The sequence below is a fragment of the Mustela lutreola genome, chromosome 14 (genome assembly GCF_030435805.1).
Source record: "Mustela lutreola isolate mMusLut2 chromosome 14, mMusLut2.pri, whole genome shotgun sequence".
NCBI classification, from domain to species: Eukaryota; Metazoa; Chordata; class Mammalia; order Carnivora; family Mustelidae; genus Mustela; species Mustela lutreola.
In genome coordinates, this window is record NC_081303.1 from 70,541,890 (window position 1) to 70,602,241 (window position 60,352).

General features: G+C 53.8%; 4 protein-coding genes across 9 annotated transcripts; all 4 read left to right on the forward strand.

The window, feature by feature from the left end:
* The first annotated feature begins 1,232 nt into the window (after window positions 1–1,232).
* Window positions 1,233–17,891, forward strand: NECTIN4 (nectin cell adhesion molecule 4). Of its 2 annotated transcripts, XM_059146521.1 has the most exons (9): window positions 1,233–1,594; window positions 10,321–10,680; window positions 12,228–12,518; window positions 13,431–13,551; window positions 14,440–14,588; window positions 14,860–15,016; window positions 15,418–15,493; window positions 15,801–15,875; window positions 16,173–17,891. In XM_059146521.1, the coding sequence occupies exons 1-9, from the start codon at window positions 1,519–1,521 to the stop codon at window positions 16,395–16,397; spliced, it is 1,530 nt and encodes a 509-aa protein (XP_059002504.1). In that variant the 5' UTR covers window positions 1,233–1,518; the 3' UTR covers window positions 16,398–17,891. The 2 variants fall into 2 exon arrangements, with proteins under 2 accessions (XP_059002504.1, XP_059002505.1); XM_059146522.1 differs by lacking the exon at window positions 15,801–15,875.
* Window positions 17,892–18,590: 699 nt separating this feature from the next.
* Window positions 18,591–33,922, forward strand: ARHGAP30 (Rho GTPase activating protein 30). Of its 3 annotated transcripts, none has more exons than XM_059145241.1 (12): window positions 18,591–19,036; window positions 23,632–23,734; window positions 26,122–26,266; window positions 27,184–27,266; window positions 27,385–27,492; window positions 28,053–28,180; window positions 28,854–29,025; window positions 29,102–29,205; window positions 29,284–29,361; window positions 29,946–30,341; window positions 31,167–31,432; window positions 31,525–33,922. In XM_059145241.1, exons 1-12 carry the CDS (start codon window positions 18,940–18,942, stop codon window positions 33,142–33,144), a joined length of 3,300 nt encoding a protein of 1,099 aa, XP_059001224.1. In that variant the 5' UTR covers window positions 18,591–18,939; the 3' UTR covers window positions 33,145–33,922. The 3 variants fall into 3 exon arrangements, with proteins under 3 accessions (XP_059001224.1, XP_059001225.1, XP_059001226.1); XM_059145242.1 differs by having other exon boundaries at window positions 31,167–31,261; XM_059145243.1 differs by lacking the exon at window positions 18,591–19,036 and having other exon boundaries at window positions 26,126–26,266.
* A 1,661-nt stretch (window positions 33,923–35,583) lies between these two features.
* USF1 (upstream transcription factor 1) lies at window positions 35,584–40,575 on the forward strand. Of its 2 annotated transcripts, XM_059145244.1 has the most exons (11): window positions 35,584–35,717; window positions 36,808–36,899; window positions 37,277–37,326; window positions 37,494–37,609; window positions 37,959–38,060; window positions 38,296–38,491; window positions 38,749–38,836; window positions 38,971–39,029; window positions 39,151–39,245; window positions 39,491–39,619; window positions 39,796–40,575. In XM_059145244.1, the coding sequence occupies exons 2-11, from the start codon at window positions 36,892–36,894 to the stop codon at window positions 39,883–39,885; spliced, it is 933 nt and encodes a 310-aa protein (XP_059001227.1). In that variant the 5' UTR covers window positions 35,584–35,717; window positions 36,808–36,891; the 3' UTR covers window positions 39,886–40,575. The 2 variants fall into 2 exon arrangements, with proteins under 2 accessions (XP_059001227.1, XP_059001228.1); XM_059145245.1 differs by lacking the exons at window positions 35,584–35,717; window positions 36,808–36,899 and having other exon boundaries at window positions 37,276–37,326; window positions 37,494–37,578.
* A 226-nt stretch (window positions 40,576–40,801) lies between these two features.
* Window positions 40,802–42,174, forward strand: TSTD1 (thiosulfate sulfurtransferase like domain containing 1). 2 transcript variants are annotated; one of them, XM_059145246.1, is made up of 4 exons: window positions 40,804–40,927; window positions 41,121–41,243; window positions 41,727–41,889; window positions 41,975–42,174. In XM_059145246.1, the coding sequence occupies exons 1-4, from the start codon at window positions 40,852–40,854 to the stop codon at window positions 42,024–42,026; spliced, it is 414 nt and encodes a 137-aa protein (XP_059001229.1). In that variant the 5' UTR covers window positions 40,804–40,851; the 3' UTR covers window positions 42,027–42,174. The 2 variants fall into 2 exon arrangements, with proteins under 2 accessions (XP_059001230.1, XP_059001229.1); XM_059145247.1 differs by lacking the exon at window positions 41,121–41,243 and having other exon boundaries at window positions 40,802–40,927.
* The last annotated feature ends 18,178 nt before the right edge of the window (window positions 42,175–60,352 follow it).

Sequence of the window (60,352 nt, forward strand, 5' to 3'; positions counted from 1 at the left end):
TACCTGGTTTTCTTAACCCCAGTCTGCCCATGAGCTTGTCCCTCTCCTTCACCCGGTTTTTACGGTTTTACGGGAGCTGGCTCCCTTCCCCTGGCTACCCCAGACTGGCCAGGAGGGTTTTGTCTTTGACTTGGTGGTGGCATTTGATGCTCGAGGTCTTACGAGTGTGAGTACATATATTTACAAGGATTCAAGGACAGAGTATTGAAATGAAGATTACCCTCACAGGGCGCCTGGGTGGCTCAGTGGGTTAAGCCGCTGCCTTCGGCTCAGGTCATGATCTCAGGATCCTGGGATCAAGTCCCGCATCGGGATCTCTGCTCAGCAGAGAGCCTGCTTCCCTCTCTCTCTGCCTGCCTCTCCATCTACTTGTGATTTCTCTCTGTCAAATAAATAAATAAAATCTTAAAAAAAAAAAAAAAAAAAAAAAAAAGATTACCCTCACAAAGTCCGGATGTGCTCTCATGACATGACCATGGGGTAAAAGGGTAAAATGAACCATGGAGAGTTATGCTGATGCGCTTTTGGGACTCCTGGCGGGGTGACCGGAGGTGCTGAAGCTGAGAGAGTCCCGCTAGAGAGGCCAGGAGGCGGGGGCTAATTTCTCCGTCAGTCCTTAGGCTTCTGCTACAGAATGTGGGATGGAGGAGGGCCCCACCTAAGCTCCTTCTCCGGGATCTTTGAACTCGATCCCTGTCTCAGGGATCGAGATGCCTGAGAAAACCCTGTTACTATCGAAGCTGTCTATCCTCCAGCAAGCCTGGTCCCCTCTCTGGGCCTCTTCTCTCATTTGGGCCAGTACCGGACTTCTCAGTTCCGGTCTTTGATTCTCAGCATCCAGGCTGAACCCCTCCAGGTGACTGGGGAACTTGGCAAGGCCCTGGGGAGGCAGCAAAGCTGGCCGGGGTGTGGGATGCTTGGGTTCCTTTCCACCCACAAGGGCCTTGCCCCTGTTCCTCCTGGCCTAGTGCCTCCCTCTTTGAGCCACCCTGGGCCTTCTTCGACCCCTCCCAGCCCCCCACCCCCCGCCCCGCACCTTGCCTCTCCCTTCTCAGCCTCTTCCATGCTGCCAGGTAAAGCCTGGAGCCGACGACGGGATCCCCCTCCCCCCCCTCCCTCCCCACCAGGTCCTTGCTTCTTCCCTCCCTCACTGGCGCCCATTAGCTAGCCCAGGCCATGGGGGCGGCGGCTGCTGCGTCTCCGTGCCAGGCCCAACCCCCGGAGACGCACCTGTTCTGACCTGCTGAGCAGGTTCCCAGGTTTCTGCCATCGTTGTTGGCCACGGCGTGGGAAGCAGCTCTAGGGGAGCTCCGAGCTCCCGATCACGGCCTTTGGGGGGTAGCTCTAGCTGGGTGGGCACAGCAGGGCTGGACCCCAGAGGGACAGGCAGGTGTGTTCAGGCCTGAAGACGCCGTGATCTCCTGTCTCCCGGTCGGTGCCCTCTCCAGCTCTAGAGCCGGCTCCCAGGGAGAACTCGGTGGAACTTCAGAAACACCGGGCAGCTCCGCCTTCTGAACGATGCCCCTGTCCCTGGGAGCCGAGATGTGGGGGCCCGAGGCCCTGCTGCTGCTGCTGCTGCTGGCATCATTTACAGGTAGGACTTGCCTGAGCCATCAGGACCCTGGCTTCTGAGGCCAAGCCAGTACACATTTACACACGCACACACACGCACACACACATACACGCGCATACACGTAAACATTCTCTTTCCTCTGACTCTGGACTGCCGAACCGATCTGCCTCTCCCGCCCCCACTTGCCAGTAGGGCCCCCCGCAGAGCCGGGGTCGCTCTTCCCCTTCGTACCCTCTTTCAGCCCCAGGCCATGTCGCCCTGTCTGGATTCCCCGATCACCTCTGCCGTAGCCTCGCCTAAGAAACAAGACATGGTGGCCCGGGCAGGTGGGCAGGGTAGGGGGAGCAGGTAGGGACCCTCTCACCCCAGGGCTCCCTGGAGGCTCCTTCGCCCGCCCCCCAGGCTCCAAAACTGCTGACTGGTGCTGGGCTGACTCAGGGCTGAGCCGGTTTAGAATCATCAGAGGTAGGAAGCCTGATGCCCAGAGAGGAGACAGGGCGTTCCTGTTTCCTTCTCCCCGCTCCCTGATGTCCGAGAGTTCCGAGACCAGAGCACCTGCTGGGAGACAGCTGGGGAGCTGGAAGCTCCTCCACTCCGGCCCCTCTCTCTCCCTGGGCACACTGTTAACCGTCTGGGTGGTCAGTTGGGCGTGATACTTGGATGAAGGGGGGTCTAGGGTAGGGAACCTTCTAGACGGGGTGTGGCCTCCTTTTGTTTATTCCCTCTCCCCTTATTTCCTTGACTAGATGCCTTCTGTTACTCTTGCCTGATGCGTACGAGTTACCGGAATTTATAATCTTCAGAGAGGCAGAGAGAGAGAGTGCGTGTGTGTCTATGCCCGCGGGTGCACAGTGAGACCACAGTGGGATTCCCTAGGCTGCTTCCAGGGTAATGAGTAAATGAGGAATCTTTGTCCTTGGAAGACAGAGCCCTGTCCGGATGGCCCCAGGCCCAGCTGCAAAGGAATCTCATTGTTGAGCAGTGCACTGCAGTGATTCCCGTCTCTGTCCCTCGCTGAAGCTGGGGGGAGAATGAGGCACAGATGTGCGGGTGGGTGGGTGCCACACTTGCTCTGATCTTCTAATGGGGGCGACGGGTCGTTGGCCAGCCTCCAATCACAGGATACTGAGCTTCAACCCCTGCCTCCCACGCCATCTCAATTCCCATTTTCCAGACGACCCTCCTCACCTGCTCAGGCTCAGAGGGTGGGGTCCGGTCCCTGGGGCCAGGGAAATTGGCAGCCGTTCTCCTGTGGGATCTACCCACCCCGGAATGATGGCATCATGGGGTCTCAGGACATGGAAGGGGCTGGACAGGCCCCCGCTAGAACTGCCTCATTTTGCAGACAGGAAAACTACCTAAGAGAAAAAGGTAGGCAAATGACATCTTAAGATGACTGTATGTTAGGGGCACCCGGGTGGCTCAGTCAGTTCAGCGTCAGACTCTTGACTTCAGCTTAGGTCATGATTTCAGGGCCGTGAGATCGAGGCCCGTGTTGGGCTCTGCACTGGGCTCACACTGGGCATGGAGTCTGCTTAAGATTTTCTCTCTACCCCTCCGTTTCTCCCTTCCCCACCCACTGCTCACACACTCTCTGCCTCGCTCTCCCTCAAAAAAAAAAAAAAAAGAAAAAGATGACGAGTGTTAGAAGTATGACCAAGGTGAGTGTCCTCATCTCCCAGCACCTTGCCCATTAAAGGCTCGCACGTCTGGGTGGATGCTGGGTGCAGCTGGGGTGCTAGCTGCTGGAGACAGAGTGGGGAACACATTGGGTCCCCGCTTTTGTTCTCCAGGACACAAAGCTGTTCTTGCTGAGAAGCCCAGGGAAGGGGCAAGGAGGCATCCTGTAGTCAGGGCATCACCCTGACCTTGCTCGCTGCCTGATTGGGGGGGGAGCTATGGCTATGGGAACATCCTGGCCCCAGGATTATCCCGGGGACCCGGTGCCCAGCCAGCCACCACTCCGCTGGGGCTGCCAGGACGTGTGCAGGGTTGGAGGGTACTCTGAAGCCTGGAGCTCAGTTCCCAGCCTGGTGACCCCCTCCACCACCACCCCCATTCTGGCTCCTCTCTGGGTAACCCCCCAGGAAGCAGGACTGTTTTTGTTTCTGAAAAAGTTTTGGACAGGAGGTCAGGAGTCTTGCATTCTGGCCCCATTTCTGCTATGAATTTGCTAGGTGACCTTGGGCAGCTGAGAGTGTGGACTTCAGCAGACCAGGAGGTAGGACCTGCTGATCTCCATGGACCTTCCAGCTTTGTAGGCCTAGGGCTTTGTGGCTGTTCAGCCCCTGACTGGGGCAGGGGGGCGGGGGCGGTCGGTGCTGGGTGCTGGAGGAAGTGGTCAGTCCAGCCACGTGACAGCAGGGCTGTCCTGACCCATCTCTTGGGTGGGGGGACCAAGGGGACCTATACTCTGGATGCTGCCTTCTGCCCCTGACTGGCTGCAAATCAGTGCCCACCCTCCCCAACTCCCGGCCATTAGAGCTCTGAGCCTCAGGGCCCTGCCCCACCCCTGCCAGGGAGACGCCTGACACCACAGCTCTTTGTCTCTCCTTAATGGGATGAGTTTCCGGGTGAGGTCCCCTCCCTTCTCCCTTCCCCATCTCCTGCCCCAGGGCCCAGGGGCCCAAATCTATAGGCACCCCTCCACTAGATGCCTGTTCCTTACTCTTTTTCTGGGCCCACTGGGTCCTGTAAGACCAGAGGGTGAGGGCTTCCCTGAATTCTATGGCCTGCCCTCCGAGGATTAGGATCAGCTTTCTACCGGAGGTTAGTTTCCTAGAAAGGGAGGGGCCCCATCCTTGCTTTTCTACTCCTGTTTACAGAGGGGGGCAGGCCGAGGGGGGCAGGCCTAGTCGGGCAGGAGGTACCCAGACCTAGGGAAGCCAGCAGGGGAGGCCAGCTTCCCCACCCAAGGTGGCGGAGACTAGGAGAATCCCACGGAAGCCCTGTGGCTAGGAGAATCCCATGGAAGCCCTGTGGCCCCAGTGACCTTGGTCCCACCATAGTGTTTCAGGGGAGCTGGGCTAAGGGGTCCCCAGCTCCAGAGATGGCAGAGGAGTTTGCCCCTAGCCCATGGTCCCAGCTTTTAGATCGCAGCGTCGGGGTGTCGGGGCCCTGGAGCGCTGCAGGCCGAGGAGGACGGCCCCCGTGGGGAGCAGCCGCGTGAAGGGAGGGGCCTGGACTTTCTGGCCCCCACGACTTCCCCTGGGACTGACCAAAGCCTAGTTGAGCGAAGGGCTGGGAGTGGGGTGTGGACCTGAGTCAGGAGGGAAAGGAGCAGAGGAGCTGGGTCTGACACTGAATCTCACCGAAGGTTGAAGGTCAAGTTTAGAACTGGGGGCCTGTGAAGGAGGGGGACTGGATCCATCTTCCACGGGACGGGGGGCCTCTGGTCTCAGGAGTTTTTCCCCAGGTTCGCTGGGCATCCCCCTCCCTGCTTGCCTTTAAAACTGGTTGAGTCCCAAGAGCTGGGTTGAGGGATGATGTGGGGTGAGGCAGAGCTAGCCCCCACTTTGGGGGGGGGTGGCAGGATTTCAAGGTGGGGGACGGCTAGGATCTCAGGAGTTTGAGAGACGCTGAATTCTGGGTCTCCCACCCACAGTGTGGCTGTTGTGGTGACTCAGCCGGGCTCAGACTCTGGCTCCGGGGGGGTTTAGGGGACTTATCTGCGCTGGGAGCTGTGTCTGGGCCAGAGCCGGGCTGCCTCGAGGCCTGTCCCCCGCATTGTTCTCGCCTCCCCCCTGGCATCGGTGTGGCCCCCTCCCCAGACACTAATCTGTGGGCGGGCACTTTGCCCGGGTTGGGAAGCTCTCACTAAGCTGGGGGGCTTAGGACCATGGGGGCTAAGTGAGGGGCTGGGAAGAAGGCGGAGGGAGAATCTCCCAGTTTTCTGAGATCCTTAGCCAAGGCCAAGGTTGTGGGGGGAAGGGTGGAAGAAAATGGGCTCCCAGGTTGTTGCTGCCACCCGTCCCACAGGGGGGGCTTCAGGGCTCCTCCCGGGTCCTCTGTCTCACCCCAGACTCTCCCACGGATTCCTGCTCTGTCTGGTAGAGGCCGCTGCTGTGGGGCGAGGGCAGCAAGTGTTAACAAAGGAGAATGAGCCCCTGCACAGCTTGGACCCCTCCCCTTAGCCCTAGGAACGACTCCCCCTTCCCACCAAACCCACACCAGACAGCCCTCACCCCAGGCCTGGAGCTAGAGCTGGTTTTTCTGGTGGTGGCAGGAGCAGCGGCAGCAGAGGCCTGACAGATTCCCAGGGAGAGAGAGGGCTCCTGGGGGGGCCCCCCCAGGGGCTGGGGGGGCACTTGGGGAGTGGGGGAGTGGTGACAAAGGTGGGAGTCCTTCTAGTAGGAACCTGAGGAGCAAGGGTAGGGTGAGCTTTTGTTTTGCTCTGCTGGGGAGTCCTGGATGGCAATTTCCCATCACCTGGAGGGACAGTGACCTCATCTCTGGGTACCTACCTCCACCTGAGATGAATCTGCCCTCAAGTCTGGGGTGAGGTGGGGAGGGGTGCCTGGCAACACTCCAGCTGAGATGCAGAGGTGAAGAAACAGAGCCATATGCCCCTGACGGAGGGCAGCTAAGACAGCCAGACACGCGGAGCCAGGAGAACCCGACATCAAAATATTTCCTCGGTGTTCAGAGCCCCGCGGGCTGAGGACGCGCGCCGTGCACGCGGACATGAGAGCCGTGCACGGAGTCGTGTCTGCGCATACGTTCGCCCGCACTTGCCACTCCACGGCTCCCCTCTCCCCGCGCAGACAAGCACCTCCATTTCCCTAACGATGAGCTGTGAGCACACACGAGTGTGAAACACTCCCCAGTTCGCGGAAGGTGCCGGCCTCACCGGTGAGCCCCGCGCTGAGACCTGCCAGGCCCTCTCCTGAAGATGCCCTACACGTGGGGGCTCCCACGGACTCCCTCCCCCTCCTGGCACACCCTCCTCCAGGCCCCCTGCGTGTCCCCACCCCATCTGCACCAGCTGGGATGCTGATGGAGAAAGTCCCCCCCCTGGAGGAGAGCCTCCTTTCCCAAAGACTCTGCCATCCGTGGCTGCCTGCCTCAGTGTCCCCTCCGGAGATCGGAGGCGGGGCCTCACCCAGAGAGGGAGGTTGAGACCCAGGCCTGGTATAGGGGAGCCAGCAGCCAGCCCAGGACAGGAATGGAGGGCTTGTCTGGGAGCGGGCGGGGTACACGGAGGGCAGGGCCACAAAGAGGCCCGTGGGGGCCCGGCCAGGGGTGGGGGAGGCTGAGGGCAGGGATCCCGTCTGGCCAGTTGGGCCTGTTCCTTCCCTTGCGCAAGGTGGTGGCTGGTGGCGGCTGCGGCTAGGCACCGTGCGGCAGCGTCTGAATCACTACGGCTCCTGACCAGCGTCCCGGGGCTCCCCTGGGAGGAGGGGTGGGGACGGTCAGAGGGGGGAGTGACCAGCCAGCACAGCCCACCGGCCTCAGCAAACGATCTGGAGTAGAAGGGTCCGTGGTCTTGGCCGGGCCCAGCAACCACATGCCCGCAGGGTGACCTCACCAGGCAGGCGGTGTGTCTCCTTTGCTCTGGTGACATCATCATGCTGACGCCGGGCGGGCACTGGGTGGGGGAGAGAAGGAGGAGGCAGTCCTGGCCTGCCCTGGCCTGGAAGTCTGGGCTTCTGGGTCCAGTTATCCCAGGCAGGGATCCTAGATCCCAAGTTCCCTCTTCTTCCTTTGTAGCCGGAGCACACTTGCGTGTACATGTGTGCAAGTATGTGTGTGTGTGTGTGTGTGTGTGCACGTGAACTGGAGGAGAGTGTGCTCCTGCTGAACAGTGGATTAGGACAGTGGGGGGCTGTGGGAGAGTCCTGAAGGGACTCCCCTGTTTGCCTACTACCTCATCCTGCAGGGCTCCTGCTTGTTACTGGGGAGCGGGGATCCTGGACTCACAGGGAGGGACTGGGAGGGACTGGGAGGGTTACGACTAAGGCATTTATGCCTTGTACCCTAAAGAAGGTATGTGTCAGGGAAAACCTGGCTGATCAGTTGTGGAGAGGGGCAGATGGTTGGCAAGGGTAGGGATAGGGATGGAAATATGCCATCAGACATCATCCCAGAAAGAGTCTTTAGGGAGGTTAGAGCGGTCCAGTGGACCAGGGCTTGGAATCCCGGCGCCCACAGACAGCAGCATCTGAAGCGGAGCTTGTGCTGGGGGTGATCCCCTATCTCAAGCCCACCTCCAGCCCTTCCTTGGCAGCCTGGCTCACCCCAGTGCCGGGAGGAGGTGTCTGGAAGGGGTGCGGGTAGTTAGCTGGACTCCCCAGGCTGGGCTGGGTGGGACCAAGACCAGCTTAGGCAGGTCAGGGCCCTGGTATCTGGCCCTGCAGGTCTGTCCCGTCCTGTTCGGGTCCTCCCAACGGCATCCTCCCTCCGCCCCTGCTGGCAGGGCCGTGGGACCCCCTGCCCCTGGCCCGGGCTCTGAGTCCCTGGAACCCTCTGGTCCACTCTCGTGGGGCTTCACCTTCTCCCTGGAGAACTGCACCCACCACCCCCGCCTCGCTTCTTTCTCCCTCTGTGCGGTGCAGAGCTGCTCCCTGTAGCCACAGACCCAGGTAGCCAGCCTATCCAGCCCACACCCCTGGTTGCCGTGCCAACCCCTTCCCTGTCTGCCCAGCCCAGCTGAAGACTCATTCCTCTTCCTTCTACCTTTTCCTTCTTCTGCCTCTCTCTCTTTCTCTCTCATTCATTCATTCAGTCAATAAAATGAATCGGACACCCATTAAGTGCCACTGAGCGCTAAATCAGAAACCAGGTTTCCCACCGTGATGTCTCGGGGAGCTCTGTCCAGTGGGACTGGCAGACAAGAAAAGAGCGAACGCCATCCGGGGGATGCAGGACTCTGGTGAGGCGAGAGCAGGGTGCCAGGGCAGAACAGGGGAGGGCACCTCGCCCTGCCCGAGGTCGGGATGGGGGTGGGGGAGGGAGGACTCTCGGAGGAAGTGATGTCTAAGCGGAGTCCTAAAGGATGACTAGTCCCAGCCCCGACGAGCGGAGCTACCAGACAGGGAGGAGGGCCTTCCAGGAGGGGCCCAGGGTGCGCGAGGCGTGTGCAGTGCTGGCCAGAGGCAGGGGCTGCGGGATGTCCGTTCCAAGGCAAGGAGCTCTCGCCACCCCAGGCAGAGCCCCTACTCTGCCCCTACACTGTGCTTCCCACGCTTTATTCCATAGCTCCCCGTGGATGTCTCCCTGACCCCAAGCTGCCCCAGGCCCTGCCTCCCTCCTGAGTCACTCAGCCTAGAAACCAGGGACTTGTCTTTGTCTTTTGTCTTTCATCTCTCCTTCTGGTCAGTGATCAAATCCTGCCCAGTCTCCCAGGGGCGCCCCCCCGCCGCCATGCCCCCCGCCCCCCCCCCCCCCCCGTCACACAGCACGAACGTTCCTAGTGTCTCTGGTCTTCAGCGTCCCTGCTTTCCCGTTGGAGGGCACGTCGCCCCTGGCCCCTCACTGCACTGATTCCCCAGGACCTCCTCTGCCTGGTGTGGCAGGCCTGACCTCGTGTCCCACTCAAGCTCCACACACACCCTCTGCCTGAGGTGTGTCCTTCCCTCTCTGCTTCCTGCACCAGCCAGCCTCTCCAGCCCTCAGGTCTGCCCACCTCGGCCCCGCACCCGGAATTCCTTTCCAGGTCTCTCCCCATTCTGGTCCTCCTTGACGCCTGCATGCGGCTCTCCCACAGGACTCAGGTCCCCAGTGACTGTCCCATCCCACAGCTAGCCTGCCACACACCACTGGGCACTAGACCCGAATCTGTCCCACGTTTCCATATTTGTCCCCAAATCTACTGCTTCTTTCTGAACAGATCTTAGGTGACATGAGGGCAAGGAAGGGATCCTTCTTGGAAAATGAGGGGACATGATAGCGACACCGGGGAGCCTTGTGGATGCACACTTCCTCGCTGGTCCCTGTCTCTGGTCCTCTGCTCCTGGCCCCGGTCCTGACCCTGTCGCCGTGTGTCTGCCCTGACCTCATCTCTCTGGGTCTCTGACCTGGGGCCTCTCTGTTCTTCTGTGACTTGCTCATTCCTGTCTCTGAGCCTTGGTTCGTGCCATTCCTCCCACAGAGAATACCTTCTTCTCTCTGGGAATCCAGGTCTCTCATCTTCAAGCCATGAAAAGAATGTTTTGAAAGGCTTCTTGGGCTGGACCCTTCCCACACTACATGCCCCATCGTAGAAGCCAGCTGTTTTTGACCAGTGCTGTTTTCGACCCCTGCCTTGGCTCTTGGCCACACCTCCTGAAAACATTCATTTCCCTGCCCCACCTCCCCTTGGTAGGTGGAACCTTCTGTGAAAGTTTGTCGCAGGCTTCCCCTGTCTTTTCCGCGTAAAATCCATTTCTGGGACAGGACCATGAGCTCCCCGAGGGCAGAAGCTGGGTATCTCTCTTTCAGTTAGAGCCTCCCACCTCAGGATTCCCCGAGACACAATCCTGGGCTGGAAGAGGGTGTGACTCTTGCAGCCAGGGACCCGGTAGCCTTAGGCAAGCACTTCCTGTCTCTGGGTCTCAGTTTCCTCATCTGTTAAATGGTGATAATGACGCCCACCTCTTGGGCAGGTTTTGTGGATCTAATGAGGTAATGGACAGAAGGTGCTTGGCAAGCACAAAGTGAGTTCTGGTGGCCTTCTCTGTTATCATGCATAAGTGTGTCCCCACCCTCGCCCCCCCACCCCGGTTCCTGCGACACCCCTAATCTTGGCCGCTCCTGTCCGCCCCCTGCAGGCCGGTGCCGGCCGGGCGAGCTGGAGACCTCGGACCTGGTGACCGTGGTGTTGGGCCAGGACGCCAAGCTGCCCTGCTTCTACCGAGGGGACCCCGGCGAGCAGGTGGGGCAGGTGGCCTGGGCTCGGGTGGACGCGGGCGAGGGCCCTCGGGAGCTAGCGCTGCTGCATATCCAATACGGGCTGCACGTGGGCGCGGCCTATGAGGGCCGCGTGGAGCAGCCGCCCCCGCCACGGAGCCCCCTGGATGGCTCCGTGCTCCTGCGCAACGCGGTGCAGGCCGACGAGGGCGAATACGAGTGCCGCGTCAGCACCTTCCCCGCGGGCAGCTTCCAGGCGCGGCTGCGGCTCCGCGTGCTGGGTAAGTGGGGGCGCCGGGGGCGGTTGGGGGGTGCCGCGGGTGCAGTTGCCCCAGGTCCGCGCAGCGCGCGCCTTCGAAGGCAGGGGCCCGGGGACGCAGAGACGGGGTCTGCAGAATTGCACGGGGCCGAGGGAGAGCAAGACTAAGGGGGAGGGCCCTGCGGGGGCGAGGAGGCCTCACCCAGTCCGTCCTCCCACCCAGTCTCGAAATTCTCTCCAAGTGACCTCAACAGCTTGCTACCTACAGCTTTGTCAGCCTTGGGGAAGAATCCATTTATTAGAACATTCTTCCTTCTGTTGACCTGCACACTCACAGCACTCCCCCAGCACTCACACTTTGGTCACTCTGGCCTTCGGAAGCAAGGAGGCCCAGACTCATTCCGCCTTCTGCACCCCCAGCCTTCCAGAGGTTCTGCACCCCGGCCTTCCAGAGGTTCTGCACCCCGGCCTTTCAGAGGCCTTTCCTCTCCCCAGCCCACCTCCCATCTCCTCTTCTGGAAGCTACATTTGCTAGTTTCTGCGACAGTTCTACCAAAACCACTCATTCACAGCTTCTCTTGCCATCCTGGGTTCCATGGTTTTAAAACATGGGGCTGATGGGAGCCTGGGTGGCTCAGAGGGTTAAGGGTCTGCTTAGGCTCAGGTCACTATCCTAGGGTCCTGTGGATCAAGACCCGCATTGGGCTCCCTGCTCACTGGGGTAGCCTGCTTCTCCCTCTGCTTGTGCTCTCTTTCTCCCAAATACATGAATAAAATATAAAGGAAACAAACAAACAAAATCATGGGTCTGAGATAGGGACACACAGACCCAGCTTTGACTAGCGTGGCTGATACCTTTCTCGGTCTGGACCTTCTGTGAATGAGGCTGGATTGGAGATCACAATCACTTTTCAACCACTGCTCTGCACTGTGGGCACTTGTGGTCCACAGATGCCCCAGACCTGTGGTCTAGTTAAGTCTTTTCCATTCTGAGCTTGAGCTGGACATGTTAGGAAGATAAAAAATAAAGACCTTTAGTTTCCCCTTATCCACGTGGAACTTAGTAACACTAGCCTTGGGGGTGAAAATGCCGAGTGTGAATCTTGGCTTCCTCCCCTCACAGCTGATGATCTGGGACAAATGATTTCACCTGCCCAAGCTTCAGTGTCCTCTCTTGTAACTCAGGGGTAATGATCCCTATTTTGCTGGTCTGTTGACAGGATTAAATGAAATAACATTTATGAAGTGTTCAGCACAATACCCCGCACATAATGAGTGCTTTGGAGGTGGTGGCTGTGATTATTAGGGTACAGATGTTGTCTGATTAGCTTTTTGTTTACTTCACTAGTTTTTTAAAAAATGATCCATGCTCATGATAAAAAAAAAAATCAAATAATAGAGAAAGGTACGAAGTCAGCTGAAATTCTACCACTCATCTGGTGTCTATGTTGGTGAAATAAGAGAAGAAAAAGGGCCAGAAAACGTTTGCCTGTGCAAGACACAGCTGGGACAGGGCAGGGCCTCCTGGTGGGTGTGCTGACCTCGATCCTTGCCTCCCGCCACCCGCAGTGCCTCCCCTGCCCTCTCTGAACCCCGGTCCCGCGCTAGAAGAGGGCCAGGGCCTGACGCTCGCAGCCTCCTGCACAGCAGAGGGCAGCCCAGCCCCCAGCGTGACCTGGGACACGGAGGTCAAGGGCACCGCGTCCAGCCGCTCGTTCAAGCACTCCCGCTCAGCGGCTGTCACGTCCGAGTTCCACCTGGTGCCCAGCCGCAGCATGAATGGGCAACCGCTCACCTGCGTGGTGTCCCACCCCGGCCTGCTCCAGGACCAGAGGATCACCCACGTCCTCCATGTGGCCTGTGAGTACATGGATCTTGGGAAGAAAGACTCTGAGCCACCGCAGCCTGGCCAGGCTGGATCCCGAAGGCCCCCTTGTGTGGCCGAGAGAGCATTGGTGCAAAGGGAGATGAGCCCGTCCCGGATGACCTTGAGGGATCACTCAGACTGCTCTGACCTTCGGACCTTATTTACAAGGGAGATTGCGCTGCTCCGCAGGGTTGTGGGGAGAATTGGGTAGAAACACAGGATTGAAAACCCGTTTTGAAATACGTGCAGACAGACAGGCTTGCCGAGGGCCGCCGGCCACACCGCGTGGCCCTCGTGCTGGTTGGACAAGCCCTCCTTCCGCTACCTACCAGCTGTTACTCAGTCTTGTTTGTCTGCCTTGTCCCCGGCAGCGGCAGGAGTGTCATTATATGGACTTGACAGGGCTGTGATCGGAATCAGAAGCCACGAAGGCCAAGGCCCTCACACACAGAGAGCTTTAGATGGTCCTCAGGGAGTGGCAGATAGGGTTTTCCTGGCATTCAGGTCTCAGCCTCTTCGGGCGGAGGACTCTTTTCTGTTCATACTAACTCTGCATCTGGCCCAAAGTAGGTCCTCAGCAAATGGTTGTTAAAGAGATATGTGAATGAGCAGGATCATTGAGCCTTTGGAAAATCAGGGAGCGTTTATGCAACACCTGTTCTGTGACTCGCCCACCGCGGGCAACCAACCACAGGGATTCAGAAAAAGTGTGAATCTTTTCCGAGGGACTTGGAGGCTCATCGCCCAGAAGAATCAATATGGACAGGGAGCTCGGAGAGGGGAGGGGGCCGTGCCGCAAGGACCCAGCCAGGGTGGGCAGGCCAGGTTCGGCGCCTTCGAGGACCAGCTTGATGGCCTGAGAAAAGCCTCAATCCCCTGCTTTCTCCTCCCACCTCCCATGCCAGTCCTCGCTGAGGCCTCGGTGAGGGGCCTTGAAGACCAGAAGCTGTGGCAGGTTGGCAAAGAAGGAGCCACTCTCAAGTGCCTGAGCGAAGGGCACCCCCCACCCTCGTACAACTGGACACGGTAAGGGCCTAGCCCCGGGGGACAGTCCCTGCCTTACTGGGCTGCCATGTGCACCTTATGGGCTGGGACTATCTATCCTGAACCCCAGATTCATGGGGGCCCATGCCCAGACCTGTGCAAGATTACCTGTGGTCACAAGGACATTATCATTAACTCCTACCAGGAAGTCTACCATACATGGTCACTGGGAGGGAGTAAGACAGTAAGTCCTTGGGGGTTTTTTCCCCCTAACTTTAGAATTATGACATACAATACGCTATCTTAAATATTAGCATTTTATGTATTTAGGTGAGTGCCTATAGTGGGCGAGACAAAAAGCTAGAGCTGGCTGTGACTGCTCTTAAAGCGACACCATGACCCCCAAGAATGGCTGGCGCCTCCGCCCGATCGGGTCAGAGCCGTCCAGGGGCTCGGGGAGGGGTCAGCCGCCCCCATGGGAGCCCCCGACAGGCGCGCTCTTGTACGCTGAGCCGTGCACGTGACCTTGTGCCTCGGGCTCCGCTCCAATGTCCTGACGTTAGGGATGCCGGGTGCTGGGGCGTGCGGTCACATTTTCCAAGTACGGCTGAGCCCAGATAGGAAAGGGGTGTCCTGTCGTGTGGCCCTCAGACCATGTCGGCCTGGTGCCCGGCGCCAGATGGCTTGAGGCCTGTGGGAGCCTGTGGGATGGCTCGCGTGTGGATCTTCCCCGGGTGTGTGTGGGGGGTGCCCGGGTCAGGCTGGGCGGCGGGGAGAAGGGGCCTCTGCCTGGACCTGCCCAGGGGAGGGAGGGGCACCGTGGGAACAGCCAGCGGCTCTGGGTGACGTCATGGGGGAGGGAGGTGGAGAGCTGCCCAGGCACGTCGGGTGGTGGCAGCCTCCACCCGCCCCAGCTTCCCTGTCCTCCAGGTTGGACGGGCCCCTGCCCAGCGGGGTCCGAGCGGAAGGGGACACGCTGGGCTTTCCTCCGCTGACCACAGAGCATAGTGGCATCTACGTGTGCCACGTCAGCAATGAGCTCTCCTCCAGGGACTCTCAGGTCACTGTGGATGTTCTTGGTGAGCACCCAGGGCAGACACGGGGCGGGGGTTAGGGGGGTGGCGGGTGCTGGGCCAAGGGCCTGGAGGGCCACTAGCAAACAAGACAGAGAGGGTGAACTGTGGGAGTGCTGATTGGGGGGGACGGGGCTGCGCGACTACTTTGCAGAGGGTCAGGCTGAGCCGGTGGTTTGGAATGTATTCGGGGAGGACCAGGCTGCAGGGTTTGTGAGGGCTGCAGGTGGGTCAGGGGTCTGAGCATCCTCCTTAGACAGAGGCCTGTCCCTGGCAGACCCTCAGGATGCCCCCGGGAAGCAGGTGGACCTGGTGTCGGCCTCTGTGGTGGTGGTGGGTGTGATCGCCGCCCTCCTCTTCTGCCTCCTGGTCGTCGTGGTGCTGCTCATGTCTCGGTACCACCGGCGCAAGGCTCAGCAGATGACCCAGAAGTAGTGAGTACCGCCTGTCCCCGGCGGGTGGAGCTAAGCTGGGAGCAAAGACCAGGTGAGCGGGAGGTGGGGGCCAGGCCAGGGGAGAGAGGGGAGACTGGGAGCTTGTGGTCGGGAGGTGGTCCAAGGGCTTCGGGAAGTGGGAAGGGTTTGGACCACAGCCAGAGGGGCACAACCGCACTGCTGAGTGAGGGTCCAGTTCGGATGCCCGGGCATCACCGAGCACATACACTCCAGCACACGCGCGCACACACACGCTGTCACCTGCAGCCACTCACTCATGCATGGGGACAGCACAGCACCCGCCCTCCCCAGCGCCGTCTCACATAGGCTTGGCCACAGCTGGGCCCATGCTGGGAGCCCAGGACCTGCGTCAGCAGCTAACGGGAGCCTGTCTTTCCCAGTGAGGAGGAGTTGACCCTGACCAGGGAGAACTCCATCCGGAGGCTGCATTCCCATCACGCGGACCCCAGGAGCCAGGTGCGTGCCGGGGTTGGGTGCATCCCCGGGGCTGGGGGTCCCTCTGCGCACCAGGAGCACAGCCTTCCCCGGGGTCCGGCCCCTGACTCGCAGCGGGGGCTGGCGTGGGGGACCTGGGGGTGCGGCTGCCCCGGGCCTGGGGGCTGTGCTGAGAGCCACCATCCGCTGCCGCGGTTCCGGGTGAGGCTGAGTGGTTGGCGGGGGATGCCCGTGTCAGGGAGAATGCACAGGTCGGGCTGGGGGAAGAGGTGACGAGGGAGGACGGGGAGCCCTGTTCTGACTCCTCCCCCGTGTCCGGGACCCACAGCCGGAGGAGAGTGTAGGGCTGAGAGCCGAGGGCCACCCTGATAGTCTCAAGGACAACAGTAGCTGCTCTGTGATGGTGAGGCCCCCGGCCCCACCGGCGTCCCCACTGCTCTCCTCAGGCCCCTCTCCTGCTCCCGGAGGTGGCCGGCCTGCGGCCCCGCCCCAGTCCCTGTGTCTCTGCCCCCGCACGTCTGCCGTGCCTGTGTCTCCCGCCGTCCTTCCCCGTGCCGGACACTCGCTCCCGGGCCCCAGCTCCGAGCCCCGGAGCTTTCGCCTCACCTCTGACCCTTTGGCTCCCTCCCTGCCCCCGCCGCCCATCCCGTCTGGTGGCCCCGCCTGGGTTCCTGACGCACCCTCCGCCCTCGGTGTCCAGAGTGAAGAGCCAGAGGGCCGCAGTTACTCCACACTGACCACGGTGAGGGAGATCGAAACACAGACAGAACTGCTGTCTCCGGGCTCTGGGCGGGCCGAGGAGGAGGAAGACCGGGATGAAGGCATCAAACACGCCATGAACCATTTCGTTCAAGAGAATGGGACCCTGCGGGCCAAACCCACGGGCAATGGCATCTACATCAATGGGCGGGGGCATCTGGTCTGACCCAGGCCTGCCTCCCTCCCCTGAACCCGGCTCCTTCTGCTGACCTGGGGAATCTCTACTCATCACCGGGGCCTCCCTACACACCTTGTTTCTTGAGGAAGCTGCTCCCCATCCCACTGACTGCTCAACCTATTCCTCCAACCCTCCTGTTCGGCGAGGGTGGGGCTCTGCCGGTTGAGCCCTCCTCGCCCTCCGGTGTGTACGTGTGCACACACACGATTGTGTGACTGTTCACAGACCCTGTGCGTGTGTGCGTGTGCATGCGTGTGTGCGTGTGTGTGTGTGACAGGCCAAGTGAACTAAGATGGGCTTGGCTTGTGTATGGCGTGGCTATGTGCCCTCTACCTGGAAGCCCAGGTTATCCCCTCAGACCCCAGAGCAGTATTAATGACGCAGAGGTTGGAGGCGAGAGGCGGAGACTGTGGGTCCGACCCAGGTGTGCAGGCAGAGCTGGAACTGGATTCCGGCCTCCTGAGTTGGGGAGCCGGGCTCCCACCACTGGGGAGCCCAGGGGCACATGTTGAAGTGGCCGGCCCAGGGGACAGCCAGGGACTAGCGCTCTTACTGGAGAAGCCCTTGGCCTTCCGGTGTTCTCTGGTGGCCTCTGCTGGCGTCTGGGCCTGCTGCATGTGCATATTTTCTATACCTAAGCCTGCTGGGGGAGCTTCTTCAAAGAATACTGCTCCAAATACTTTAATAAGAGAAAACACATCTTTAAAAACAAAAACAAAAGCAAAAAAAACTTTTGATTTATCTGGATGTTTGTTATTACTTGGTTGGCTTAGCTCGAGGCCAGCCGCCATGGGAAGTCAGCAAACCTGGACCTTGCTCAGACCCTGGCAAGGGGTCCATGCCCGGGCTTTGGAAAGGTGCTTCTTCGAAAGCACTTGAATTGAGGCGGTCTCCTGGGTGGGAGCCTGGCGCTGTGGGGTCCCTGGCTGCAGGAGGACAGGGTGGGGTCCCGGCCCCTCCCCCAGCCGCCTCTCTCCTCACTGCATCCACAGTGGTCTGTGGTCCCTCGGGGTCGGGGTGGGGGGGTTGCAGAGACTGGGGGACAAGGGCTCCTGGTTTGGTTGTGGTGTCAGGGAAATAGGGTAGTGATTACAGCCCGAGGGAGGGGGAGTTAGGGTGGTGTGAAGGAGTTGCTGGGGACAAGAATGTCTCCTTTCCCCCAGGAGCCTCGGGATCACTCCCTTGGGGCTCTTCCCACGGTTTCTGCTGGTCTGGACTGGGGTCGGACACTGTGGATTGTCACCTGATCCACTTGAATACGCTCAGCCAGAACACCTAGGTTGTGTGCCCGAACCCTGCTTGCCTGAAATCCTCTGGATTTCTGGACCAACAGAGAGACGCCATCCCCTGCTCCCCAGCCAGCCCAGGAATTTGAATGTGGAGCCCAAAGATCTGGGGTCTTAGTCTGTACATTTTGTGTAAATATGTGCATATTTGTACATAAAATGATATTCTGTTTTTAAATAAACAGATAAAAGCTGTTGTGCCTGGTTCGTCTCTCACCCTTGGACTATGTGAGCCCTGAACCACTCAGCACCCTTCGGCACCAGCCTTCCCGTGGCCCCACGTAGGGGAGGGGCTGGGACTGGGACGGTAGTGGCCGGGAGGGGAAGGGAACGAGACGCCCTGGGCCGCCGCTGAGAGTTCCCGGGTAGGCGGATAGAGTGAAAAGCCCCTTCCGGCACAGCCAGCGCCCCCGTGGGTGGTGCTGTCACTCCTGGGTCACATTGGAGTTTCCCCAAAACAGACCTGGGAGGCGGGCAGGAGATTCCATTCTTTACAGACAAAGAGGCTGACACTTAAGTGAGTTCCACAGAAAGAGCTGGAAGGATTAAAGGTTACCCAGTTTACCCTCTTCATGATCACACGTGTGGACACTGAGGCTCGGCAAGGTAACGTGCCTGGGCTGAGGTCACGGGCCCGTCTGGGGCTGAGCCCGGGCATCCTCCCTCCCCTTGCAGGGCACTGGGCCACCTGGCTCTTGGGCCAGCCTCTGGGCTTTGCCCCGACCCCCCAAATCTTGGTCTCTAAGGGTGTCAGTCACCTGCCTACGCCCCAGGCGCCACCACCCCACCCTGGGGCTCTGACGTCACGTGGCCTTGACCAATGAGCGAAGTCCCAGTGATGGGTTGAGGATGTGAATGTCAGCTGCCTCCCCCACCCCAGGCCCTGTGGTTGCAAAGATGCTCTAACAGGAAGCGGGTTGGAGGAGCTGCACAGCTTCCTGCTCCCCTAGGGCTGAGCTGGGCCAGAGGGGCGAGTGCCAGCCTGGGCCACGAGACCCAGCTTCTTCAGGGTCCTGGCAGCTTCCTCTTCCACAGCTACTTCCGTGTAGCCGGGGGCCCCAGAGGCAGAGGCAGGAGCCACTGCCTGTTGCCCAGGCCACCCTCCACCCTCCCCAGTTTGGAGCCCTGCCCCCTGGGGCCGGGCCAAGCCCAGAGGCCGGCTTAGGATCCTATGGGGGACTGGTAGGGCAAAGGTCTTGGGGGGGGCAGAGGGGGCTGGGCCAGGGCCCCCGGGGGCTCCAGCCATGAAGTCTCGGCAAAAGGGAAAGAAGAAGGGCAGCTCGAAGGAGAGGGTGTTCGGGTGTGACTTGCAGGAGCAGCTGCAGCGTTCGGGCCAGGAGGGTAAGGAGGCGGCTCAGGGCAGCTGTGGGGTGGGGGGCACGGAGCGAGGGGCAGAGGCAGCACCCCGGTGCTCGGGGCAGTGGTGTGGAGTCAGCACCCAGGAGCCCGAGGAGCAGGTGCTACAGGAAACGTGGCTGAGCGGAGAAGGCCGGGGAGCCCCCTTGTGTAACTACCTGGGCATGGGGAGGCTGGGGGGCGCGGAGAGGATGGAGAGATGAGAGACCGAGAGAAGCAGGCAAAAGAGAGGCGACGGCACCACTGCTGGGGACAGAGCCGGAGGCTGCGGGGACGACGCGGCCAGCGGAGGAGTGATGGAAAGGCCAAGGGAGGATCCTTGGGCCTGAATTGGAAGGAGCCCGGAGAAGGGCTCTTAGGAGAGTCTGACGGTGGCGCACGGGAGGACGGGGGTTTCCTGGTCGGAGAAGAGCGTCCAGGAACGTGGTTGAGGGGCTCCGGCGCTCCGACCCTCATGCAGCCTTGCTGGGCTGCCGGTGAGGGCGTGGGCTGGGACCTCCCACAGTCTCCATGGCCCTCCCTGGGCACAGGAGGGACAGGTTCAAAGCAGAGGGCAGGGGGAGAAGCTGCTGAAATGGGGGGGGGCGCTAGTTGGCTAAAAGAGATGCCTGAGGCTGGTTGGAGGGTAGGGGTACAGGGTGCAAAGGAGTGGGTGTGGGGCTGTCTTTGGGGCCTGTCTACTGTCTCCCTGGGTTCCCTAGAGGGGCTCGGAAGCCAGCAGGAGCAGGGGCAGTCCTGGGCTCAATCTGGCATGGAGCAGCCCCTGGTGAACGGAGCTGGATTTGATTTGAAGTTGACCGCAGGGACCCTGGCTGCCCAGTCCAGCTTGTTTTTGGCACTTGGAGCTCCTCCCAGAGCAGGGCACGTTCCCCCCCCCCCAACACCCCACCCCAATCTGTCATTTCCTCTTTGTCCTCTCTGCTGCTCTGGGCTGTGGCTCCTGTCGAGGAGGGGAAGGTGATGGTGGTTCCTAGCTCATTTCCTGCCCTTAGCCCCGCCCCCTTGTCCCCAAACACCTCCTTCCCCTTTTCTCCTCCCCCAGAGGCCCCCATCCCCACCCGCCCAGGTTAAGGGAAACCCCGGGCCCCAGAGTAGAAGCTTACACAGCTTCAGCTGTGGAGGCCCTGCTCTGCCTTTCTCTTCCCCTCCTGCAGAGCCCGGCTCATGGACTCCTCTTAAGAACCAGGACTCTTGGCCAAGGGCCACAGGATTCAATGGGGCTGACATTCTTCCAGCTTTCTGCAAACTCTCAGTTCGGTCTCATCCCTGTGCTGCACTGCTCTGTGGCCCCTGGCAGCCCAGTGCTGAAACATAGACCCCCACCCCGGATCCGGTATCCCCTCCGGCCTCTGTCTGCCTTCCCGGCCGGTGAGGGGCCCGTTCTCTGGAAGGCTTAGACGTCTGGTCCTGGAGGACTCTGGAGGAGGAGAGAAGCCCGTCCTGCCCCTCCTCAGAACCTTACCTGAGCTCAAGGGTGGCAGGATGTCCAGCACCCTATGCAACAGGGGCAGCCTCTCCCCATCCCCCCCCCCCCAACCCCAGACAGGTGGGAAGTGAGAGGACAGAGCCCGAGCCAGCCTGGCTATGGCTGTTCCCTTTAACCCAAGAGTCCGCACAGAATCAAGGCCACACTTGTGGAGATCTGTGTTCCTGCTTAATTTATCCTCCCTGGTTAGCTTAATTCTCCCCGCGCTCATCTGCTCGGTCTCAGCGCCCTCTCCCCGCTCCCGGCCCTAGGAAGGTGGTCATTTCCTTCTCCAAGCCCGACCTGTTCTGAGTTCTTCCTTTTCCCAGACTCTCTCTCTTGGCTGCCTTGTTCAGGTTTCGGATTCTGCCGGTCTCTAAACTCGGGGCCCTCTTCCCAGGCCGCATTCCCTGACGTCTCCATTCCTTGGCCCCATACCTCGGCCCTGTCTTCCTGTCTTCCTTTCCTCTGCGGCTCTGATTCCTTAGGCTCTTGAATACCTTCTTTTTCTTTTTTCTTTTTTTTTGTTTAGAGAGGTGGGGGGAGGGGCAGAGGGAGAGGGAGAGGGAGAGAGAGACCATTAAGAGGCTCCCCGCCCAGCACGGAGCCAGGCACCAGGCTCCATCTCAGGACCCTGAGATCAAAACTGGTGCCAAAGGCAGGAGATGCTTAGCCTACTGAGCCACACAGGTGCCCCTATAAGGGTCTTTTCAGGAGATCCAAAATCCACAGACAAGGGCACGAGGGGGGGAGATCTGGCTTGGTTGCCGTCCTGTGGAGAGAGCCCAGGCTTTAGGTGATCCTGGGCTATGCGTCAACAGAGTGTCATGGTGGCCCAAAGAGCTGAGGTGCCATTAGTAACCTGAGCGTCAAGCAGCAGCCAAGGGAGAAGGGTCCACCCCGCTTCTGCATTCAGGGTTGGGGACCTGAGGGTAGGGCGAGGCTGGCAAAGGGGCCCAGGTCTTGGAAGGAGGGATGGGGAGTGAACTATAGCGCTAGAACTGAGGACAAGAGAAAGGAACAGGGCATGAAATTTAACAAAGCCCTCACTCTTGGGGCTGCAACCAGTGCCTGGGTGCCTTTTTAATTTTTTCTTTCTTTCTTTCTTTCTTTCTTTCTTTCTTTCTTTCTTTCTTTCTTTCCTTTCTAAGTTTATTTATTTTAGTAATCTTTTTTAAAAAGATTTTATTTATTTATCTGACAGAGAGAGACACAGTGAGAGAGGGAGCACAAGCAGGGGAAGGGAAGAGGGAGGTAGCAGGGAGTCCAACGCGGGGCTCCATCCCAGGATCCCGGGATTATGACCTGAGCTGAAGGCAGATGCTTAACGACTGACCAAGCCACCCAGGTGCCCCTATTTTAGTAGTCTTTACCCCCAGTGTGGAGCTTGAACTCAATCCTGAGATGAGTGGGCCTGGAATTTAGAGACTGGCAGCTCTTTCTTAGGGATGCTCTCACTCCCAAGGTTGTGTGTGCGCGCAGTTGCCACGTGCACAGCCCTAGGACTGGGTGCCTCCTGAAATTCTCCACCCCCATGCCTTCCTGGTCTCACCCAAGTTCCTGGCTCTGGGGTGCAGGAGGACAAAGGGTGTGGACACCGGCTCATACAAGGAGGGTTTACAGTCGTGGTTGATGGGCTCATGGATTTCTCCCTTCATCCTCTATTTCCATCTTACTTAATTACTCAATTCCACCAAGAACTTGGGCTGGAAGTGTGGGGGTTAGCGGGTGCATGGAATTCAGCTCTGTCACAGGGAGGTACACAAAACTGTGGTAAAGTTGTGATCCAAATCCCAAAATTTTATGAAAGGGTGGAATAAAATGACTGAGGGAATTGGGTTGAAGGAGAAACAAGAGGAGCAGGTGAGATCGGTCTCCGGAAATGCGTATCATGTAATGCTACATGGTTTCTGGATACGGCTCTGAGCTTCCTAGTGATTCGAGTAAAGAGATAAACATCGTCAGGAGTAAGACTCAGAAAACCCAGCAGAAAAAAAAAAAAAAATAGATGGCTGAGGAGAAACAGCTCTGACACTGACACAGGAGAGGGTTTCCTCTGGTTTTCCCATCGTCTGGATGGGAGGGTGTGTGGGAGGCGTGACTGGCTCTCAGACCGGGACAACAGCGGGGTCTGGTTGGTGAAGGGTTTAAACACCCTGCGCTGAGTTTATACTTCATTCTAGACCTGTGAGGTGAGCAGTGGAGACTGGGGTGAAGCAATGATTTAAGGCAGGGAAGGCTTCAGAAGGAGAAACATGTGGCCTCGTGAAGATGGGAGCTCACCCCTGGGTTAGAGTTTCCTGTGTCTGAGACACCATGTCAGAAAACATGAGACATCAGATTGGTTACTCAGAGAGGGGACCAAAAAAAAAAAAAAGTCACAATGAGATCTTGTCCTTAAGGAGCTTACAGTCTAGTAACAGCAGAGGGGGCCCAGGTCGGGAGAGAGAATACAACTTTTTGCGCACTTGGATTTGGATGCTGGCCCTAGCTGGGTGGTACTGGGCACTTGTTACTTCTTTGACCCTCAGTTTTCTTATCTGGAAATGGGCACACAGGTGTTTCTCTCCTGACCTGACCTGTCCCAATTTTGTGTACTTTCCTGTGACAGACCTGACGCCCACACACTTGCTTCTGAGACGGGGTGCTTCACGATAGTCCCCGTCAGCTCTGCCCCTTTTGGGTCAGGACAACGAATGTTCCTTCATCTTATACACAGAGTGTTTAATAAGTGTACTTCCGAGACCTGTCCTGCTACTCTGAGCACCCTTCCAACCAGACGGCTGCCTCTTGGAAAATTCTGGAAACCAAGTAGTAATTACAGAGCAACAAATTTCAGTTCCACGAAGGCAGAGCTTTCTAATGGGAATGGGCAACCTGGAGAGCCAGGGGGCTTCCCCTCCCTTGGGGGGATTTAGGCAGAGGCTCTGGACTCCCTGGGCAGAGAGATCTCAGAGAGATGCACAGGCGAGAGCTGATGTCTTCTAAGAATCCGTCTGACAAGTTTTTATTCATGAGCTCTGCTTCCAGTCCCTCGAACCCCTTCCCTCTGTCTCTCAGGTCCCCTGACCTCCCAGACCTGATTTCTCTCTCTCTGCTCCGTCCGTGTCCCCAGTGCCACAGGTGCTGAAGAGCTGTGCGGAGTTTGTGGAGGAGTACGGAGTGGTGGACGGCATCTACCGCCTCTCGGGGGTGTCTTCCAACATCCAGAAGCTCCGGTGAGTCAGGCAATGAGGGGAGAGCTCTATGGGCTGGGAGGCCAGGGAGCCAGAGGGGCGAGGGCAGTGGGTAGAAGGAAACATGGGTGCTGGGTGCTGTCTAAGGGAGGAGCTCCGGACTCCTCAGGAAAGACGGAAACCATGCACCCCATTTCCCGCCAGGCTGGCATGCATGTGTCTACACAGACACATATGTCTCCGCTCCCCCGTCCAACCACCCAGCTTAAACATTTGGGGCTATAATTCACATAGCATAAAACTCACTCTTTAAAAATGGGCAATTCAGTGATTTTTTTACTACAATGACAAGGTCACACCGCAATCACCACTATCGAATTCCAGAACATTTCCTCAACCCCAAAAGAAACACCCAAAAGCAGTCACTCCATGTTTCTCCTTTCCCTCAGCCTCTCGAAACCACTAGTCTGCTTTCTATCTCTACGAATGTGTCTTTTCTGCACGTTTCAGATAAATGGAATTGTATAATTGGAAACTTTTGTGTGTGGCTCTTTCCCTTAGTTTGTTTTTAGGGCTCATGCGGATTGTCTCAGATGTTGGCCTTCATCTCTTTGTGTGACGGAATCATATTTTGTTTGTCCGTCCGTCAGTCGATGAATATTTGGGTGGTTTCCACTTCTTGGCTCTTCTCTGGTAGCGAACAGATGACTTACTTCATGTCTTCTTTTTTTTTTTTTTTTAATTTTTTATTTTTTAGAAACATATATTTTTATCCCCAGGGGTACAGGTCTGTGAATCACCAGGTTTACACACTTCACAGCACTCACCAAAGCGCATACCCTCCCCAATGTCCATAATCCCACTCCCTTCTCCCAACCCCCCTCCCCCCAGCAACCCTCAGTTTGTTTTGTGAGATTAAGAGTCACTTATACTTCATGTCTTCTTTGGAGAACTTTCTATTCCAACCCCTGGCTCATTTTTTTTTTTTAATTTATTTGCATACTTACTTTTTTTTTTTTCAAAGATTTTAGTTATTTGACAGACAGAGATCACAAGTAGGCAGAGAGGCAGGCAGAGAGAGAGGAGGAAGCAGGCTCCCCGCTGAGCAGAGAGCCTGATGCGGGGCTCCATCCCAGGACCCTGGGACCATGACCTGAGTCGAAGGCAAAAGATTTAACCTGCTGAGCCACCCAGGCGCCCCTCACTTACTTATTTTAAAAAATATTTTATTTATTTGACAGAGAGAGACACAGAGGGAACACAAGCAGGGGAGGTGGGAGAGAGAGAAGCAGGCTTCCCACTGAGCAAGGAGCCCCATGGGGGGGCTCAATCCCAGGACCCTGGGATCATGATCTGAGCCAAAGGCAGATGCTTAATGACTGAGCCACCCCAGTGCCCCACCTGGCTCATTTTTAAATTAGGTTATTTGTTTCCTTTGAGTTGTAAGAATTCTTTATAAATTCTGGATTTTTTAAAAAAAGATTTTATTCATTGGGGCGCCTGGGTGGCTCAGTGGGTTAAAGCCTCTGCCTTCAGCTCAGGTCATGATCTCAGGGTCCTGGGATTGAGCCCCACATGGGGCTCCTTGCTCAGTGGGGAGCCTGCTTCCTCCTCTCTCTCTGCCTGCCTCTCTGCCTACTTGTGATCTCTCTCTCTTAAGTAAATAATACAATCTTTAAAAAAATAAAAAAACACTTAAAAAAAAAAGATTTTATTCATTTATGAGAGAGAGAAAGAGTGAGCGAGAGAGAGCGGAAGCGGGGGGAGTGGGGCAGAGGGAGAGGGAGAAGCAGATCCCCGCTGAGCAGGGAGCCTGACAAGAGGCTCTGTCCCAGGACCCCTGGATCATGACCTGAGCCAAAGGCAGACGCTTAACAACTGAGACACCCAGGTGCCCTGATATATTCCGCATATTAAACACTTACCAAATCTCTGATTTTCTTCCATTCTGTGGATTGTCTTTGCTTTCTCCGTCGTGTCCTCTGACACACAGGAGTTTGTCACTTGCTGTTCAATGTATCTGCTTTTTCTTGGGCTGCTTGTGCTTTTGGTGTCTTATCTAAGAAACTGTTGCCTCTTCCAAGGTCGTGAAAATTTACACTCAATGTTTCCTTCTGAGAGTTACACGCCTCCATCTTTACACGTACCCAGAAACACATGTACATTCATCTCTCCGCTTTTCTTGAATCCTCCGTACCCCAACCTTGCTATGCAACACCCACAGTTACATCCCTGACACGTCTCCGTGTTCACACACAGCCCACGTCCCTAGTCCTCCCCCCACAACCCCGTGTGCTATCCATCTACACCCGCTGCCTCACCTACACACGTGTCCCACAGCCTTCTTCCAGGGCCCGTGCACGTGGCGGCTGTGCCCCACGTGCACGGGCCCTGGCCCCACCACTCCTGACCACGCTCCACCTCCCCAGGCAGGAGTTCGAGGCAGAGCGGAAGCCAGACCTGCGCAAAGATGTTTACCTGCAAGACATTCACTGCGTCTCGTCCCTGTGCAAGGCCTATTTCAGAGAGCTGCCAGACCCCCTGCTCACTTACCGCCTCTACGACAAGTTCGCGGTGAGTTGAGAGGCGAGGCAAGGAGGGACCCAAGGCGGAGGGACAACCGCTGGGGAGGCTTTGATCTCCCGAGTGCGTCCAGTGGCAGACAGGGTCCTGTGATGCTCGATGACTGAGACCACATGAGAACGAAGAGGTCCCTCCCTGCAAAGTCCCTCCATGGGTTGTGCAGGGGGGCCGGGAGGGCTGCTACCTGCGCCTTCGAGTCTGTCTTCTCTTGGCCCTTCCTCCATCAGCCTGCAGATCACACATAGCACAGGGGTGGGACTCGGGGAAGGCAGAACCCAGGCCGAGAGCCGAGGGCCCTTGGAAATCACCTAGACCACAGCGTCCTTACGTTTAAGAGAATGGGAGCCCTTCTCAGAAGCCAACCCTTTTTCAGGCCTGCCCCTCCAGGAGCAGATTGTATGTCGAGCCTCTTTTGAATAAGAAGACATGTGACAGAAATGCTCTCTTGAATTCAGTAACATTTAAAAAATAAGTTGCATTTTTACCGAACAGAATAGCATTTAGAAATCCAGAACAGCAGCTCATCGCACTCAGCCCGCACGGGTTAGCCTGGGTGGGCACTTGCCTTCCTGGGCACCTTGGAATAACCCCATAGCCCGGGAGCACCCACAGGGAGGGGTTGCTAAGGGGATCCTGAATCGGGGCCTTCTGAGGAGGGTGCTGAGGGAGACTGGCAGGAAGGTGCTCGAGGTCACCAAGCTACTGAGTGGCATAGCCAAGACCCAGCTGCAGGCCTTGTGGGCCCCAAATTCTGAGCTCCGCCTGGTATGTCAGTGTCCTCTGAAGGATCTGGGGTGGGGGATGGGGCGAGGCACAGCCCAGCATTGTTTGCGGGAGTTGGGCTCAGTGCTCCCAGGAGTAGGCAGGGGCAGTGCTTCCTTGTTTCTTGAACACTTCCTCCCAATCAGGATGCCGTGGGAGTGCAGCTGGAGCCTGAGCGCTTGGTCAAGATCCTAGAAGTGCTTCGAGAACTCCCTGTCCCCAACTATAGGTGCGTGTGGATCCCCGGCTCCCGGAGTCCCAACCATGCCCAGACAGCCCTTGTCTCATCGGCCTCCTGACCTCCATCCCTCCGTCCGACCCCTGGCCCCAATGCCTCCTTTCTGCAGGACCCTGGAGTTCCTCATGCGACATCTGGTGCACATGGCCTCATTCAGTGCTCAGACCAACATGCATGCCCGCAACCTGGCCATCGTGTGGGCCCCCAACCTGCTGAGGTGGGCATGGCAGGAGCAGTGGGTGGGATCCAGGCTGAGCCCCCAGAGGTGGCTCCAGGAATGGGTGTGGCTGCGCAGGTGCACTGGAGAGGGCTGCGGGGGTCTCGTGGAGCCCAGGGAGAAACAGGAGGGTTCCGAAGTACATCGAGTGGGATGGGGTTCACCCACTGGACACAAGGCCTTTGTGTCTTCTTACACTGTATCACTGAGCTCGGGGATTGGAACAGGAAGAGTCCTTGTGGAATGTTTGTTGAGCAAACATCTTACAGTCTCCTGGAGAACTGGCCTGCATATCTCTGTGTGCCGGGCCAACTCTGAGAAGTCCTGAGAGCTATTATAACAGCGCACTCCTGTGTGCAAAAGAAGTAGAGATTAATTCTGAGGGGGGTGTCCGAGAGGGCTTCCCGAAGGGAGTGGCACTGAGACTTGAATCACGCAGGTAGTTGAAGAGGTCGGGAGGAGGTTAAGGGCGTGCAGGGGAGAAGGGGTAGGCTATTATTGGAGAATTCGGATGGGGAAGTGTGGCGGGACTGCAGGGGAGTAACTCCATATTGCCACAGGTCCAAGGACATAGAGGCCTCGGGCTTCAATGGGACAGCAGCCTTCATGGAGGTGCGTGTGCAGTCCATTGTGGTCGAGTTCATCCTCACGCACGTGGACCAGCTCTTCGGGGGCGCCGCTCTCTCTGGTCAGTGTGCCACCCACCACGCCACCACACTCTGGGGAGTCATGTCAAGGTGACAGAGGGCCTTAGAGGTCACCTAGTTCAGTCTCCGTGTTCTGCACGTGAGGGAACTGAGTCACAGAGGGATGTTGCTTATGGTCCCGTGGAGAAGACGCTACGGAGATGATGGTGTGGTCGGTACTTGAGCAGCCCCCTCCTGCTAAGTGCCATCTGGGTTCTCAGGGCTACTGACTGATTATTCCCACCCCTAACGCACCAATGTCCTGGGATCTCCTACCCCTTATCCCTGGGATTCCTTTATTATTATTATTTTTAATTTATTCACTTGAGAGACAGAGACAGAGAGAGCACAAGCAGGGGAAGAGGTAGAAGCAGGCTCCCCACTGAGCAGAGAGCCTGATGTGGGACTCAATCCCAGAACCTGGAGATCATGACCCAAGCCAAAAGCAGATGCTGAACTGACTGAGCCACCAAGACACCCCCCTTCCCCGCACAAACCTCCCACTGAGGATTCCCTCTTGAGGAGCTAGACATGGAGCATCTGCCTCCAAAGGCTTCCGAGTATATCCCCAATCAGCTAGTTAGTTGGTGAGTGGGAGGGGGCTGTGAGGAGCTGGATACCTGAAGCCCTCTCTCACCTCTGTTCTTGCCCGGCCAATTCCTCTTCTTTTCCTAGGTGGGGAGATGGAAAGTGGATGGCGATCACTTCCAGGGGCCCGGGCATCAGCCAGCCCCGAGGACCTCATGCCCAGGTCCCTGCCCTGCCACCTGCCTAGCATCCTGCAGGCTGGTGATGGACCCCCACAGATGCGGCCCTACCACACTATCATTGAGCTTGCAGAGCACAAGTAAGGCCCCCTTCCTGGGCCCCTCTCCTGCACTGACCACCAGGCCCAACCCTCATGTTCTCTCTATTCCCTCCAGGAGAAAGGGATCTTTGAAGGTCAGGAAGTGGAGATCTATCTTCAATTTGGGTCGCTCTGGCCATGAGACCAAACGTAAACTCCCCCGGGGGGCTGAGGACAGAGGTGAGTCTGAAGAGAGGTAGGGGGAGCTCTGCTGAAGGCATACGAGGCCCCGGCTCTACAAACATCCGTGTCTTGCAGAGGACAAATCTGATAAGGGGACTCTGCGGCCAGCCAAGAGCATGGACTCACTGAGTGCTGCAGCTGGGGCCAGCGATGGTGAGTCTAGGTGTGCCCTTGGTGTGTGTGTGTGTGTGTGTGTGTGTGTGTGTGTATACATACGTGCAAGTGTAGGCAGGTGAATACCCATGTGCAAGCCTGTCTGAGAATGTGTCAGCCAAGGAATAGTATTATGGGTGAGCCCATTGTGTGTGCATTCCTGTGTGCTTGTGTGTCTGTACACGTGGCCAGATGTGCTCATTATTTGCAAAAATACATAATGAGCTCCTGTTATGCACCAGCCAGAGTCCCAGATGCTAGGGTTAGTAGTGAGTTTATCATCTGATCAGTGGGTGTGTGCCTCTGAGTGTACAGAGAGGTCCAGGGTGGTGTGTGTTTGTGGAGGTGGGGGGCACTGATGGGGCCAGTGAGTGTATCTTCATGGAGGGAAGGGGGTTCCTGAGTAAGTGTAGGTGCTGAGCTGGCTGTGGAACATGCGCAGGAGTGGCCCAGGGAAGCTCGGCCGGGTGCCTTCCAACTGTCCTGGCTCTCAGGCCTGAGAAAGCAGGGGGCATTCTCCAGAGCCTTCCCGAGGTGTCCGGGCCACTTGCGGCTGAGGTTACTCTCTTCTCTCTCCTCCGCAGAGCCAGAGGTGCTGGTGGGACCTGGCAGTCCCCGGCCAAGCCCACTGCTGCCGGATAGCTTGGAGAATGATTCTGCAGAGGCAGCAGAAGGTGAACAGGAGCCTGAGGCAGAGGCCCTGGGCGGCACGAATTCTGAGCCAGGCACGCCACGAGCGGGGCGGTCAGCAATCCGTGCTGGGGGCTGTAGCCGTGCAGAGCGCTGTGTTGGGGTGCACATCTCAGACCCCTACAATGTCAACCTCCCACTACACATCACCTCTATCCTCAACGTGCCCCCAAATATCATCTCTAACGTCTCCTTGGCCAGACTCACCCGTGGCCTTGAGTGCCCCGCCCTACAGCCCCGGCCAAGCCCTGCCTCTGGCCCTGGGCCTGGCCCTGGCCCTGGCCCCCCAGGTGAGGACTCAGGGATCTCTCAGAACTTGGAGAAGGGGCTAGAACCCTAAGCTGAAGCTCTGGTGCCAGGGATCTGTCCTGGGGATGGCAGAGGCCTCGGGTCCCGGGCTTTGGATGGTCACCTTCAGCTGCCTTCCTGGATACCGGGTTGGAGGGATCTGGTAATATCACCAGGTTCTGTGGTTCATGGAGAGGGGATCTCTGGCATCCTTCAGGTCACTGATATACCCAAGAATGGGAGTCTGTGTCAGATATATACAGTAGGGATCACTAAGTACAAGGTGAGGATATACAATAGATGATGTTATAATAATAATGGTATTAATACTAACAGCTAACATTTACTGAAGGCTTACTATGTGCTGGGTGCCATGATTAGGACTTTGCAAGCATCAGCTTATTTCATTCTCTCCTAATCTTGTGACACAGTTATTGTTGCTTGCAGTAGGACAGGGGACCTAGGTTAAGCTATTTGTTATACATTTCAGTTGGAGGTGACCGAGCTAGGATCTTGGACAAATCTGAGTCTTATTTTCCTCATATTTAAAATAATGATAAACATCCTACATTATAGAGCTGTTTTGTGGGGGTGAAATTAGATAAGGTGTTGTGAAAGGTACAGCGTGGTGCCTGGCACCTGGTAGGAGCTCAGCAAGGCAGCTATAAGCCAGGAGTCAGGGATACTGAGCTGAGAGGGTCAGCCACATGGAGTACCTAGGCTGGGAGGTTGGGCCTGAAATGGCAGTAATGATAGGAAGATCTGCATTGGAAAGGGTCAAGGCTGGTCTTGACCTTTGTGTTCCTGACATGTTTTCCTTCCAACAGATGAGAAGTTGGAGGCAAGTTCGGCCACAGGTCCCCTGGCTGACAGTGGCCCAGAGGACATGGCCCCTGCCCTGGAGGACTGCCTGTCCCAGGAGGTGCAGGATTCCTTCTCCTTCCTAGAGGACTCAAGCAGCTCAGAGCCTGAGTGGGTGGGGGTGGAGGATGGGGAGGTGGCCCAGGCAGGAGCAGCAGGAGCAGCCTTCTCCCCTGGGGAGGACGACCCTGGGATGGGCTACCTGGAGGAGCTCTTGCGAGTTGGGCCTCAGGTAAGGAGGAGCTGTGCTGGGTTTGAGGGTGGTGAGGAAGCCAGAGGGTGGACAGGGCCACCTGGTCCTGAGCTCCAGTGCTATGTCTGCAGGTGGAGGAGTTCTCCGTGGAGCCACCCCTAGATGACCTGTCCCTGGATGAGGCGCAGTTTGTCTTGGCCCCCAGCTGCTGTTCGCCGGACTCTGCTGCCCCCAGGCCCGAAGGAGAAGAGGAAAGTGGGGAGGAAGTCTTCCTGAGTGCCTATGATGACCTAAGTCCCCTTCTGATGCCCAAACCCCCAACCTGGCAGGGTTCCAGAAGTCCGGAGGAAGAGACAGCAGGGTGTGGGAGACAGGAGGCTCCAGGGCAGGCCGAGGGAGAAGATGCATGCTGCAAAGGAGGGGAGGCCAAGGAGGCTGACCCTGAGAACACATGGGCCCTCAGGGAGGAGGCTGAGGGGAGTCCGGAGAGCGAGGGGGACGATGGAGAGACCGGCGAGGAAGGAGGGAAGGCTGCGGAAAGCCAAGAGATGGTCAGTTTGAGAGAAGGGAGTGGGAAAGAGACAGAGGCCAAGGGAGAGGAGTCTAAAAGCCAGCAGGAGAATGAGAGTATGAAGGAAGCTCAGGATGTGGAGGGAACAGAAGGAGAGCCGAGCAAAGGCAAGGAGATGGAAAGGAAGACTGAGAGAGAGGAAGAGGCTCAGGAAGGCCAGGAAGGCCAGGTACGAGCCAGAAGCGACCCAGAGTGTGGGGTCCAGGAAAACCAAGTTGCTGAGGAGAGCTGGGAAGTTGTACACAAACAAGAGGCAGAAGAAGCCAGAGAGGATGAGGTTAAAGGGCAGGAGGGGCAGAGGGACCAAGAGGTAAGAGAAGACCGAGGAGACGGTGAAGATCGCAGAAGCCCAGAAGCAGCAGCTGGAGGAGGAGAGGTCAGCATGGACAGGGAGAGTGGGGATGGAGAGTCTGAGGGAGACCAGAGGGCTGGAGGTGACCATTTAGGAAAGGACTCCCCTCCTGAAGGGTCACACGCAGAGTCCCTGGAGACTGACAGTGCCAAAGGGGGCAATTCCCAGTCCTCTGAGGCAACCCCACAGCCACCCCAGCTAGAGGAGATGGAGCCTGAGGGGCAGCCCAGTCCAGAGGGCTGCAATCTGTGCCCCTGTCCTCTTGGCTCACCTAGCGGTGTGGGCATGCGCCTGGCTTCCTCCCTGGTTCAGGTCCAACAGATCCGCTCTGTGCCCGTGGTGCCCCCCAAACCACAATTTGCCAAGATGCCTAGTGCAATGTGTAGCAAGATCCATGTGGCACCTGCAAACCCATGCCCAAGGCCTGGTCGGCTCGATGGGACTCCTGGGGAAAGGGCTTGGGGGTCCAGAGCCTCCCGTTCCTCTTGGAGGAATGGAGGCAGTCTTTCTTTTGATGCTGCTGTGGCCCTGGCCCGGGATCGTCAGAGGACTGAGGCTCAGGGAGTTCGGCGGACCCAGACCTGTACTGGGGGTGGGGACTATAGCCTCATCCCCAGAACCTCCCCCTGTAGTATGATCCCTGCCTATTCTCCTCGGCCACTTAGCTACCTGGAGCTCCCACCCGAAGACACAGAAGGGTCTGGACACCGGAGTCGGCATAGTCTGCCCCCCAGGGAACACCAGCCCCCTGACCCTCTTCTGTCCCCACAGCGCCGATCATATGCATTTGAAACACAGGCTACCCCTGGGAGAGGTGAGGAACTGTGAGAAGGACCATAGCACTGGGCAAAGAGGGTAGTAGGTGGTCTCCAATCTCGAGGATCCCAAACTAGCTGTCTCTTCTGCAGCCTGAGCAGCTGTAGTGCCCAACACCATAGGCTTTGACCCTCCAGCTTCTCTTCTTGACTGTGGGAAGCATTGCCTCAGTTGGTTTACCTGAGTTTGTTTCAGACACAAAGCACTTATCCCTTAGAATATTCCCAAGAAAGTCACCAAAACCCTGTTACCAGGGACTGGGGCCTTGGTCAAAGGAAACAAAGAGTAGGCGGAATACTTAAGAGGTTTCTCAACATGAAGAATGAAGAGGGAACTCTGCAAAGTGCCTGCTCTCCTCTGAGGCTGTGCACTTCCCTTCATGCAAGTCCAGGGTGGAGGAGGGGAGGAAAGGGCCACATCAGAGCCTGTCACACACAAACACTTCTGAACTGCCCATCCTGACTCTACTCTTGGATTCCTCCAGACCCTCCTAGCTCTAGATTAGGAGGACCACGTCAAGGGGCTCGTTGAAGACCTCGGGCCTCAAATGCCGGACTGGCCCCCTTTCCAGCATCCCTACTGTCTGCCTCCAGTCCCCTTTAGGAAGAGAGGTCTTGTACGGATCTCCCTGGCTTCTCATTTTTCCTTCGGAATAACTTCCTCCTATTTCGGGGAAGGGGAGCGGCATAACTCAGGCCATGGGACTGCTTCTCCAGACAGGCTGGGGCTGCAGATTCTGTTCTAGTTAGAAGCAATGTCTCAGAATAAAAGTTATACTTTTATATGTAAACAGTGTGGAGTCTCATTATGCTTAATAGAGTCTTAGGTGATAGGGATCGCATTTTCACATTTGGCAAAACGTCCTTTCGCAGTTGTCTGGGTGCTCTTCCTCTGTCGTTGTCACGGAGACCTGTGGCTAGAAACTAGAGCTAGGTTCACGGTGGCCAGGAAACGAGGAAGAGAAACTGGTATTTACATAATGCTCGCTCTCTATCAGCACAGGCTGCGTACTCTACAAGCAAACAATCTGTGCCCTTGGTTTTAGTTACTCCACGTGACAATTCGCAAGGTTGGTACCGGGATCTCCATTTTCCGGAGAGGAGACCTGTACAGTGAGGTCAGTTAGGGAGGCTGATCAAGCAGGTTGCAGATCCGAGCGCGTCTGGCTCCAGAGGCTAAACTCTTGTCATCACAGCACACTCCGGGTCTCCGGTGCCTCCACGGCTAAGTCTCAACCGAGAAGACTGGGAATCAAGGTCCTTCTCACAGCAGCTGAAAGCCTCGCAAAAACTGGAAGCTCTGGGCGTCTTTGGGTAGTAGCTGCAGACGCTAGTACAAAAGAGCCTACGCAGAACCGTCCTCCTCGCCAGTGGACGCCAAATCAGGGTCCTGGTCCAAGATGGCCTCCCAAGTAGCCCTTGTTAAAGATGGCGCCTCCGTCCGACGTCCTTCCCTCCATCGGAGCCAGCCTCGCTCCCTTCTACCAGTAAAAACGCCCTGTTCGGTAGGAAGAGGCTAGCACACATTAGTCGTCTGTCTTTCTTGCCGAAAGCGACGAAGTCTTCAATGTCCCTCTCGGGGGATCCCAGGAAGTTCCTTCTTCTCCTCCCCGGCGACATCCCCACCCATAGGCATCTTTCCGCCCCATCAGGAGGGAAGGACCGGAAGTGGGGCAGCTCAGAGGCTGAGGAGGCTGGGCGGGTCCAGAGAGATACTTCCGCCCCTCACCAACATGGCCGCAGGCCGGGAGTGCGCATGAGCAGCTGTCCATGGAGAGCTCGCCGAGTCCGGGAGAGGCAGAGCTCGGTCAGGGGAGATCCGCGGCCTCGGCGGCCTCGGCCGGTGAGTTCGGGCCCGGCCGCGAGTCGGGGGTCCGGAGGCCGGGTGGGCCCGTAGGCAGGGCAGCCTTGACTCCGCTCTCGTTTTCAGGCGGCGGGCCTCCCGGGGAGGAAGCCTTTGTTTTGAGGGAGGGGGCCGTGCCCGCTCCTCGCTCGCCCGCCCCCCTTTGTGGGCCGAGCGCTCTCCCCGCCCCCGAGCGCGCGCGTCCCCGCCCTCCTGCGCTGCCAGCCGCCGGCCGGGACCGCGAGCCCGCCGAGCCCCGCGCCCGTTCCTGGCCGCCGAGCGCAGCGCGGGGTCGCGGGGCGAGCGCGGCGGCCGCCCGGGCTCCCGGGCTCGCGGGCTCGCGGGCTCGCGCCTGCCGGCCGCGGGCCCTGCGGGGAGACGCCGCCCGCGCGGGCACGGTCGGGGCGCCGGGCTTCTTGGGGACTTGGTGGTTTCCCCCTTTGTGTCCAGACTTAGCAGGGGCTCTCGCCGGGCCCTCCCGGCCCGAGCGCGCACGCCACGACTGCCCGGCCGCGTTTCCGTGTCGCATCCCCTAACGCCCAGGAAATGCTTCCGGATGTCCAGCTAAGATTGGAATAAGCGGCCTGACCCGGCTGCTGGGCGTCCTCCGAGGCCGCCCCCGGCTGACAGCTGTGGGCGGTAGAGACGCCTCCGGTGCCCGGCCGTCTCTCCCCTCGCCTCCTCCCGCGGTCAGCGCAGAAGCCTCGGGGGGCCGCTGCCTCCGGCGGTTGGAGGATGGACAGGTAGGTGGTCCCGCAGCGCTGGCGCTGCTTCCCCTTCGGGACTGGGATCTTCTGGCAGCGTGACTTCCTCCGGACAGTTTCACTTTCAGTTCTTTTTCTTTTTTCCTTTTTTGTTTTTGTTTTCTGGGTTTTGGTTTTTTTTGTTTGTTTGTTTGTTTGTTTTGGTCAACGCTTTCCTTCGATGTGGACTTTCCAGGGCCCATCCGCTGAAGATTTTTCCCTAGATAGGAAAGGTTTCGGGGACCTTCTGGGTGCAGACTACACCAAAATCTTACCGTTCGTGCGGGGATAAATGTGTTCCTTTGTACAGGGTAGCTGTATCTCTCTGGAGGCATCAGTCTCAGCTCATTGTTTTTCCTGTCCTCTTGGCTGGGTGTCAGGGTCCTAAGGCGGGCACCGTGCAAATGAGTTCCTTTTCCATTGTCTCTCCTTCCGAACCTTGAACCTGGAGTTTTTTCCCTTCTTGCTGAGGTTCAGTTGACTTGGACTTGTCATGGCAACATTTTAGCAACTGTGTTGTTCTAGGGGAAGGCTTGGTGAAGGAAACAGAAGGGGCTTGCAAATGACACACTTGGACTTGAGGGTATCTAACAAATGACATAAATCCAGACACTCCAAAGCAGGAGCCCAAGGGGCCAAGTAGAATGAGGCCCAAGGGGGCCAACTATGTTCTTTATGGTTCAGGGAGGTTTCCCCTTCCTAGGTGTGAGAACAGAAATTTTTGGGTCCTGTATGTGGCTCAGAAACTGGAAGAAGCCCCAGTGTCCAGTGGCCCTGGTTTTTGATAGTGGTGGTCTAAACATGGCGTATCGTGCTAACTTTAGTCATGGTCCCCCCAGAAATATGTTGTTCCTCCGTCTTTAAGTATAAAGACTGTGACTTGAAGCGATAATGGAGGGCTGAGAAACACTGTAGGGCTGCTTTTTCAACCACCCAAGCCCACTTCTCAGCATCAGAATGGAGAAAACCGACTGTCCTCTGTAGATTGATTGCATTATGTTCTTGGCTGAGTCTTCCTGGAGCCCCACTTCTTGAAACAGAGACTATTCAGTTTCCTGGACTCAGCTGCAAACTCCCTGATTTCTGTCAGGACTTAGCACTCAAGCCTGTGAGGCAGGAGATTCGAAGACTCCAAAGAAGGCCCGGCTCCTCGGATGTGCCGCCTTACAGAGAGATGAAGGGGTGAGTGAAGAAGCGGCGGGCGGGAGACGGGAGGCCGGGAGGATGCAGAACGGCTAAGAGCGCTGGCCCTGGAGTCGGGCAGACCTAGATTCTGATCTCAGCCCCGTCGCTGACCAGCTGCGTGGTCTGGTGTCTCATCCACAGAATGCGCTGCTTGCCCCACTGTGCTGTTCTGAGTGCTGAATAATAACGTGTGTTAAGTGCTTAGCTCAGTGCTGTGCCCACAGTAAACACTCAGTAAATACCAGCTGTTGTTATTCTAACCTAACCCAGCGTCAGTTGGGAATGCCATCGAGTCTGGAAGCCGTATGTTACTGGGTCAGTGAACTTTTTCTTCCCTTCTTCCCTCCTTCTTTCCTTTGTCCCGTCACAAACAGGCAGCAGAAAACAGCTGAAGCGGAAGAGGGGACAGTGCAGATTCAGGAGGGTGAGTGGTCGAAACAGACCTGAGCCCAGGAGCCCAGCTTGGCCTCTCCCCATCCCCCATGGGCGCATCTGCCATGCACCCTGGTCCTTCTGAGTGACCTGCAGCTGGGAAGGGGGAGAGAGGCAGTAAGTCGCAGGGCAGGCTTCTTCCTCGCTCGTCTAACTCAGGTGCAGTGGCAACTGGGGAGGACCCCACCAGCGTGGCTATTGCCAGCATCCAGTCAGCTGCCACCTTCCCTGACCCCAACGTCAAGTACGTCTTCCGAACTGAGAATGGGGGCCAGGTAAGGGAGGGGGCCAGCTGCCTGCAGGTGTTACCGGGGGGTTGGGGTTGAGGGAGGTAGTGAGCCTATGGGGGGGGGGGGGGAGACCTGGCTTGGAGGAGGCGGTGACCACGGGGATGCCTGCGGGGTGGGGGGGAGGGGCTAGGGGGAGGAGGTTTGGAGTAGATCCGAGTGGGGTGGAGGCTTGGCCAAAACCTCTGGGGACGGAAGAGGGAATGGCTGAAGCTTTGTCCCTGAAGCACTCTTATTTCGGGGCTCTGTCTTAGAGAAGCTTTATAAGAGGCCTGGGGTCCCCAGCATTGACTCCTGTATTCTCTCTCCCCACTTTCCGATGTCCTCCTGCTTCTAGGTGATGTACAGGGTGATCCAGGTGTCTGAGGGGCAGCTGGATGGCCAGACTGAAGGGACTGGCGCCATCAGTGGCTATCCTGCCACTCAGTCCATGACCCAGGTATGGGGGCCTGGGCTGGTGAGGGGCCTGGAGCTCGGAAGGGGAAGGTGAAGCCAAACTTGTGAGATCGGGGCGGGGCTGGAGGTGGCGAGGTGGGGTTGCGTTGTCCCAAGGCACCAGGTTTTCCCTTTCTGGACGTTTCTCCCTCCTTCCCCCCAGGGATAGAAGCTTCGGGGTAGCTCAGTGGGAAGCACCTGACAGACACTGGACTCTGTTCTGTTGTTCCCCTCCGCAGGCGGTGATCCAGGGTGCATTCACCAGTGACGATGCTGTTGACACAGAGGGGACAGCCGCCGAGACTCACTATACTTATTTCCCCAGCACTGCAGTAGGGGATGGGGCAGGGGGTACCACATCGGGGAGTACAGCAGCTGTTGTTACTACCCAAGGCTCGGAGGCCCTGCTGGGGCAGGCAACCCCTCCCGGCACCGGTGAGCTGCGTGGGGTTGCGGACCGGAGGGGCTAGAATCAGGGGTGGGCCTTTCCTGGGGCCCCTTAATGCTCACCGAGACCTGGGCAGGCAGTGAGTTTGGGGCTGCCCTTCCAGCAGGAGGATCCAGAAGGATCCTAGGAGGAAGGATCCCTCCAGAGGAGAATCCCTCCAGAGGAGGATCCTAGGACCTTGGCCTCAGAGCGTGATGCGGTTCCTAAGTCCCACGTCCTGACAGCCTACCCTCCACCTTCACAGGCCAATTCTTTGTGATGATGTCACCCCAAGAAGTGTTGCAGGGAGGAAGCCAGCGCTCCATTGCCCCCAGGACTCACCCTTATTCCCCGTGAGTAGCCCCCGCTCCTTCTCCGTTGCCGTGGTGGTCTCGATCCCTACCAACTCCTGTGTCATTCCTGACCCTAACCTCTAATCTTATTTTTTGTCCTTTCCTCACTCTGGCCACCCTGGGTTTGTCATCAGGAAGTCAGAAGCTCCCAGGACAACTCGGGATGAGAAACGCAGGGCTCAGCACAATGAAGGTGGGTACTAGTTGGTGGGGTTGGGGACAGCCGCGGTGTCTGAGCAGGAGGGCTCCGGTAGCTCGACGAGGCCTGTGGTGAGTTCTCACCGAGTCACCTTGTCCTCCCTTTTGCCCCCTAGTTGAACGCCGCCGCCGAGACAAGATTAACAACTGGATAGTGCAGCTGTCCAAGATCGTCCCGGACTGCTCCATGGAGAGCACCAAGTCTGGCCAGGTCATGGAAGGACCCTGGTAGTGGGCAGGATGCCTGGCTTTTGTCTCCTGGTGGTGTTTCCAGACATGGTAGCGAGGGCACATGGCAGGAATTCCTGCTGACCTTTCTCCAAGGTTCCTGTATCCTTGTGAAACGTTCTGCCACTGTCCTTAGGGGAAGATGAGGTTCAGAGTGTGAGTGCGCCACGGGAAGGCGAACCAGGTAGCACCTATTTTAATCCTCATTTCCCTTGCCTTTTCTTGCAGAGTAAAGGTGGAATTCTGTCCAAAGCCTGTGATTACATCCAGGAGCTTCGACAGAGTAACCACCGGTTGTCAGAAGAACTGCAGGGGCTTGACCAGCTGCAGCTGGACAACGACGTGCTCCGACAGCAGGTCAGACCCCTCCCCAAGTCCATGGCCAGCGAGCTGCTGTGGGACACCTGCCTCAGGTGTCCATAGAGAGGCCTTCATCTTTTTCCCCATCACCAGCGGGGGTCTGAATCTGGTCGGGGGTTTGGCTGGGCCAGTTTTTCTCCTCACTCTCTCCGTGGCCCCCTTTTCCATGTCAGGTGGAAGATCTGAAAAACAAGAACCTGCTGCTCCGAGCTCAGCTGCGGCACCACGGAGTCGAGGTCGTCATCAAGAATGACAGCAATTAACTGTGGGGACTTGGGGGGTTTGGGTCCCGCCACCCCTTTCCGAGAACTGCACCTAGCCCAGGAGCAACAGGCTAATAACCCCCTGCCCCTTTCCTTCACTGCCCGCTTCTGGAGAGGGCTCCGGGGGAGTTGAGACGGCATGGCTTTGAACCCAGGCCCCAGACAGAGCTGCCTGCCAGTGTGAAACACACACTTGGGGGCGCACTGACAGCCTGGCCCCGCCCGCCACACAGCCCCCCACCCAACCCCCGGGGCCCTTGTGCTCCCGCAGATGCATGTGCTGTCCCCGCGCTGGATACCGGACACACAGGACGTGGGGGCTCGCCCTGTGCCTGCTGACAGTGCCGGCAAAGGGTCTTTGACCACAAGCGATGCTCTGGCTTGCCCCAGGACTCGGGCGCTTCCACTTCCCCCGGAGCTCAGCTGTGCACTTGAGGACTCTGGGGATTAGGCTTTAGCCAGAAGTGGGGAACAGGCTGCTTAGCAGCGGCTGTTGCCCCAGGAAGAGACGATCGGCGGGCAAGCAGCCGAGGCCTGTGCAGAAGTCTCCGGAGCCAGGGAGAACAACAGACCGGGGCCCGCGTGGGGCCTTCCCCTCGTGGGGATGGATTTTCATTTTCTTTTTCTTTCTTTCCTTTCTTTTTTCTTCTTCTTCTTTTTTTTAAGATAAAACGTTCAGAGCCACTGTCATCCCTGGTTTTCGTCCTTTTGTGGGTCCCGGGGCGGGCGCGCGGGAGGCGCGTTGCGTTTTGCCCTGTAGGGGTTGGGCCGAGGTTAGGGTGGGGTGTTGGCTCCTGTGGTCCTTACCCTGACTGCCTGTGCCTGGGCCGGACCAGCGTATGGTTACCCCCGCCCGCGCGGGGCAATCGCAGAACGGTCCCCGGCCGGCTGGTATCCGCGAACAGGTGCGGCGGGGGCGGGGCCTCCACTTCCGGTTCCGGTCCCGGCTCCGGGAGGGCGGGGAAGATGCTGCGGGCACCAAGGGGGCGGCCCGGCGCCGCATTCCTGTGGCTCGCGGTGGCTGCGCGCACCATGGCCGGAGGTACCTGCGGGGACAAACCTGGGACCTCGTCCCGACCTACCTGCGGACCCGCGGGAGGAGGTGCAGCGGCGGGGCGCGGCTCCGGGGCCCGCACGCCCGCGTCCCCGGGCTGGGGCGCCGCCCGATGGAGGGGCGCCGCGCGGCCGTTCCGGGCAGCCCGCCCCGCTCAGGGCTCTCGTGCCTCCTTCCTCAGCGCCCACGGTCTCGCTCCCTGAACTGCGTTCGCTCCTGGCCTCGGGCCGGGCCCGGCTCATCGATGTGAGATCTCGGGAGGAGGCGGCAGCGGGGAGCATCCCGGGGGCGCTCAACATCCCGGGTATGGGACAGAGGGGACGCCCGCGCGGGTGGCCTAGAGGCCGTCCAGGAGGGGGCTCCTAGGGCCGCGTGGGCGAATGCACGGTCCCGGGGGGCCCTTTATTCCTCTCAAGACCCCCTACCCCAGCTTCCTGGAGAAGGGCTGGTGGGAGGCGAATCCTGGCAGCGGAACTGGCTCTTCCAGTTTGAGCGGGTAACAGGCGGCGAGGAAGGGGCGGACCCGCTTTTCTACCTTGACCTCCCCAAGGCTGGCTACCCGCCCGCCGCTTCTCACTGCTGGGGAGAGGGCTCCCGTTCAGCTCTTTGGCTGCCTTCCCGCGCAGGTGGGCCTGTCTGGTCCTGGAGGTTGGAGGGGAGTGGGAGTGGGCCTCCTAGGGCCTTCTGAAGATTTGCTGGGGCCGCAGGACCCAGTCCTTCCAGGCCGGGTCTGAACCTGATATCGCCCACTGCCGGCTCTCCTTTCTCTCCCCTCGACTCCTCCCAGTATCTGAGCTGGAAAGTGCCCTGCAGATGGAGCCCGCTGCTTTCCAGGCTTTGTATTCCGCCGAGAAGCCGAAGCTAGAAGAGGAGAACCTCATTTTCTTCTGTCAGATGGGCAGGCGGGGCTTGCAGGCCACGCAGCTGGCCCAAGGCCTTGGATACACAGGGTAGGGGGAAGGCTCGGTGCTAGCTGGACAGGGACTGGGGACGGCCTCCCAGACCAGTCCTTCCTCACCCACTTTGTTTCCACAGCGCTCGAAACTACGCAGGAGCCTATAGAGAATGGTCCCAGAAAGAAGATTAGGTGGAAGATGGCTTACTGATGACCCCCTCTCCCCCACTCCCATGGCCAAAAACCCTAACCAAGGGTGGGGAAGGGGCAGACTTAGAATGGGCAGCTCCTTACAGCACTGAGCACACAAGCGTATCAAATAAAGATAATTTAATAAAAATCCTGGAAGCACTGAATGTGTCAGGTGGATGCCAAATAGTCCTAATCTTGATCTGGGCTTCGGTTCAGCCCCTGGTCCTTCTCCATTCATCTGTCCCGCACCCTGTACTCCCCATGCCCACCCAACGCCAGCAGTTTCCTGAGATGAGGATTCTCTTTCTATAACAACTGTGTGTGTGTGCGCGTGTGTGTGTGTTTTAAAGATTTTATTTATTTGGGAAAGAGCAGGAGCACAGAGAGAGACAGAGAAGCAACTCCCCAGTGAGCAGAGGGCCTGATGCGGGGCATGATCATGACCTGAGCTGAGGGCAGATGCGTCACTGGACTGGGCCACCCAGGCACCCCTAGAACAATTGTTTTCAGCCCAGGATACACATCAGAATCACTTGGTACCTAAAAGCAAACAAATTAAAAAAAAAAAAAAGAAAAAAAACGTTTGGGCGCTATCGGAGATTTGGAATCTTGGGGGTGGGACCTGGGTGGTAGTGGTTTTGTGAGCCTTTGCAGTGAATGTGATGCGCCGTCTGGAGCCGAGCCCATTGCTTCCAAGCTCAGCAGACAGGCCTCCCTCAGCTTCCGTGACTATTCGTGACAAATGGTCTCTGGCTGCTTCTCTGCAAAAATGGCAGAACAGAGCGACAGGGACTATATGTCCTTCAGATCCTAACACTTTTACTCTCTAGTCCTTCCTAGATGCAGTTTGCCTGCCCTTGCCCCAGACCTTTGGGTCCCTAGCCCCAACCTCACCTCCCTGAGAGTTTGTCACTGGCTTGAGGAAACCAAAGGGCGGTGCCCAGTAGTGAGCGATGGATGTCACTCTTCATGCCCACAAGTCTGTCGGACATGGATTGCAGGTGTGAGGAGGGGGGACTCCGGCGCCACCAAAGACAGGCCCCAGTTTCTATTAATGCTGCTCTTTGATCCAGCACTGGATCGAACAAAACTGATGGAGTGAGAAAGCTTGCTGACAGACCTTCAACACTACGCAGTCGGGGTATAACTTCCCTTGCGTGTGCAGCGCAATTCCATGCATGTCTTCCCCGACCTTTCATGTATTTTCACATCAGAGCTCTGACTTCCTCAGTTTGGTATTAGAAGCTTTCATTCCTTGAGGTGCTTGGCCGGCAGGTCTGTAGAGCATGCTGCTCTAGATCCGGGGCTTGGAAGTTCGAGCCCCATGTTGGGTGTAGAGACTACTTCCAAATAAAAAATATAAATGAATAAAATTCTATTCCTTTATTTGTGGAAGAGAAAGTTGGGTTACAGATGGGCCCAATTTTCTGAATTTTCAAGTTTCCGAGAAATCCCTTTGGACATAGCCTGCATTCCTTGCCTTTCTCTCCCCTTCTGCCTCTTGGGCTGGAGGACCCAGGCCCTGCTACGATTTTACATCACAGCCCACCCTGCACTACCATAAAATCTGCCGTTCCGTCGGGGCTCTCTAGCTTCTCATGGCTCTCCCTTCCTTTCCCGGGGCAAACCACAGCCGCTCCATCTGAACTTAGGTGGGTAGTGTTGGGTCTGCAGAGAAATTGAAATAAGGGAGTCTAGGCCAAGGTTTGGCAAAAAGGTACCCGTTCTCCCTTCCTTGAATACCCACATCCCTTTGGCTCTCAGACTGGTTGGAAGGTTTTCCTGGGGTCTAGTTTACCTCTTTGTTTGCAAAGAGGTCGCTTCCCTCCCCTTCTCAAATATTATAATCTCTCTCTCTCTCTCTTTTTTGAAGTGTATTTTTCCTACAATAAAATGCAGTTAAGTGTTCAGTTCATTGAGTTTTGACAATTGTATGCTCGCTTATAACTACTATCCTGATAAGATCTAGGACACAGAAAACCCCAGAATTTTTCTGAAGACCCTTTCCACTTCCATTCAGCAGTTTCCTGAGATGATGATTCTCTTTCTATAACAACTGTGTGTGTGTGTGCATGTGTGTGTGTGTTTTAAAGATTTTATTTATTTGAGAAAGAGCAGGAGCACAGAGAGAGACGGGGATCTTTTCTTCCTTCCTTCCTTCCTTCCTTCCTTCCTTCCTTCCTTCCTTCCTTTCTTCTTTAAGATTTTATTCATTTGAGACAGAAGAACAAGCTTGGGGGAGGAGCAAACTCCTCACTGAGCAGGGAGCATGATACGGGGCTCCATCCCAGGACCCCAGGTTTATGACCTGAAATGAAGCAGATGCTGAACCACCTGAGCCACCCAGGTGCCACATCCTTGATCTCTTCTGTCTTCTATCACCATAAACTAGCTTTTTAGCTCCCATTCCAGCCTGCCAACCTACATGATTTGAATTCTTCTGTTTAGCCAGTGAGGGTCAGAGAGGGTCCTGGAGGTAAACCGAGCTGGCCTGCTGCAGGACCGATCGTGCCCTCTGGCCTGATCATCGATGTTAAGAGAACATTCCTTTCTCCCTCATTAACTGTTTCGTTCATAATCTTGATAGGCTGTTCCAACCCATTACTTTGCCCTGTAAAGTTCTTCCCTTTCCTCATTAACTATTTTGGCAGGTGAGCCTGGGGGGCCGGGGTCTACCAGATCTCCGTCCCCTTGCCTTCTCTGCCTTTCTTTCCAGACCACACCGAGCTCTTCCCTCTCCCCAGACTTTTTCTGCCCCTACCCATGTCCTATCCACCACCTGACAGTTTTGTTGTTAACCCCTCCCAGTTGACTGGAGCTCCTTCAAGGCAGGAACCAGCTAGCAGTCCCTGACCTGCAGAGCCCCACAGCAACGACACAAATTCTCAGTAGGCTCTGGACGAGCCTTATCAGCCTGCCAACTTCCAGAATCTTCCAATTTCAGCCTTTTTGAAACATCGCCACCTGAACAATCTTAAAATAACATTTTTGGGTGCCTGGCTAGCTCAGTCAGCAGAGCATGAGATCTGATCACAGGGTGGTGAGTCTCAGCAGGAGACATAGAGCTTACTTAAAAAGAGAATTGATTTCTTGGGGTGCCTGGTTGGCTCAGTCAGTGGGGCATGTGGCTCTCAATCTCAGGGTTGTGAGTTTGGGCATCACATTGGGTGTAGAGATAACTTAAAAATCTTAAAAAATAAAATTAAAAAATAACATTTTTATCTTCTGGTCGGAGTTGATAATTTATAATAAGTCCTTGTTGCCTAATGGCTCAGGCACATGTCTTGGCCTGGTCTTTTCAGCAATCGGTAGCTGGAATCTGGCGTCACCCTGCCTATCCAAACTTCTCGTTCTGCACCTGCCACCACCACTTAGTGGCCTAAATAGACTTGACTCCCTCCTGACCCTGGCATTTGCTCACCATTTCCCCTGTTTGGGAAGTTTCCAGTCTCTTCTGTTATTATTCTGAATTTCACAAGAATTAGAAGAATGTATTTGGCAGGACACTTGCTGTCCTCATCCAGAGGGCTTTAAAACTGAAGGAAAAGGGAGAAAAATAACCAGAAAATATTATATAACTGGATTCCATGAAGGACACGAAAACTGGGAGAACGAGATACGATACACACTTAGGATGCTGTCTTGTAACTTCAATGGCTCTCTGCCTTTGCTGATTTCCATTTTTTATGGCGGACAACTCCACCAGAACCTGGCTTATAGGAGTTACTTCTAAGGGTAGCGTGTAATTATGTAACAAGCAAAGGCTACATAGTGGCCACCACCACTTACTTTTTAGCTATTCCAACTCTCACTTTCTTTATCTGCAAAATGGGGGTTAAAAGACATCTCTTTGGATAGTTGTGGAAGTTTATTAGGACAATATATGTAAAGTACGTGCCATGTACATGGGGATTTAGAGACATATACAGGCAAGTAATAAACACAAAGAGGTATATAAAATAGCATAGGTATTTTGATACTTGGTGGAAGGGAACTTGTGACAGGCTGCAGGAATGTATGTCATAGTACAAAGAAAATATATGTAATAGAAGAGCCAGATATAAGTGTGCAGCTGGATGGATTTTTAAAATGTGGACATACTCATTTAGCACCACTGTGGTCAGAAAACTTACACTGTACACATGGATTTAAATTCTGTTGCAACTTGCCTTTTGGCCAATTGTACAGTCAATTTTTGTGTATGTTCCATGAACACTTGAAAAGAGGGTATATTTTGCAGTTTTGGGCTACAGGGTTCTCTAAATGTCAGTCAGGTTCAGTTAATTAATTATGTTCACATCTATACTTCCCTCTAGAATTTTCTTGGCTGCTTGTTCTCTCCGCTTCTTACAGAGGTATGTTTAAATCTGTCACCCTGATAGGGATTTGCCTATTTCTCCATTTAGTTCTCTGATCTCTATTTGGCGGCTGTGTTAGTAGACTGTACACATTTAGAACTGTAATGCTTCTGCCTTCATGGATCCTTTCCTCATTATGTCCTCTTCACTTCACCCCAAAGTCTGTTTTGTCTGATACTAGGACAAGTACACCAGCTTCATTCTGGTCAGTGCTTACATGGGATTTACATTCATGTGTCCTGCAATTCCTATTACCCAAAGAGGAGAAACTAAGCACAGTTAGACACAAGAAGTGGACTATAGGAAAGCAGATTTTTTTTTAAAATATTTTATTTATTTATTTGATAGAGAACACAAGTAGGCAGAGAGGCAGGCAGAGAGAGAGAGAGAGAAGCAGGCTCTGCACTGAGCAGAGAGCCCGATGCGGGGCTCGATCCCAGGGTCCTGGGATCATGACCCGGGCCGAAGGCAGAGGCCTTAACCCGCTGAGCCACCCAGGCGCCCAGGAAAGCAGATTTTTAAGACTGAAAGGAAATGTGAGCAAACTCATGGCTAGAGACTCTAAAGAGAATCTGAGTCAAGAAAGTTGGGTTGTTGGGGTGCCTGGCTGGCTCAGTTGGTGGAGCCAGTGACTCTCAAACTCAGGGTTATGGGTTTGAGCCCCACATTGGGTGTAGAGATGACTTAAAAATAAAATCTTAGGGGCGCCTGGGTGGCTCAGTTGGTTGGACGACTGCCTTCGGCTCGGGTCATGATCCCGGAGTCCCGGGATCGAGTCCCGCATCAGGCTCCCAGCTCCATGGGGAGTCTGCTTGTCCCTCTGACCTTCTCCTCGCTCATGCTCTCTCTCACTGTCTCTCTCTCAAATAAATAAATAAAATCTTTAAAAAAAAATAAAAAATAAAATCTTTTTTTTTTTTTTTATTTTTTTAAAAGATTTTATTTATTTATTTGACAGAGAGAAATCACAAGTAGATGGAGAGGCAGGCAGAGAGAGGGAGAGAGAGAGAGAGAGAGAGAGGGGGAAGCAGGCTCCCTGCTGAGCAGAGAGCCCGATGCGGGACTCGATCCCAGGTCCCTGAGATCATGACCTGAGCCGAAGGCAGCGGCTTAACCCACTGAGCCACCCAGGCGCCCAAAAAATAAAATCTTAAAAAAAAAAAAGTTGAGTTGTCAGACTTCCCAGTGGGATAGGATAGCCTTCCCACTCATGCATTCTGCTCGCATTCTCATTCCTAATCATTCCGCAACCTATCAAGTCATCCGATCCATTGACCTTACCAAAATGTTGCCATTTATTATTTAGTTATTCTTTTGTTTTCCTCCTACTCCAGTAGATTCTATGTGTGGTTCATCATTATCTCATTCCTTTGCATAACTAGGAGTAAACTTATCAAGAAAGTTCAAGGGGCACCTGAGTGACTCAGTCAGTTAAGCCTCCGACTCTTGATTTCAGCTCAGGTCATGATCTTGGGGCGGTAGGATCATGCCCGGGACTGGTTCTGTGCTTTGCAGAGCCTACTTGAGATTCTCTCTCTCCCTCAGCTCCTCCCCCGCCACCCCCGCACCTCATGCACTCTCTCTGAATTAATAAATAAAATCTTTTAAAAAAGGTTCAAGACCATGGGGCGCCTGGCTGGCTTAGTTGGTGGAGCGTGCAATTCTTCACCTTGGGACTGTGAGCTTGAGCCCCATGTTGCGTGTAGAGATTTCCTAAAAAAAAAAAAAAAAAAAAAAAAAATCTTAAAAAAAAAGTTCAAGTCCTATAAAAAGGAAATGTTAAAACACAATGAAAAAAAAAAACTTTAAAAAGGTCTTATACAAAAGAAAAGACTTAAAGATTCTTGGATGAGAAGATTCAACTTCCTAAATACATCCATTTAGGTGAAATTAAGAATAGCTAGAAAAGCTAGAAAAAGAACATCAGTGAAGGGGAGTGACTGTTAGTAATTAAAACAACAGCCATGGATAGAGAGATGAGATCCATAACCCACACCATACACCAAACTAAATTTCAAATGGATAATATGGATTAAAATTTTTTTTCTTTTTCTTTTTCTTTTTTTTTTTTTTTTAAAGATTTTTATTTATTTATTTTACAGAGAGATAGAGCACAAGTAGACAGAGAGGCAGGCAGAGAGAGAGAGGAGGAAGCAGGCTCTCCACTGAGCAGGAAGTCCAATGTGGGGCTCGATCCCAGGACCCTGGGATCATGACCTGAGCAGAAGGCAGAGGCTTAACCCACTGAGCCACCCAGGCGTCCCTGAATTAAAAATTTAAAGTAAAAATGGAAACTATCCAGAATTCTTTCATACTGTTTTGCATATTTGAAAGTTGTAAAGGGAGTAGATCTTAAAAATCCTCATCACAAGAAAAAGAAAATTCGTAACTACATATGGTAACAGATATTAACTAGATTAGAGGTCATTTCATACTGTATACAAATATGGAATCATTATTATATATCTGAACCTAACATTATATGTCAAGTTTATCTCAAAGAAATTAATACACAAAGAATTCTTCCATTATCTTAAAGTGGGGAAGATATTTTTAACTTTGAGTCAAAATTTAGAAGCCATTAAAGAAAAGACTGATCAAGGGGCACCTGGGTGGCTGTCGTTAAGCGTCTGCCTTCCGCTCAGGTCATGATCCCAGGGTTCTTGGACTGAGCCCTACATCAGGCTCTCTGCTCTGCGAGAGGCCTACTTCTCCCTCTCCCACTCCCCTTGCTTGTGTTCCCTCTCTCGCTGTCTCACTATCAAATAAATGAATAAAATCTTTAGAAAAAAAGAAAAAAGCAAGCAAGCAAGAAAAAAGAAAACGCAGATAAAGTACGAAGCAAGCAACCGAAAGCCTTCTGCCTGCCTGGCAAAGATAGACAAATATCACACAAATTGAGTCAAAAGACAAACAGCCAACTGGGGGAAAAATCAACTCAGAGTGTATACAAAGGTCTAATTTCTGAACGTATAAAGAACCCTTACAAATGGATTAGAAAAAGACTACCCCAATAAAAAATGAGCAAAACATGTGAAGAGACAGTTCACAGAATACACATAACTCTTAAGTTAGGGGACACTCAGTTTGAGATACACAAATTAAAACTAAATGGAAGTTTTAATTCACATTAATCAGATTAACAAAAATGCAAATGTTTGATAAAGCCCTCTCTTGCAAGACTATGGCAGAATAGATATACTAATAGATTATGTAACTATAAATGGGTACAAACTGTAGGGAGCACTTTTTGTCAATATCTTCATATACCTTTAACCAAGCCAGTGTTCGCATTTCTGGAGATTTATCCTACAAACAAGCTTCCACCCCCGTGGAATGATAGCCGTGCATGTTTACTCATTTCATTACCCACGTTAGCAAAAGGCTGGAAGTAATCCAGATGCCTCTAAGTTAAAACTGGCTAAAGAAACATCGTAAGCATACAACAGAGTATTATGTAACTGGAGAAAAGAATGAGGAAGCTCTCCCTGTACTCGGGAAGAATCTTCAAGATGCGTTGTTACAGGGGCGTCTGGGTGGCTCAGTGGGTTAAAGCCTCTGCCTTCAGCTCAGGTCGTGATCCCAGTATCCGGGGATCAAGCCCCACATCGGGCTCTCTGCTAAGCAGGGAGCCTGCTTCCCTTCCTCTCTGCCTCTCTGCCTCCTTGTGATCTTTGTCTGTCAAATAAATAAATAAAACCTTTTTTAAAAAAATAAAGATTTTATTCATTTATTTGACAGAGATCACAAGGAGGCGGAGAGGCAGGCGGGGGCAGGGGGAGGTTGGGGGGGAAAAAAGGCCCCCCACTGAGCAGAGAGCCCTACTTGGGGCTGATCCCAGGACTCTGAGATCACGACCTCAGCCAAAGGCAGCGGATGGCTCCCTCAGGGCTGGTTCTCCTTCTTATCTCCTCCCAAATCAAAATGCTGGAGTCTCCTAACACCAGCTTGTTCTTAGATCTGCAGTTGGGCTTAGCACATTGAAACCTCAATGCTATCTCCTTTGCACTTTGATACCTTTCACTGGAAAATGAGCTTCGTCTGCCCACCCTGGCCATCTGCATCTGCTTCCTGTCATCATGTCACTTCCTACGAGCCTTCAGAGGATCTTCTGCCCTTCTCCTACTGCGTCACTTTGTGGGCTGGTCCTCGCCGCAGTTGTCACCGAAAGTCTGGCAGGTTCTAGGAACGCTCACCATACTTGTGGGAGTGTGGTGGCCCCGAGCGCTCCCTGTCCTCCGGCCTTAGATATCTCGAATTTCCTTTTTCTTCTGCACTCTTTGCGAATGATTTGCCTTATACTCCACGGAGTACAGAAAGCAGTCAGCTTCCCATGAACAAAAGAACCAACTGTACCAAGCATTTCCCTTTTGTTACGAAGACTGGTTAGCTCTGCTCCCTCTTAATACTTTTTTTTTTTTTTAAAAGATTTTATTTATTTATTTGACAGACAGAGATCACAAGTAGGCAGAGAGGCAGGCAGAGAGAGAGGAGGAAGCAGGCTCCCTGCTGAGCAGGGAGCCCATGCGGGGCTCGATCCCATGACCCCGGGACCATGACCTTAGCTGAAGGCAGAGGCTTTAACCCACTGAGCCACCCAGGCGCCCCTCCCTCTTAATACTCAACTTGAGCATCTTACCTCCTTTCTCCTCAAGAACTTGGTACTGCAACTGTTTCCTCTTTCTCCCACAGCCTGGATGGGTTTTTTTCCTTTCTGCTGGATCATTGCTATTTGCATACAGTGTTTCCATGCAAACGAAATGCTTCCTCTGACTTCCGCCACTGCCCTGCAGGTGGCTGCTCCTTTTCTCTGTTGTCCTCCCACCAAGGTCTGGGTTCAACTGTTTGTAGTCCCCGTCTTTATTTCCTTAATTTACACTTGCTCCTCCGCCTACTCCGTGCAGGTTTTATTGCCTACGCCACTACTTCACTGAAACTTCCAAGATGACCCGTGAATGACACACGGGCAATAGTCATTAGATATCGGTGACCCCGGGAAGGGCTGTGCCTTTGGACTAGATGCCTCTCTTTAGTGAAGACAACTCCCAAAGAAGCCAACAACTGGGGCAGTCAGTCCTTATTCCTGAAGGGAAGGATGTCACTACCCGTGTTTGTACGTGCACAAAACTTTGCATTTCAAAAAAAAGATAAAAGGGTTTTTAAAAAATATGTCAAGGCAAAGGGAAAATGGAAGAGCACAGTCAGGAGAGCTGGATGAAGTCAGGATAAAGTCGGATGGAGTCAGGAATGCATATCAGTTTTTGGACTTGAATCGAGGATTTGGATTTGGTTTTCCTAGAGACCAAAGCAAAATGACTTATCAGGATTGCTTGTAAAACTCAAGGTGTCCCCAAGACGTATATATGACAGAAATGTGGCATCTCTCCACAGGAGCGTGTGGGAGTATCAGTACCTGGAATGCTGTTGGTGTGTTAGTGTACTGTGCCAGCCTGGAAGGAGGTCACTTCTGGATTCTGTTTTCAACTAGGACCTTGTTCAGTATTTTTATTAACCTATTGGAGTATGCCATAGCAAGCATGCTTACGAAGCTTGCATATAACAGAACTTCAGGGGCCACTACTAATGTATTGGGTCACAGAATTGAGATTTATATTTAATAATCTCTTCCAGAATTTCCTATTTTGCAGGCAAACTCACCAGTCTGAAAATTACAAAATCTTTTCCTTTTAAAAAAGTCTATGGGGGCACTGGGTGCCTCACTCGGTTAAGTGTCTGTGTTCAGTTCATGTCATGATCCCAGGATCCTGGGATTGAGCCCCATTTCAGGCTCCCAGCTCAGTGGGGTGTCTACTTCTCTCTCTCCCTCGGCCCTTCCTCCAGCTGGTGCTCTCTCTCAAATAAATAAATAAAAGCTTAAAAAAAAAAAAAAGACTATATGACTTGTGTCTCATTTGGATTGCTCCCTCCCAAAAGGAATGGGGAAAAAAAAAAAACCTATCAAGTCATCCGATCCATTGACCTTACCAAAATGTTGCCATTTATTATTTAGTTATTCTTTTGTTTTCCTCCTACTCCAGTAGATTCTATGTGTGGTTCATCATTATCTCATTCCTTTGCATAACTAGGAGTAAACTTATCAAGAAAGTTCAAGGGGCACCTGAGTGACTCAGTCAGTTAAGCCTCCGACTCTTGATTTCAGCTCAGGTCATGATCTTGGGGCGGTAGGATCATGCCCGGGACTGGTTCTGTGCTTTGCAGAGCCTACTTGAGATTCTCTCTCTCCCTCAGCTCCTCCCCCGCCACCCCCGCACCTCATGCACTCTCTCTGAATTAATAAATAAAATCTTTTAAAAAAGGTTCAAGACCATGGGGCGCCTGGCTGGCTTAGTTGGTGGAGCGTGCAATTCTTCACCTTGGGACTGTGAGCTTGAGCCCCATGTTGCGTGTAGAGATTTCCTAAAAAAAAAAAAAAAAAAAAAAAAAATCTTAAAAAAAAAGTTCAAGTCCTATAAAAAGGAAATGTTAAAACACAATGAAAAAAAAAAACTTTAAAAAGGTCTTATACAAAAGAAAAGACTTAAAGATTCTTGGATGAGAAGATTCAACTTCCTAAATACATCCATTTAGGTGAAATTAAGAATAGCTAGAAAAGCTAGAAAAAGAACATCAGTGAAGGGGAGTGACTGTTAGTAATTAAAACAACAGCCATGGATAGAGAGATGAGATCCATAACCCACACCATACACCAAACTAAATTTCAAATGGATAATATGGATTAAAATTTTTTTTCTTTTTCTTTTTCTTTTTTTTTTTTTTTTAAAGATTTTTATTTATTTATTTTACAGAGAGATAGAGCACAAGTAGACAGAGAGGCAGGCAGAGAGAGAGAGGAGGAAGCAGGCTCTCCACTGAGCAGGAAGTCCAATGTGGGGCTCGATCCCAGGACCCTGGGATCATGACCTGAGCAGAAGGCAGAGGCTTAACCCACTGAGCCACCCAGGCGTCCCTGAATTAAAAATTTAAAGTAAAAATGGAAACTATCCAGAATTCTTTCATACTGTTTTGCATATTTGAAAGTTGTAAAGGGAGTAGATCTTAAAAATCCTCATCACAAGAAAAAGAAAATTCGTAACTACATATGGTAACAGATATTAACTAGATTAGAGGTCATTTCATACTGTATACAAATATGGAATCATTATTATATATCTGAACCTAACATTATATGTCAAGTTTATCTCAAAGAAATTAATACACAAAGAATTCTTCCATTATCTTAAAGTGGGGAAGATATTTTTAACTTTGAGTCAAAATTTAGAAGCCATTAAAGAAAAGACTGATCAAGGGGCACCTGGGTGGCTGTCGTTAAGCGTCTGCCTTCCGCTCAGGTCATGATCCCAGGGTTCTTGGACTGAGCCCTACATCAGGCTCTCTGCTCCGCGAGAGGCCTACTTCTCCCTCTCCCACTCCCCTTGCTTGTGTTCCCTCTCTCGCTGTCTCACTATCAAATAAATGAATAAAATCTTTAGAAAAAAAGAAAAAAGCAAGCAAGCAAGAAAAAAGAAAACGCAGATAAAGTACGAAGCAAGCAACCGAAAGCCTTCTGCCTGCCTGGCAAAGATAGACAAATATCACACAAATTGAGTCAAAAGACAAACAGCCAACTGGGGGAAAAATCAACTCAGAGTGTATACAAAGGTCTAATTTCTGAACGTATAAAGAACCCTTACAAATGGATTAGAAAAAGACTACCCCAATAAAAAATGAGCAAAACATGTGAAGAGACAGTTCACAGAATACACATAACTCTTAAGTTAGGGGACACTCAGTTTGAGATACACAAATTAAAACTAAATGGAAGTTTTAATTCACATTAATCAGATTAACAAAAATGCAAATGTTTGATAAAGCCCTCTCTTGCAAGACTATGGCAGAATAGATACACTAATAGATTATGTAACTATAAATGGGTACAAACTGTAGGGAGCACTTTTTGTCAATATCTTCATATACCTTTAACCAAGCCAGTGTTCGCATTTCTGGAGATTTATCCTACAAACAAGCTTCCACCCCCGTGGAATGATAGCCGTGCATGTTTACTCATTTCATTACCCACGTTAGCAAAAGGCTGGAAGTAATCCAGATGCCTCTAAGTTAAAACTGGCTAAAGAAACATCGTAAGCATACAACAGAGTATTATGTAACTGGAGAAAAGAATGAGGAAGCTCTCCCTGTACTCGGGAAGAATCTTCAAGATGCGTTGTTACAGGGGCGTCTGGGTGGCTCAGTGGGTTAAAGCCTCTGCCTTCAGCTCAGGTCGTGATCCCAGTATCCGGGGATCAAGCCCCACATCGGGCTCTCTGCTAAGCAGGGAGCCTGCTTCCCTTCCTCTCTGCCTCTCTGCCTCCTTGTGATCTTTGTCTGTCAAATAAATAAATAAAACCTTTTTTAAAAAAATAAAGATTTTATTCATTTATTTGACAGAGATCACAAGGAGGCGGAGAGGCAGGCGGGGGCAGGGGGAGGTTGGGGGGGAAAAAAGGCCCCCCACTGAGCAGAGAGCCCTACTTGGGGCTGATCCCAGGACTCTGAGATCACGACCTCAGCCAAAGGCAGCGGATGGCTCCCTCAGGGCTGGTTCTCCTTCTTATCTCCTCCCAAATCAAAATGCTGGAGTCTCCTAACACCAGCTTGTTCTTAGATCTGCAGTTGGGCTTAGCACATTGAAACCTCAATGCTATCTCCTTTGCACTTTGATACCTTTCACTGGAAAATGAGCTTCGTCTGCCCACCCTGGCCATCTGCATCTGCTTCCTGTCATCATGTCACTTCCTACGAGCCTTCAGAGGATCTTCTGCCCTTCTCCTACTGCGTCACTTTGTGGGCTGGTCCTCGCCGCAGTTGTCACCGAAAGTCTGGCAGGTTCTAGGAACGCTCACCATACTTGTGGGAGTGTGGTGGCCCCGAGCGCTCCCTGTCCTCCGGCCTTAGATATCTCGAATTTCCTTTTTCTTCTGCACTCTTTGCGAATGATTTGCCTTATACTCCACGGAGTACAGAAAGCAGTCAGCTTCCCATGAACAAAAGAACCAACTGTACCAAGCATTTCCCTTTTGTTACGAAGACTGGTTAGCTCTGCTCCCTCTTAATACTTTTTTTTTTTTTTAAAAGATTTTATTTATTTATTTGACAGACAGAGATCACAAGTAGGCAGAGAGGCAGGCAGAGAGAGAGGAGGAAGCAGGCTCCCTGCTGAGCAGGGAGCCCATGCGGGGCTCGATCCCATGACCCCGGGACCATGACCTTAGCTGAAGGCAGAGGCTTTAACCCACTGAGCCACCCAGGCGCCCCTCCCTCTTAATACTCAACTTGAGCATCTTACCTCCTTTCTCCTCAAGAACTTGGTACTGCAACTGTTTCCTCTTTCTCCCACAGCCTGGATGGGTTTTTTTCCTTTCTGCTGGATCATTGCTATTTGCATACAGTGTTTCCATGCAAACGAAATGCTTCCTCTGACTTCCGCCACTGCCCTGCAGGTGGCTGCTCCTTTTCTCTGTTGTCCTCCCACCAAGGTCTGGGTTCAACTGTTTGTAGTCCCCGTCTTTATTTCCTTAATTTACACTTGCTCCTCCGCCTACTCCGTGCAGGTTTTATTGCCTACGCCACTACTTCACTGAAACTTCCAAGATGACCCGTGAATGACACACGGGCAATAGTCATTAGATATCGGTGACCCCGGGAAGGGCTGTGCCTTTGGACTAGATGCCTCTCTTTAGTGAAGACAACTCCCAAAGAAGCCAACAACTGGGGCAGTCAGTCCTTATTCCTGAAGGGAAGGATGTCACTACCCGTGTTTGTACGTGCACAAAACTTTGCATTTCAAAAAAAAGATAAAAGGGTTTTTAAAAAATATGTCAAGGCAAAGGGAAAATGGAAGAGCACAGTCAGGAGAGCTGGATGAAGTCAGGATAAAGTCGGATGGAGTCAGGAATGCATATCAGTTTTTGGACTTGAATCGAGGATTTGGATTTGGTTTTCCTAGAGACCAAAGCAAAATGACTTATCAGGATTGCTTGTAAAACTCAAGGTGTCCCCAAGACGTATATATGACAGAAATGTGGCATCTCTCCACAGGAGCGTGTGGGAGTATCAGTACCTGGAATGCTGTTGGTGTGTTAGTGTACTGTGCCAGCCTGGAAGGAGGTCACTTCTGGATTCTGTTTTCAACTAGGACCTTGTTCAGTATTTTTATTAACCTATTGGAGTATGCCATAGCAAGCATGCTTACGAAGCTTGCATATAACAGAACTTCAGGGGCCACTACTAATGTATTGGGTCACAGAATTGAGATTTATATTTAATAATCTCTTCCAGAATTTCCTATTTTGCAGGCAAACTCACCAGTCTGAAAATTACAAAATCTTTTCCTTTTAAAAAAGTCTATGGGGGCACTGGGTGCCTCACTCGGTTAAGTGTCTGTGTTCAGTTCATGTCATGATCCCAGGATCCTGGGATTGAGCCCCATTTCAGGCTCCCAGCTCAGTGGGGTGTCTACTTCTCTCTCTCCCTCGGCCCTTCCTCCAGCTGGTGCTCTCTCTCAAATAAATAAATAAAAGCTTAAAAAAAAAAAAAAGACTATATGACTTGTGTCTCATTTGGATTGCTCCCTCCCAAAAGGAATGGGGAAAAAAAAAAAAACTACAAGAAACAAATGTCTGGGGCTCCTGGGTGGCTCATTGGGGTAGAGCCTCTGCCTTGGCTCGGGTCACGATCCCGGGGTCCTGGGATCTAGCCCCGCATTGGGCTCTCTACTCAGCGGGGAGCCTGCTTCCTCCTCTCTCTCTCTGTCTATGTCTTTGCCTACTTGTGATCTCTGTCTAATTAAAAAAAAAAAAAAAACAAAAGAAACAAATGTCAATGACAATGAGATTTATGAACTTATTATTTACATAAGCAACTTTATGGGAAAAGGAACCTGGAGAATATCTAATCATTTGCACGGTCCAAAATTACTTTCATGCTTTATACTTACACACAAGTATTTGTATAGAAATAACGAGGATACGTACTATTTGTATTTACTTTTTTCATTTAATTTTAATCATTGACAGTACTTTTTTTTTTCAAAGATTTTATTTATTTATTTGACAGAGAAAGGTCACAGGTAGGCAGAGAGGCAGGCAGAGAGAGAGAGAGAGAGAAGCAGGCTTCCTGCTGAGCAAAGAGCCCCATGTGGGGCTCAATCCCAGGACCCTGAGATCATGACCTGAGCCAAAGGCAGTGGCTTAACCCACTGAGCCACCCAGGCGCCCCCCACTGACAGTACTTTTATGTCTACTTTTCTTAATATTTCATTTTCAAAGCAAAAAAAAAAAAAAAAGAAATTGAATAAGGTTAAAAGCAAATGTACTTTAGCTAAGGAACAACAGCACTTGTTCTCCCTCTCCCACTCCCCCTGCTTGTGTTCCCTCTCTCGCGATTTCTCTCTGTCAAAAAAATAAGTAAAATCTTAAAATAACAGAAAAAGAAACAACTGCCCAAGTATAGGGTATGGAAGACCTGATTTAGTAGTAGTCCAAGAGAAAATAATTATTTTCACTCATGGCTTTTAGTTTGCCACAAGTTGACTGTTGCTAACTCAGTGGTGTGAGGGTTATTATAATTGTGACCGCATTCTCATGCTGTAAGTACAAGTGATGGAAACAGCCATCATGGCAGGGCTTAAAATGGACCATGTGCTGCACTGAGCATATTATATATGTTATATTATTTAATCCTTGTTTTGCTGGAAGGTATTACTATCATAGCTACTTTCGGGATGCAGAAATTTTCAGCGATGTGAGCTGGCGGAAGACCAGCTAGAAGCCGGGGACTGGATTTGAATTGAGATCTGTCCCTCTCAGGGAGAGGTGGTTTCTCCAGTGCCTGGCTCAGATCTTGGTACAGTAAAAAACAAGAGATTATCTACAGACCCACGGGGGTGGGGGGGCGCGTTATAGGGGTAGGGGGATAGTGGGAGTGAGGGGGAGACTTCTGAAACCATACCAAATGAAAACTCTTCAAAGGATTTAAAGATGTTTAGCTTGGAGAAGGAAAGACTTAGAAGGCTCATAAAAGAATCTTAAAATATTTGAAGGAAGGGCTGTCATTGGCAAAGAATAATGAGATGATTTTGTCTAACGCCAGAGAGCAGAGGCTGGAAGTTACTAGGAAGCAGACTCCAGAAAGGATATTTTAACAGTTAAGAGTTGTACTGGGGCGCCTAGGTGGCTCAGTGGGTTGAGCCTCTGCCTTAGGCTCAGGACGTGATCTCAGGGTCCTAGGATTGAGTTCTGATTCTGGCTCTCTGCTCAGTGGGGAGCCTGCTTCCTCCCCTCTCTCTCTGCCTGCCTCTCTGCCTGCTTGTGATCTGTCTGACAAATAAATAAATAAAATCTTAAAAAAAAAAAAAAGGAGTTGTACAAAAAGCAGAATGGTCCGCCTTAACAATTTTCAGAAGAGTTTAAGCAGAGGCTGTATAAACTCTCTGTGGTTGTATGGATCTTCCTATCTAGGGCAAGAAGATGACTCAACCTCTAAGATGACCCTTCCTGCTAGAGACTCCAGATCAGTACTGGAGCTCCTCTAACCTCCTGCTCAAGTTCCCCATCTTGAAGTTTTCTCTGACACGCACAGCCCCCAGTGATTGGTTCCCTCCCCCGTTCTTCCCTCCCCTTGTATCTCAAGGCTACATTCCTTTGAGGGTAAAGAACAGAACTTTGCACATGGCAGGCACCCAAGGATTTGTTTCGATTTAGTAACATGAGGTTCCTTTTGGTAACATATTGTCTTGTTTCCTGTATTAAGTCTTGAAAGTAGAGAGTAAGCCATTTGAAGTCAAAGACTGTGATTTATATTTATCTGTATTTCCTTCCCTATAGCACCCACCAGGCGCTTGATAACCATTATTTTATTTTTTAAAAAAATTTTATTTAGGGGCGCCTGGGTGGCTCAGTGGGTTAAGCCGCTGCCTTCGGCTCAGGTCATGATCTCAGGGTCCTGGGATCGAGTCCCGCATCGGGCTCTCTGCTCAGCAGGGAGCCTGCTTCCCTCTCTCTCTCTCTCTCTCTCTGCCTGCCTCTCCATCTACTTGTGATTTCTCTCTGTCAAATAAATAAATAAAATCTTAAAAAAATTTTTTTTATTTATTTGATAGAGACACAGAGAAAAAGAGAATACAAGCAGGGGAAGTGAGAGAGGGCGAAGCAACTTCCTATGAAGCAGGGAGCCCAATGCGGGGCTCTATCCCAGGACCCCAGGATCATGACCTGAGCCAAAGGCAGAGCTTAATGACTGAGCCCCCCAGGTGCCCTGATAACCATTGTTTTAAACTGAGTGGAACTAGAGCGGACCAAGGATTGATAGAAAAAGTGGGAGAAGCAAAAGGTTGAAAAATATTACCATTTTGCATAAAGGTGTGGGCTTCTTACTTGCAATGCAATAATGTTCAGGAATTTGTCCAACATGCAAGATCTGTTAAAATTAAATCATTGTAGGGTCACCTGGCTGGCTCAATGGGTTAAAGCCTCTGCCTTTGGCTCAGGTCATGGGCCCAGGGTCCTGGGATTGAGCCCTGCATTGGGCTCTCTGCTCAGCGGGAAGCCTGCCTCCCCCTCTCTGCCTGCTTCTCTGCCTGCTTGCGATCTCTCTCTGTCAAATAAAGAAATAAAATATTTTAAAAAATTAAACCATTGTAAAATAAAAGCTAGAAATAGTAACGATGTTGAGCATGAGTTTCAATGAAAAGAGACACAATATAAGAGGAAGCTAGAGTATTAACACAGCCTCTGGCAAGAGGGGGCGTAGCACCCAACTTAGTCACAGAGAGAACAACAATTTTAAAATGCAGGGCTCTGCTGATGGATGGAACATGGGTAAGGGACAACTGCCGTCACTCACAGCGAGGTTTACAGAACATCTGTCTGTAGGTCCATTTGTATCACCTGGGTGTGTCTGGTGTATATATTG

Bases quoted from the DNA above. Each gene is read 5' to 3' on its own strand.
- NECTIN4 (XM_059146521.1), top strand. From the start codon at position 1,519: ATGCCCCTGTCCCTGGGAGCCGAGATGTGGGGGCCCGAGGCCCTGCTG. The intron at 1,595-10,320 runs GTAGGACTTGCC...CGCCCCCTGCAG, and splicing joins GCTGCTGGCATCATTTACAG to GCCGGTGCCGGCCGGGCGAG. The intron at 15,494-15,800 runs GTGCGTGCCGGG...CGGGACCCACAG, and splicing joins ACGCGGACCCCAGGAGCCAG to CCGGAGGAGAGTGTAGGGCT.
- USF1 (XM_059145244.1), top strand. The intron at 38,492-38,748 runs GTGAGCTGCGTG...CCACCTTCACAG, and splicing joins GGCAACCCCTCCCGGCACCG to GCCAATTCTTTGTGATGATG. The intron at 38,837-38,970 runs GTGAGTAGCCCC...GTTTGTCATCAG, and splicing joins AGGACTCACCCTTATTCCCC to GAAGTCAGAAGCTCCCAGGA.
- ARHGAP30 (XM_059145241.1), top strand. From the start codon at position 18,940: ATGAAGTCTCGGCAAAAGGGAAAGAAGAAGGGCAGCTCGAAGGAGAGG. The intron at 27,493-28,052 runs GTGGGCATGGCA...ATATTGCCACAG, and splicing joins TGGGCCCCCAACCTGCTGAG to GTCCAAGGACATAGAGGCCT. The intron at 29,362-29,945 runs GTGAGTCTAGGT...TCTCCTCCGCAG, and splicing joins TGCAGCTGGGGCCAGCGATG to AGCCAGAGGTGCTGGTGGGA.
- TSTD1 (XM_059145246.1), top strand. From the start codon at position 40,852: ATGCTGCGGGCACCAAGGGGGCGGCCCGGCGCCGCATTCCTGTGGCTC. The intron at 41,244-41,726 runs GTATGGGACAGA...GACTCCTCCCAG, and splicing joins GGGGGCGCTCAACATCCCGG to TATCTGAGCTGGAAAGTGCC. The intron at 41,890-41,974 runs GTAGGGGGAAGG...TTGTTTCCACAG, and splicing joins CAAGGCCTTGGATACACAGG to CGCTCGAAACTACGCAGGAG.